The following is a 71,904-nucleotide window of genomic DNA, read 5'->3' as shown; positions in this document are numbered from 1 at the left end:
TCGTTCAACCCGATGTATTTTTTTGGGATACCCCTCCGAGTTTCGGGGATACCGATGCCTTGACATCTCCTCGGGTAAAGTATTGTTTTCTCGCCATGTCACTTTCGATGAATCAACATTTCCGTATGGTGATCAAAATTCCAAACAAACTCACAACTATACATTCCTTCAACCAGATCCATCTCCATTAATTTTCCAACCCAATCACATTAATATACAACCCACACCAAGCCTAAATATACCACCAGATCAACCATTCACCAGTTCACCTTCCAACATTCCACCAGCCCCCACCCACTCTTCAACCCATGACCAATCCACCAGACCTCCTAAGGTCCCACAACAAAATCATTCACAAACAATCCACCATCCCAACCAAACCCCAACCCACCAACTCAACTCATCACAAATTCAAACTGCACCTACCACTCAAACTTCTTCCGCTGCTACCCATTCCATATCTCAACCAAATACAACAAACACTGCACAACCTATCCATACTCACACCATGACCACTAGATCAAAATCTGGAATCACAAAACCACGCCTGCCACTAAACCTTAACATCCAAACTGAACCACCTCTCTCTCCTATACCCAAAACGCCAATCCAAGCCCTTAATGATCCAAACTTGCATGCAGCTATGAATGAGGAATATCGAGCTTTATTGGATAATGACACATGGGAATTAGTACCAAGACCCCCGGACACCAACTGAAGAGGTAGGTCCCAGCAGAGCCCAGTTGGACCCGCAAGACTCACCTTAAACAGGGACATCTGCGCAGAGACCAACTGGATCCGCAGGACCAACCATGCTCAGAGACGTGACGTCCTTACGCGCAGTACGCAAGCTGGTCCCGCAGGAAATGCCTCCCAATGGTGAAGGACTCCGCCTGTCCCCGCAGCCTCGGATACAAGCCATTAGGGAAGGCCACCCGCGCAGCATGGCTACACGCACAAGGCACTTAGCTCTCGATCACAGTGTCACCTGAAGGAATGAGCCAAGCCGGGAGCAATCCCGCACAGAGGCGGGAGGGGGAATACTCCCGCCCAAATAAGCCAGTCCGTATACTGAAGGATCTTTTACTGTACCTGACGAGGTATGGGCAAAAGATCTGATCAGAGATGCGACAGCTCACTGACAGCAGCATGGCAGACAGCACGCCACAGCACTGTGACCAACAGCCGCCGCCTACCCACCAACTCCTGCCATACCACGTGCCTAGCCTGTAGTTGGCAGAAGAGGAAGAGTGCACGACACGCCTGCTCTGTGTCAGCCGCTACCTATCCACCACTCACAGGCAGGGCACGTGCATAGGTTACAGTTGGTAGCGTGTTGGGCCGGCTAAACCCCTTGGAAACCTACCTTCGGCTATAAATACCACAAATGGTATGATCATCTCATCTTATCATATCTTATTACATTATCACCATATTATACCTGATATCTGCTCTAGCAATCTCTTAATATACTTTTATATTTAAAGAGCAATCTAGTCTGATTCTCACGCCGGAGGGTGGTCACAAGGAGGAACCCCCCCCTTCTCAGTGACGAGCTCACGGTGTCTGTTTTGCAGGTTATCAGAAGAACCATCTTCCAAGGGTCTAACCCCTCGTGGGAAACATCTCTCCAACCCCCAGGTTACCAGTAATCTGCCCGGGGTCCGGTTAGTGTTTCTTCATTGGCGCCATCCGTGCATAAAGCTAGAACTACAATTTTCTCCAGTTTTTTTCAAAACTTTATACAAAAGATGGTTAGAGAAATTCCGGTAACCACAACCCCAGCTATTGGGGGGAATACCGGCAACACAGTTTTTACAAACACTACTCCGGCTACCGAAGCCGGAGCAAGTGAAGTAAATTTTACGAACACTACCCCACTTACTAAAGCAGGGGCAAGTGCAGTAAATGACCGCCTACTGGGATCCACCGATACCCAGTTTGAAAAACGAAGACTCCCCCGCCAGACTCTCGACGAAGTCAAGGCATGGGCGGAGGCACGACAAAAGGAATTCCAGGCTGAGTTAAACGAACGCTTGCGTTCCGTGCAACAGGCCGACGAATTCGAATACTGGGAGGATGACTCGGAGGAATCCGACTCCGACGCGAACCCTCGTCACAAGGCAAAAGGGAAGCGTAAAGAAACGGAAACCCAACCGAAAAGGCATTTTGGACAAGCCTTCAAACCAAAAAGCATAGATGGAAGTCCACGAGACTTCTCTAAAACGTTCAGACCAAACGTTACAAATGCAGGAACGTCCAAATTTGCAAGGGACATTGCTGAAGCAATTGCCCCGAAGAGTGCTAAACAAATGCCTAACATAGGCACATATGACGGCCTATCTGATCCAGACGATCATTTGAACAGGTTCATAGCGGGGGCAACCGTTAGCAATTGGACGGAACCCACGTGGTGTTACATGTTCCAAATGACGCTGGTGGGGGCTGCTAGGGCTTGGTTTGATCGTTTACCGGTTAACCACATTTACGACTGGGCAGACTTCCAGCAGAAGTTTAGCCAACACTTCAGCCAGCAGCGAAAGTATACCGAGGAGCAATGGACAATCCTCAAATGCACACGGGAAGAAGATGAATCTCTGCCAAACTTCATCACTCGCTTCAACTCAAAGAAGTTAAGTTTGGGCAATATCAGCGAGGATCTTGTTCGCGCAGCCTTCATCCAGGGCGCGCAGGACCCAGAGCTTATCCGCACCCTAACGGGTAAAGATGGAATGCCATCCACATGGGATGGCATCATGACAGCAGCCAAACGCTATGCGGAAACGGAGAAGCAACTGGGTAGAGACCTTCCGCAGAGCACAAACCTTTACACCCAGAGGACGAGAGAGGACAACGTCCTCACCGCCCGATTGAACAAAAAACGGAAGCAAGGCATTTGGCAGTCAAGGGTAAACTTTGACACCTCATCCGGCTTACAGCACCGATTGGGTGAAAGGGATAATGTAAAGCCGCACCGGAACTCCAGATGGACGCCACTTACCAAAAGCGTCACTGACATATTTGCTACTGAAGAGCTCCCATGGCCAAAGCCTCCAGTAATCCGACATCGTCACGATGCTGATCGGAGCAAGTACTGTGACTATCACAGAACAAAAGGCCACAACACTGAAGAATGCATAGACGTAAAAGACATGGTCGAAACATTCGTCAGAGATGGGACGCTCGCGCACCTCGTGGCGAAATAAAAGCTAGGCAGGCGAGTGCGTATAGAACCCCAGCTGGGGAAAACACGAACCAATTCCAGCTTCAAAATCGAGACTACATGCTGCGTAAAGAACGAGATCCCGAACCAGGTGCGTATCGGCTCGATGGCACTCCCATCCCAACATGGAAGGGAGTTCAATTACACAGTTTGCATGTAATCAATTCCAATTTGTAAAGAGAAGGCCAAGAGCCACTTCTAATGGAAATGATTCTCTTTAAGAATATCGAAGCTGATGATTTTACATTTATACTTTTCTGGACACTAATATGCCGGTTTTCACCGCATAATTACGTGAAGTCATTGCATGGGAAGGCGGTCCTACCCGCACGAACCCAATAACGTGACAAACCTTCACGCAGGTCAGTTGAAGGGGAAAAAGTTCAGCACCCAAAAATGAAAGTGCCGGTCTATCCGCATGAATCATTAAGGAAACTGAATAATAACCTGTCAACAACCGCGCGTCGAACGGTTAAAACTATCCAACACTGGTGACGACACACATTACGTGAAGTCGTTGCGTGGGAAGGCGGTCTTACCCGCATGAACCCAATAACGTGGCAAACCTTCACGCAGGTCAGTTGAAGGAGTTCATCCCATTAAATGAAAGTGCCGGTCTATCCGCATGAATCATGAAAGGAAAATGAACACTAACCTATCGACAACCGCGAACGGTTCAAAACAAAATTCTTAAAAAGGTAAGAAAACCTACACGCAGGTCAGATAAGGGTAAAGTTTTGCCATCCTACTAAGTGCAAGTGACGGTTCTACCCGCACAATCACGAAAGAGGAAGCAAAACTTCACACCTATTATCAACCACGTTCAAAGGTTAACTTATCCTCATAAGAAAAACCTACACGCAGGTCAGGTATGGGTAAAGTTTTGCCATCCTACTAAGTGCAAGTGACGGGTATACCCGCACAATCACGAAAGAGGAAGCAAAACTTCACACCTATTATCAACCACGTTCAAAGGTTAACTTATCCTCAAAAGATGAGAAAAACCTACACGCAGGTCAGATAAGGGTAAAGTTTTGCCATCCTACTAAGTGCAAGTGACGGTTCTACCCGCACAATCACGAAAGAGGAAGCAAAACTTCACACCTATTATCAACCACGTTCAAAGGTTAACTTATCCTCATAAGAAAAACCTACACGCAGGTCAGGTATGGGTAAAGTTTTGCCATCCTACTAAGTGCAAGTGACGGGTCTACCCGCACAATCACGAAAGAGGAAGCAAAACTTTAACCCATCAACCACGTTCACAGGTTAACTTATTCTGAACACTTGGAAAATTGCTAATTTAAACTAAGTATGCAAGTCATAAGTTTATAAAGCAAGGAACCCAAAGAAGGAAATAACAATCTTATACGCAAAAAGATTAATATTTCAATGATATATTACAACAGTGGCCGGGTAACTACCCGCCTAAAAGAAATCTATACAAAGCTAAGTCTATCCTAGCGGTGGGAAGAGATCTTCAGGATCAGGCTTCAGGGCCACCTCCGCTTGGACCAGCACCGTCTGAGCGTGGCTGCCCAAGGAAAGCCTTAAGGATGTTTAGCCCATCATCAGCAGCAGCAGCTTCGTTCACCTTCTCCACCACTGGATGCGGGAAGGCAGCGTACTGGTTCACAGCTTGGTCATAAGCAGCTTCAGTATTAACATTGAATAAAGGGAAGTTGGAGGGCGGAAAGCCTCTCTCAGCAAACCCTAGACCAAGCAGGAAGCCAGTCTTCTCCCCATCCTCATGAGAAGCGTTGAGGGCTGCGCTCATCGCATCGTCATAAGAGGTCTCTGAAAGGACCCGACGCACAACCTACAAATGAATACAAGTTAGAACATTCTCTAATTACGAGCGGAAAGCGTAAAGAAAAAGATAAAGATACCTGAGGCAACGCTTCTCGAAGCAGCCATTGGAGGGTAGCTTGACTTTCTTTGTAAGCACGTTCGGCTCCGCTTTTATCAAGGTTGGCAAGTTGAACTTCCTTGGCGGCAGCCTCTTCGACGCTTTTGAGCTTCCTTTCAGTGCGGTCAAGCACCCCCCTCTGGTCAAGGATCTCCTGCAGCTTCTTGGCATCTTCCATTGCCAAGGCGTCATGAGCATGCTGAAGAGCCTTTAATTTGCATTTAAGCTGCTCATTCTCTTCGCGAAGCGGCTCAGCAACAGCTTCAGCCTTGGCAGCCCTCTCAGTTGAGTTTCGCGCAGTCTCCTTGGCCAGCCGAAGCTGTTCATTCACAGCTTGGGCAGCCTTGGAGCGGGCCTCGAGTCGCGCATGGACTTCAACCTCGAGGGCCTTGAACGCCTTCTCCTTCTCGGCTGCGGCAGCGGCCAACTGCCGGTTCTCCTCCCGAAGAGCCCGCGCTTCAGATACATCTTTGGCGCGAGCTGCTTTTAACTTGTCGTTTTCACGACAAAGCAGCTCGACGCGGGGCTGCGTCCGGGCCTGGAGAACCCGAAGCTCATTGGTTAGCCTACCCTCTTGGTAGCTAGCCATGGCTTCCCCCAACGCACCATGAGGAGCAGCGTGGCGAGCCCAGTCCACGCACTCCACAGGGGTACGAAGGGTTGTTCCTCGGCGTATGTTCCATCTTGGAACATACACTTCATTGGAATCCGACACTGCAAAAGAAACAAAGGCAGTTAGGAAAAGATGATAAAAATATATAAGGGAAAAAGAACCCTACGTACCTGTAGGGTCAATAACAGGCCGATAGCCGCCAAACCCATCACCTGAACCTAAAGGAAATCCATCCAACAGGTCAGGCAGACGGGAAGGTGGCATAGATCGGCGGGAAGCCTGGCGCGTACCTGATGGTCCGGCCGTCTTTGCCGGTGGCACAGGTATAGTGGCAGCCGCTGTGGTAGCCATTGTTGGCGCCACCTCCTCAGCAACAGTAACCGCCGGCTCCGTGAAAGATGCTGTAAAAATTGCACTCACGGCCGGCGGAGACAACTTCTCAGCTGGAACAGCCTCAGGAAGGCTGGAACCAGCGGAAGCAGGCGCAGACGCCTGGGTCGACGCCTCGGGAAGGCTGACCGAGCCTTCCCTCATTGGCGGGGGAATACTTGCTCCAACTCCACCCTGGAATGCGTCAACATCCACACCTGCACAAGCAAAAGTGTTAGAAAAATTTATTTGAAACAACAAATCTAGACAAGAATTATGGGGGTACTTACGGGGTTTCTTGAGCTTAAACGTACGGACGAGCGGGGGCGAACCCGATGGTGCCGGCCTCTTGACACCGGCAACCGTCGTCGTCGCTGCCTCCCCGGAGGTAACAGCTACAGCCTCCGGAACGGTGGTCTCCTCACCACCGGGCTTCCCCGCCACCTCTGCATTATCTGACTCCGAGTCAGATAGGACTACCGGGTCGGCCGTAGAGGCCACCTTCTCCTTGCCTTTCCCGACGGCAGCCTTTTTCTTCCGCACCAGTGGAGGACCTTCTGCGGATTCCTCAGAAGAAGAAATGTCAACTCCAGCAGCAGGCACAGCATTGAGAGGTTCAGGGTAGAAGATAGGCTTACCTGGCCGTCGGTGGCTCAGGATCTTTTGGCCTGGCGGGTAAACCTCCACGAACCGACCCGCGGTCTGCTCTAAGATGGGCAACTCGTTCTCGTCCAGAGCACGAGTACCCATCCGCGCGGGACCATCTTCCTCCCGCGGGTTCAGGAGCGACTGAAGATCGTTCCCCTCTGAAATCAACAAGAAAGTTAGTAAAAATCGAAGTCAGCAAAATGAAACAAGACGTACCATAAGGGACAGAGTTCGAACCATATTCAAGGACGATCGGAACCTTATCCGCATTCGCCGCCTTCCACACCCGGCTCATCCCCAACATCACCATCGCCGACTCCGGAAAACGGAAAACCGGGGACTGGACCCGGGAAATCTTCGAGAACCATTCCGCCTCCTCGTAGTTGAGGGCGGGAAGGTTCGGAAGCGCCTGACCATTCTTGAACTTCATGGCGATGGGGATGGCGCGAGCGGATATGAAGAAGAACTCTCTTCTCCATGAGCGAAGACTCCGCTCGGTGGTACAAATCTTTAAACCCTTGATACGGGTTGTAAGAGTGTACCACCCTTGGATGCACCTCCATGTATAGAAGGTCATCAGGCGGTCAACGAGGGGCTCAAGGCCCAGTATCCGGCACACCCACTCAAAGTGCCGGACCTTGGCAATGGCCATGGGGTGCACCTCTGTCAGGTGCACACCGTGCCTCTCTAGGACACGGTACACAAACTTTGTCAACGGAAACCTAAGGTTCCCGTAGACAAAGAATGCGGCATAAACCCCGATCTTGCCACTAGGGGCATCGTACACAGTATGGTGGGGTTCAGGAAACTCAGGCTCGAGAGACTCGAGCATGAACTTCCTGACGATATACTGGTACAGATCGACAGGAAGAGAGCACTGGCATTCGCCAGCAGTCTTCTGGTCATCAGCATCATGAGAAGACATGGTGGAAGAAAGACGAAAAGAGATTTCAGGGTGATGCTTTACTGAACAGAAAAATTCGCCGGAAATTACTTGAGAAGAAGAGATGAAAGTGGAAAGTGTGAATTGCAAATAACCCTCTCCCCCTTTATATAGTAATCGCAATTAATGCGGTGAATTTAATGCGGAGGAGAGAGAAATCAAATGTGCAATGAAACTATGACACGTGGCAAAAAGCAAGCTGGCAACAGCTGTTGAAAGGACGTGTGCCAGTAATTTCGCGGCCACGCGCCCGAAAAATCGCTCCCACGCGCCTGAAAAAGCGACTGGAATGACCATGTTCTGTCACGTCACCATAACTTCCTGCACGTCCTGACACAGTCAGAAGAAACCGTCGCACGACGTTTCAGAGGTTTATCTTTTCACCAACTCTTCGAATTTCAAAATTCAAAATTCTAAGTATTAAAAAGTAAGCGGGAAAATACCCCTTACCCCTTGGCAAGCAAGTAACCGTAAGACGGATGCGGGTACAGTGTAAAGGCAAAACCCTTCACATACCTAGCACCCGCAGGGAATTGAAGCCAAATAAACCTTGGCAAACAAGTAACCGTAAGCCGGCTGCGGGTACAGTGTTAAGGCAAAACCCTTCACATACCTAGCACCCGCAGGGAATTGAAGCCAAGAACCTTGGTGAACAAGTAACCGTAAGACGGATGCGGGTACAGTGTTAAGACAAAACCCTTCACATACCTAGCACCCGCAGGGAATTGAAGCCAACTACCTCGGCAACCAAGTAACTATAAGACGGGTGCGGGTACAGTGTAAAGGCAAAACCCTTCACATACCTAGCACCCGCAGGGAATTGACGCCAGGAATACCTTGAAAGTAAAGTAACCGTAAGACGAGCGCAGGTACAGTGTTAAGGCAAAACCCTTCACATACCTAGCGCTCCGCTGGGAATTGAAACCAAGAAGGATCTTCTGGGCAATGCTTGCGGAAACGGAAATAACATCCCCGCATAGCGGGAACATCGAGAACTACGTTGTTTGAAGCTCCAGGATGGAATTGGTGGTCTTAACATAATTGATCACTATGTTCAAAACTACCAAAACCTCATGGAAAATACATACAACTGGGACTCAATGCTCCTGACTTGCGAGGAGGTTACAGACCTACCCGCATCATACCCAAAGACCAAGCAGGAAACTCGGGCATTTCTGCAAGTGACAAGGACTTCCGCGGAAAGAATCCCCATGGAAAACCTTACAAAACCCTTTTCAAAACCCTCTGCTCAAGTCCAAAAGTTCACCTCACTTTATTAAACACTCATGAGAAGAACATTGGACTGGGGGGACTTGAAGAGGTAGGTCCCAGCAGAGCCCAGTTGGACCCGCAAGACTCACCTTAAACAGGGACGTCTGCGCAGAGACCAACTGGATCCGCAGGACCAACCATGCTCAGAGACGTGACGTCCTTACGCGCAGTACGCAAGCTGGTCCCGCAGGAAATGCCTCCCAATGGTGAAGGACTCCGCCTGTCCCCGCAGCCTCGGATACAAGCCATTAGGGAAGGCCACCCGCGCAGCATGGCTACACGCACAAGGCACTTAGCTCTCGATCACAGTGTCACCTGAAGGAATGAGCCAAGCCGGGAGCAATCCCGCACAGAGGCGGGAGGGGGAATACTCCCGCCCAAATAAGCCAGTCCGTATACTGAAGGATCTTTTACTGTACCTGACGAGGTATGGGCAAAAGATCTGATCAGAGATGCGACAGCTCACTGACAGCAGCATGGCAGACAGCACGCCACAGCACTGTGACCAACAGCCGCCGCCTACCCACCAACTCCTGCCATACCACGTGCCTAGCCTGTAGTTGGCAGAAGAGGAAGAGTGCACGACACGCCTGCTCTGTGTCAGCCGCTACCTATCCACCACTCACAGGCAGGGCACGTGCATAGGTTACAGTTGGTAGCGTGTTGGGCCGGCTAAACCCCTTGGAAACCTACCTTCGGCTATAAATACCACAAATGGTATGATCATCTCATCTTATCATATCTTATTACATTATCACCATATTATACCTGATATCTGCTCTAGCAATCTCTTAATATATTTTTATATTTAAAGAGCAATCTAGTCTGATTCTCACGCCGGAGGGTGGTCACAAGGAGGAACCCCCCCCTTCTCAGTGACGAGCTCACGGTGTCTGTTTTGCAGGTTATCAGAAGAACCATCTTCCAAGGGTCTAACCCCTCGTGGGAAACATCTCTCCAACCCCCAGGTTACCAGTAATCTGCCCGGGGTCCGGTTAGTGTTTCTTCACCAACATAATCAGGTGCATGTGGCTTTTTTGCCATAAATTTCATGCGGACGGTACCCTTCAACGTTATAAAGCACGTCTAGTCGTCAATGGTAAAAGTCAACAAGTCGGTATAGATTGTGACGAGACGTTCAGCTCTGTGGTCAAACCTACAATGATACGCACCGTCCTTAGCCTAGCTGTCTCACGTGGTTGGCCTATCCACCAGCTAGATGTTAAAAACGCCTTCCTTCACGGAAACCTTAACGAGACTGTATATATGTTTCAATCCCCGGGCTTCCGAGATCAAACACACCCGAACCATGTATGCCGACTAATCAAATCTCTTTACGGGTTGAAACAAGCACCACGGGCGTGGTACGATCGGTTTGCCACATATGTCACCAACTGCGGGTTCAAAAGCACCATTAGCGATACCTCACTATTTGTCTATAAAAAGGGAACTCAAACTGCCTATATGCTTCTCTATGTAGACGATATAATTTTGACCGCGTTAGACAACACTCTTCTTCGACATGTTATTAATCTTTTGTCAAGAGAATTTCGTATGTCCGATCTTGGCCAACTTCATCATTTTCTCGGGATAAATGTTACACGCCGTGACGGTGGTCTATTTCTCTCACAAAGCAAATACGCCTCCGAAATTCTTGACCGAGCAAACATGTCAGATTGTAAACCCGCACATACTCCCGTTGACACGTCCTCAAAATTAAGTGCAACAAGTGGAAACTTACTACCAGATGGAACACAATACAGACAACTAGCTGGGGCGTTACAATACCTAACATTTACCCGACCCGATTTAACATACGCAGTTCAACAAATTTGTTTTTTCATGCATGCGCCTCGTGATCCACACCTCCATTTTTTAAAACGTGTTCTTCGATACCTTAAAGGCACCCTCAATCACGGTTTATCCATTACCCCATCACGATCACAACAGCTTATCGCATACTCGGATGCGGATTGGGGGGGATGCCCGAACTCACGGCGTTCCACGTCCGGTTACTGTGTATTTTTGGGAGAGAACATTATTTCTTGGTCGTCAAAACGTCAACCGACCATATCTCGATCAAGTGTCGAGGCTGAATATAGAGGAGTTGCAAACGCCGTAGCCGAAACAAGTTGGATACGTAACTTATTACTAGAACTACACATTCCGACTCGTAAGGCAACTCTCATATATTGTGATAACGTATCAGCGGTCTACTTATCGGAAAACCCGGTGCAACATCAAAGGACAAAACACGTAGAACTCGATATCAATTGTGTAAGGGAAAAAGTTCGTATTGGAGCGATTCGTGTTCTTCACATTCCAGCTGATTTTCAATACGCCGGTATTTTTACAAAGGGTCTACCACGACAATTGTTTAATCGCTTCCGATCCAGCCTTTGCCTCCGACCATCTCCGGCTTCGACTGCGGTGGTGTATTAGACCAATATATTTAACCAAATATATTTGGTATTATTAATGTAATTATTTTGTATATTTGAATTGTAATTATCTTTCCTAACTTTGAGGATAGTTTGTTGTATCCTTGTGTATATATTACCTATTCATGGAATGAAAAGTTCACGGTTTGTTACCAACTAATATAAATGTTACGAGATGTTTTTATTACATTTATCCACTTTGTATGCCTATGTTTTTTTAAGTCTTACCATGTCACGGTCCATAGACTTTGACCTTGCAACAACTATTCAAGTGTTTTCAGTAGAAAGGATTGTTTCTTTTATGGTTTATTAAACCAATAACACTATACATGCCTTCTATGTATATACTTACTAGGGCTGTCCAAACTGCTCGCCGCTCGCCTCTCGTTCGTCGTTCGCTCGAATTTTGCTCGAAAAATGCCCGTTCGATTTCGGCTCAGTTTGGAAGTGAGCCGTTCGGCTCGGTTCGGTTTAAAAGCAATCCAAGCACGAGCAAAGCCTCGCTCGGTTTGGTTTGGTTCGGTTCGTTTTGCTCGAATTATTTTTTATTTATTAGTTTTATATATAATCTTTATGTATATATATAAAAGTATACTATTTTTTTAAAGTTTTTAAAATTTTCCTCTTTCGTGTTAAATTCAAAGTTCAAATTTAAACCATAGCCACTCGTTTTATATATGTTTTGTTGTTAACTATGAGTTTTATACATTTTAAAGGTGAAAGTTTAGACAATTTAGAGTTAAAAGTTTTGAATTAATGATATTTTGAAGCTTTAGAAATTTAAAATTGAAAACTTTGTACGAAATCAAGCAAAACCAAACAGAACCAAGCCGCTCGGTTTTAAAACCAAACCAAGTTCAAGCATAAAGATATCGCTCGTTTCTTTAAATTCAATCCCCTCGGTTCGGCTCGCTTTCAAACCAAACCAAGTATGAGCATGCCCGCATTCGGTTCGGTTCGGTTCGTGAACAGCCCTAATACTTACCACTGAGATCGGAAGACATTCCCAGAGTATTTTTTTTTCAAGAGTTAACTGAATTTCAAATTCTATTAAATTAAATCATTTCATTGAATAGTATATAAAAAAAGTTTCTGGTTTATAAATTTATTATTTTAGAAACCTTTGTTGTGTTTGTTAATTTAGGCTGTGTTTGGGATTCCTTATTTTGCCTCCTGATAACTTTTCATTAAGTTAATAAGTTACAAAATTGTAACTTATGGAACTTTTCCTCTCACAATATAAACAATACCAAACATCTTATTACTTTTCAAAAAGTTTATAAGTTATAAGTTAGTAAAAATAAGCAATCCCAAACACCCGCTTAATCTATCTAAATTGACAACATGTTGATGCTGTAGCTTCTTAATCCTTATCCATATTTTCTTCATTCTTTGATTTAAATCTTCAATAACACATTGATTTCTTAATTATACTTGATGGCATAAGACGATTAATCAATTTTTATGGACATATTTGTGACATATAGGTATTATTGATGAATTGATAATATTTTAAGTCACATTTGTTAATTAGTCACTATCAAAGATGTAGAAAACTAAAGGGGGTGAATAGTTTTTCTTATATTTTAATATAATTTTAGTGAGTTAATAACTTTGTTAAACTTTTTTTCATAACTTATAAATAACAAACATAAATCATTAAAGCGTTAGGGTTAGAGATGACACAACTGAATTTATAGAGGTTCAAGTGAATCTTAATTAATTCACTTTACGTCCTCCCCCGATCCTTGATCGAGAGTTTTCTTCACTAGTCGTCTCCATAAATGATAAGGATAACCAATAACATTTCACTCTTCAAATGAGTGATCACCTTATTCACAAAAGTACTTAGTTTTACAATTTCTTATAATCTTACTATACAAAGATAGTGAGTCTTCACCTAACAACTAAATTAACTCTATATCAAGATAGAGTTCACAATCCGATAAAAAACAAACACTATATGAAGATAGTGTGTTCCCCTCTCAAATCACCAACTACTGATGATTCCTCACTTGTCAAAACACTATAATAGCCTATAGTGTTGACTTTTCAAATTACAAGTAATATGATTGGATGATAGCTTAAAAACACTTTTTTTTTGCTCCACACTTTTGATCTCTTCTTTAGATAATTAGCCTTGAAGTGTGTATATACATGTTGTAGAGCAAATGGGTGAAGACTTAGTTTGAATAAGTCTTCTATTTATAGCTAATTATGTGAGAGACAAGGCTAAGGACTATAGCATGACAGTGGCTTCAATCGACTGTGGACGCCCAATCCACTTCACACTGGTTTTACCAGTATGAACGTTATGTGTGGTCATTGTCTTGGTATGTTGGTTTCTAATGTTGACCAACACATGTGAGAGCATATCCCAACATGTCTCCATACAACAAAGCCAAGTATTTCACTCATTTGGTTAAATATACTTTATAACCTTCAAACCAACGTTTCAACTCATTCCTCATTGAGTTTGGCGTGCCCCTTTAGTAGATTTGGTTGTCCAATGCATGAAGGAGATGAAAGACTTACCAAGAATGGAATAAGTCTTTTAAATATTTGAAATTTAATTATTTGACATATTTAAATAATTGTGTTTATATATATAATTTATAAACTTATCCTAAGTTTATAAAAATTAACAACCTATCTTGAACAAGCTGTTAATTAGTCTTCAATGAATTAGTCTAGTGATTTTTCATCTTCATGTTGGTGTGGAAATCTTGACTTAACCTTTATAGACATAAACTTGATAATCTTGATATTGGACGTGTGTAGTCATGATTAAGTTTTATGTAGCTTAATTGTGCATAATGATGATTAATCAAGTGTTAAGGGACATGCGTGTGACATATAGTTATTAGTGATGAACAAGAACTATTCTATGTCAAATTGTCTAAATTAGGTCATATAAAACATTAAGGTTGATTAAAACTTAAACCATTGTTTTCCCAAGAAAAACTAATATAGTCAATATGTATTGAGATTTGAGGATTTAGAAAGCACTAATTAAAACATGTTTTCACCAAACTTAGGGCAATAAGTTGACCCAGTAAAATCACATTAAAAACCCAACATTTCCCTGAAATCATCTTCACAATCGCAAACAAAACTAAAATTACAATCGGTGGGCCATTTTTTTAATAACAGAACACAATACGATTAAAAGCCGGTTACCCGACAAATGCATATGCAAACATGTTACGTTTCCATAAACCTTGTTTTGTTATCAAATTATCTAATTCTTTTTTTGAACAACGTTTATAAGTATCCATATCCCCGAGTGAGTCTTTCTGATACGAAATATCAACCGTCCATATTGTTTTTGTTGCTTTAGGCTAGACTCAACCAAAAACACCATCATAAAGAGAAAAAACCCTTCAAGTCGAGTTTTAAACGTAAGACCACAAAAATCCCATGCTATTTGACTAGGAGACCAACTGGTCAATTTATTTAACTTTAATAATTCATGTCCTAATAATCATTCAAAAACTCAACACCCCCCCCCCCCCCCAAAAAAAAAGACAAAATGGCAAAACTCGTCATTTATGTTTGCACGTTTTTTCAATAGTCGTCATTTAGCAAACTTAATGACAATGAACATCCTTTAAGTTCAAAAAAGCTTGCACGGTTCGTCCTTTTCTCTAACGAGGGTTAGCTTTTCTCGTTAAATCCAGTCATGTGCACCTCATGTGAGGGCAATTTAGTCTTTTTACCCCCAGGGGTTGTTTGTGTAATTAATTTAAAATTTTGGTCTTTATAGAAATAAAAAAATTTCTTTTTAGCCATCTTCTTCCCCAAATATTACCCACCGTCAACACTCAACACCACAACCAAACACTAATGCACCACCCACCACCCATCATCATCATCTCATAAACCATAGATCTACCACAACCATCGCCACCACCATAAAAAATTTCACCAATTTCTATATTATTTTAACTTTCCAAATCTTTGACCATCTTCACCCAACCCACCACCATGGCCGGAGACAATCTCAGCCCCACCCCCACAGCCGTCGCCGTCGGAGTTCAGATCAACCACCACCGCCGCCTGCCGGAGTTCAGATCAACCACCACCGCCGCCTGCCGGACTTCCTCCACTGGCCGGAACCAATCTCAACCCCACCCCACCGTCGTCACCGTCGGAGTTCAGATCAACCACCACCGCCGCTTGCCGTCACTTATGGTCCCACCTCCAATACAACCTCGTTAGCTTCATCATTTGCTCCGCCATCTTAGTATTCGGATCCACCGACTGACCCGACCCAAACCGGTGGAAATCTGCGTATTAAAGGTTCTGACCCGGGGTTAATGATTGATGATTGTTAAGCTATAAATAATACTATAGTTTGGTGGAAATTGATGATTATTAATGATTGGAAATTGGTGAGCAGAATGACTCAGTTAATGATTGATGATTGTTAGTGATCTAGATCATTCGGATCCATCGATTACGCCAGTGGAAATTGGTGGTCGCAACAGCAGGTGATGGGTGGTGATGGCGGCGAAAAATGATGGTGGTGGCGGTGGCTGGTTGTGGTGGTTGCTTGGTGATGGACTGATGGTGGTAGTTCTATGTTAGAGAGAGAGAGAGAGATGTGAAGATGATGAATGTTAAAGAGAGAGAATGAAATGGTGGGTGAAAAGATTAATTGATTTTTTAATAAATAGATAAAAAGACCAAATTACTTTCGTGTGCAAGGAACGTGACCAGATTTAACAAGAAAATTAACTCTGTTAGTGATAAAGGACGTAACGTGATAGAGATTTGAAACTTAAAGGATGTTCATTGTCATTAAGTTTGTTAAAGAACGACCATTGAAAAAACGTGCAAACAAAAAGGACGAGTTTTACCATTTTGTAAAAAAAAAAGAGTTAAAAAGTAAAGACGATTGACTAGACCAAGCAAGCCCAAGTTTAGTGAGTGGGTAGCCCAATTAGATACCCACCAGGACCAGATCAAATAGGTTTGCAAAGTATGTAGTATGTATATAAACACTTGACCTAGGGTTTATCATTCTGGTATCCATCTCATTTTGAGGCTGCGGCAGTCAGCAACAACAACAACAACTTCACCGGAGACTCAGATCTCCCGCCGGCCACCGAAAACATGGTACAATTCCGTCATTTTGCACTGTTCGATTCTGATTTGCTTCTAGGGTTTTGCCAGTAGATCATCTTTCCTGTGATTTAAATCTTATAACCATATTGTGACACTACTTAGGCTTTTAGTTGATTTTAATTTAACTGTAATGACAAAATGAAACAAGTCTAGTTTTTGCTGTTAATTAAGCCAATTTATGAATTGTTATTTGGTTTGTTTGTCACTTTATGTAGCAAACATGTTTATGTTAATATTATCTTTATATTATTTGTTAACGTGAAGTTGAACATTATTATAGGCTAGAGGTTTGAAGAAGCATTTGAAGAGGCTCAATGCCCCTAAACATTGGATGCTTGACAAACTTGGTGGTGCTTTTGTAAGTCCCATCTTTATTATTTCTATTTTTTTATGTGTTTTTTTCTTTTTAGTTTTAATTTCTTTAGATTATTATTTTAGGCTCCAAAACCATCATCTGGCCCACATAAATCAAGGGAATGTTTGCCATTGATTTTGATACTGAGGAACAGGTTAAAGTACGCTTTGACGTACCGTGAGGTTCAATCGATCTTGATGCAACGACATGTTCTCGTTGACAACAAAGTCAGGACTGACAAGACTTACCCTGCTGGTTTTATGGGTTAGTCTTCTTGATCATGTTACTTGCTTTTGTCTTTGTTTTTTTATATAAACAGATAACTTGTTTATATAATAAAAGTTGTTTTTGTACCTAAACTTGTTTGCTATGTTGTGTGTGTTTCTGTTATAACAGATGTTGTTTCTATTCCCAAAACCAATGAAAGCTTCCGTCTTCTTTATGACACAAAAGGTAGATTTAGACTGCACTCAATCAGAGACGAGGAGTCAAAGGTTCGATAACTGCTTTTTAAGTAATTTTCAATTGATTTAGAGGTTGAACTTAACGGACTAGGCTTGTAAATGAATCGGACAAACACCAACGGAGCAATTTTTTGATTACTTGGTTGTTTTTTTGAACATTAATTGAGCAAACGATCTAACACGAACATTTTTTTGTTTGGGTTCGTTTGTTAAGTTAAAGAACATGTTTGTGTTTGTTTATGTTCATTTGTTAAGAGTATAAATAAACGTTGCGTGAATGTAAGTGGACAGACATATACATGAACGGACATAAATGAACTAATTCCAGTTTTGTTTGTTTTGTTAGATGAGTTGGGCCTAAAAGGTTATTAAAACTACCATAAGTTGTAATGAACTAAAAAATTCAAATGAATTTGAAACAAATGTAAAAAGTCATTTGTAAACAAATGTATTGAAACTGTCACATTTACCTTTCAAGTTTTTTTGTGATGTCAAGTTGCTAACCTTATGAATTTTATTTTGTAGTTCAAGTTATGCAAGGTTCGATCTGTTCAATTTGGTTCAAAGGGTATTCCATATATCAACACATATGATGGCCGAACCATCCGTTACCCGGACCCACTTATCAAAGCTAACGACACCATCAAGCTTGACCTAGAATCTAACAAGATTGTTGATTTCATCAAATTTGACGTCGGTAATGTTGTCATGGTAACTGGTGGAAGAAACACTGGTCGGGTTGGTATCCTTAAGAACAGGGAAAAACATAAGGGTAGCTTTGAAACCGTTCACATTCAAGATTCTACTGGTCATGAGTTTGCCACTCGTTTGGGTAATGTGTTTACTCTTGGAAAGGGTTCAAAGCCGTGGGTTTCCTTACCGAAGGGCAAGGGTATTAAGTTGACTATTATTGAGGAGGCTAGAAAGAGGCAGGCTGCTAAAGAATCTTCCACCGCTTAGATTGTGTTTTGTGATGTTTTTAATTTAAACTTGCTGGGATGTTTTTGCCTAATGCTTCGATGTTTATCGGTTATGCTATACTATTGAATTTTGTTGGTTAAGTTTTGTTATAAAATGGTGAAACTTTTTCATCTTAGTTAATGGTCTTAGCTTTGAGTTTTTACAGGTTGATGTTTGATTTTCTGAAAGTTATATAATGACTTGTTATGAATATTTTATGGCTCAAATTAAAGTTATGTAACTATGTCAGGCTTGTGGCAGTAATAAAATGTTTAGTTACGTTAAACATTTTACAACAGTTAAAGTTTGCGCTATTTGTTTGGTTTCATGACCAATCCTTAGGATTGTGTCACCCAGAACTTTGGATTGTAACTTGTATGTATTGGGCTTTGGTTGTGTCTGTATATACTGTTGAACCTTTATTGGACCAATTGGTTATTTAGGTGTTAGGCCAGTTTAATTGGACCCGAATCCGTTGATCTAGTATGTTGTACATTAATTCTCAAATGCTGCCATGTGGTGTAGCTCAGTTGGTTAGTGTGGTGTAAGATTCGAACAATAACTTAGTGGTCGTGGATTCGAAACCGATGCTAAGCGCCAATTGCCTTGAACGGTCTGGCATGGGCCGGTTTGCGTGTCCGGAACAACACGTTTTGGAATAATAATTCTCAAATGTTGCATGTTGATTTATTTAAGGGTGTGTTTGGGATTCCTATTCAAGTCCAAAAGGACTCATTGTAAAAAAGACTTTTAACATATGACTTTTTAAAAAGAAGTTTTCAAAAAAAGTGTTTGGATTAACTTTTAAACAATAAGTCAATAAGTTGTTGTAGGTCCTGAAATCGGACAAACGAACGAATTTTGTTCTTGATAAATGATCGAGACGGGTGCGGTATAAACAAACGATCGAACAAAAGTATAAATATAATATAAAGGATAGTGAACGACTCAGTAATCGGTAATAAAAGATTGATAATATTAAACGAATTGATCCCACCCAATGTGAGCTCCCCTTGGGTGGTGGTTTACACACTATAAACACACACACAAACAAAGACAACATAGTCCCTATTTATAGCTAAACAATAAACATTTTAGATGTTTTCTCCCGTTGAAGTTAAATGTGTGCACCGAAATTCTCGTCTCGGATCCGGAATTCACGCCAACTTTTAGTAATCGCTTGACATAAATATATAATACGAGTTTCGCCATATTGTTTTAAAAAAAAATATGTTCAGGATTTTAGTTGAGAAGGGTGTAATGGTTAATACTCATCCTCACCAAACTCAAAAGTTCATAAAGTTGGAATTCTTTAACTTTTTAAAAACTTTATTTAGAGCATTCTCAACCTATTCCTTATATTTGTGTGAGAGGGCTTTGTAAATTATATGGTATGGTTATGAGTGGTTGTGAGTAGAGGAGAGAGAAAGTGTTATATGGAAAAGTTAAATTTGGGTTTCACTGTTCATACCGTATAATATTTTAATATTTTTTAAAAGTGGTTGTGAGTGAAAAAGAGAGAAAAGATAATGATAAATGTATAAAATATATTATTTAATTAAACATGAGAAAAAATACAGTGATTTTTAGTGTAATTATATGATATATATGAATATATGGTATGGAATGGGCTGTGAATGCTCTTAAGAAGTTAAAATCTAAAAAAACTTATGGATTATCAAACACATTTTAAACTATTTACTTCTACCAAAAGTTAAAATTGCCAAAATGAGGTTTCAATAAGGAATCCCAAACACCACCTACGCTGTTTGGAATTTGAAAAAAAGTTCAAATTAGATTCAACTTTTAAGGGGGTGTCTGGGATTGCTTCTTAAAAATGTTTTTTGCTTTTTGGAGAGACAAAATGTCTAAAATGCCCCTCCAAAAGCACCTAAAACTGAGTTTTATGTGCTTTTGGATGGGCATTTTAGACATTTTGTCTCTCCAAAAAACAAAAAACATTTTTAAGAAGCAATCCCAAAAATGCACTTAGGTTACAATAGCGCCCAAATATCAAAATGCCAATGCAATTGGCAAAACATACAAATCAGAAAGCCAAAATAGAAACTTTAAACCTTAAGGTAAACGCCCACAACGCCTAAGATATAAAAAGCTAAAACCCCCAAGCCCACAAAGCCTAAGGTACGAATCCCATAGCGTAAACAATTAACGCCTCAAGCTAATGGCCCACACCTTAAAAGTCCAAACATCGAAAGCTTAAACTTAACTCCTGAAAATAAACCTTGAACCCCAAACACTAAAAGGCCAATTTCAAAAAGCCAAGGGCCTTCTTACCCTAATGCACGACGATCAAAGCTTAAAGCCTAACACTTCCCTTTGCTCCAAACTCTCACCAAAACACTAGATTTGAGGATATTTAGCTTTCAACCCGAGGCAAAATAAAAACGATATAGGGTCATACCCACATTTTCAATGTTCCTCAAAGACCACTCTCCAAGGATAATGACATCATCATCATCATTAAAAAGGTGACAAATTGCGAGCTTACTTTCACCAACCTTGACACCTTTAAAAAACCTAGCAGATTCAATACCTTCAATCACGGCTTTTAATCCTTACATAACTAAAATAAACAAAATAGGAGAAAGAAGATGTTCATGGCGAAGACCTCTTTCAAGCTGAAACTCTTCATTAGGACGTACTACCATTAATCATAATTAAACCTCTTTCGAAAGCAAACAAGCCCAAACACATGTTAACCACTTGCTCCCAAGGCCAAGGAACAACATGAATAACAAATAATCCCAATTAATTGTATCGTAAGCCTTGACGAAGTCGATTTTCAATTAAAAAAAGGGTTCTGAATACTACATTTATACTCATCCACAATCTTGCCCATCAAGAGTATGCCTTCACTTGATAAAAGCAGACTGTTCTTCGCTCACTATTAAACTCACTACCTTATCCAACCTGTTAATAATTTAGAAATAATTTTACATTGTTAATTTATTCAACTAACATGTCTAAATTCCTTCACAATCTCCGGGCTAGCCATTTTCGGTATGAGCGTGACGAAAGACTAATTATATCCCATAGGCAAGAAGCCATAAGTGAAAAAGTCGAGTACAAACTTATAAATGTCGTCTTTTAAAAGATCCCAATATCTATTGACAAACCAGAACAAAAACCCATATGGGCTCGGTGATTGTCAATCCAACAACCGTTAGATTTAATCCCCCTAATCGAGAGATGTCTTCATTTTTTTTATTAATGATCAAGTGAAAAAACTTATAATTTTTGTTGGCTTCAAAGCACCACTTAATTTTAGCCTTTTGGGTATCATCTATCATCATTCGAAGATCAATTTTTTTAACTAGTTTCATTGCATCCCGTCTCTCAAATCGTAATTCCTCCTAACCTAGCCCTCGCATTGAAAAACTTATCAATTTCCTTAAGCCGCCCCGACAAATTCGTATACACCCCTTTGGCTTTCTTTAACCTTTCTAGCATTCATTTATCACTTTAACTTCTTAAGCTCTTATTTGAAAACAACACTTTTACTTTCGGTAATATTTTCCAATCTTCTTTCATCAAATTTTCAAACCCTTAAAACTTTAAGGAATTATTTAATAATATGAGGTTAAGACAAGCATTATTTTAAACTTTGTACATGAAAATGGAATACTTTTAAAGTAAGCATTACACAATTATTGGTTTCGATTTGCATTATATATTATATTAATCAGAATACATATAATAAAGAAATAGTTAAGGGGTGATTCGGGAACAAACACGACTCGTCTGGAAGTAGTCGTTTTGTGTGCCACGTGATTTTCTCATTGGTATTATAAAATGTCATGCAACTTGCTCAACTTGATCATATTTTTATTAATTTATATAAAGCTAAGTTGGTGAGCTTATGTATTTTCTTATATTTTAATATGACCCACTTGTTTCCAACATTTTCACTTTGACCCCTACACATACAAACACTTTACATTTCTGACATATCACCAACGGGATCGATTATTATTTATTAATGATCCGGTAAAACTTGAGACCTATTTATCTTTTATCTTTTTTATTTGGAGATTGAACACCAAATAAGCATAACGCATGTCATAAAACACATTTTTCTATATTTCTTTTAAATTATAAACTGGTTAATTTAATCATTCATGAACTTGCCAAATCAACTCAGACACGATGTAAATAAATATGTTTGTGAAGTTGACACAAGAAAACCAAATTCACGAATGTTGTGTTATATTATATCACATTTTTGTGTCAGGTAAGAAATTCATGCATATGGTATTAGACGACGATGCTTTAAAGTACATGAATATGTACACAATAATTATTCATTTTTGATTTACATTTTAGCAGTATAACTTGAATTACGCTAGCCGATTGCGTACATGTGAGTTTGGCAGCGATGTACCTACGCTAACCGCAACCCGATTCTAGTATTCGAGCAACGCTCTTGATACCCTAAGAATTAACCCCGGACCGAAAACAATTTGGGTCATATTTGAATGCCCTATTGAGTGTTTATATAAATATATTTGACTTGCTAAACACGTGATGACATGGTAACCACTCATTCCTAATTGAATATATGATAAAACCAACAATTTCAAAGCCTACATATAGCCCTTAATTAATTACGTACCTATATAGACCTAGAAGATAATTATAAGTTTAGAACTTTCTATAACATCATCAAATAGAATTCTAATAAGAGATATATATGGTCATGCTAGTATACACCAACGAAATCCGATCCTTGGTGAGAGCAAATGGATATTTTGAAGCCTGATACTTGTAAAAGAAAAAATGCTATGAAAACTTCACACATGCTACAAGTTTAGTATGTAAAGATAATTAGAATGTGTTTTGTTTACCTAAAAGACGCATCTTAATGGGTAAGTTTTAGAGTCATGCTGAACGATTCAGATGCTATCTCTTAATCGATTAGACCTCTCAATGATTCACCACAAGATTGCCAAATAGCCCTTAAGGTGAACCAAACATACTTACATACTGTACTTCTGAATGATTCTGATTTAGTCTTTTAATAGAATTATTAAGATGCTACCGAACTACTGTTTAGGAGACCAATTTATTCAAACACAACAATAAATATAGTCAATTAAATTAAATTTAAAACAATATATAAAAAGATATAAAGGTTACACTAAACGAATCCCCTTCTTACTTCTCGTAACCCTTTTAGGAAAACCACATATTGACGATATGTTTTAACCACCATCCTCCTTGATGTTTCAAATAGTAAATTTTTAAAGTGTAAGCTCATGATGACAACATATACAAACTTGAAGGGTCAAATGGAACCATCCAAGTTGTAGAAGAATATATGAACAAAACTAGGGCAAGTTGATGAATAGTTTAATGCAATTAGCCATTTAAGATAAGGCCAAACTTGTAATTGCACATGTAAAAGTAGCATTATTTTGTGGCTCTTAATCTTAGGGTTCAACCAACTAGTCAAGTAGCCATATTTTACTTCACACCCACCATTAATAAACAACACCCTCATGTTCCAACATTAACCAACAAGTTCAATATTTCATTTCATTTGATCTAAAATACAAAAAATGCTTTCCAACCCACAAAAGTCACCATCTTTCTTCTCCGGCAACTCCGGCGGATGCGGCGGTAACATGCTCCGACCAACCACCACCACTCCGGAACCTGACACCGTCTCCAGGTACCACATCCACCCGGTGGGCCCAGACCAGTGCTGCTCCGCCGTCATCCAACACATCACCGCCCCAATCTCCACCGTCTGGTCCGTCGTCCGCCGCTTCGACAACCCACAAGCATACAAACATTTCGTCAAAAGCTGCCACGTCATCGTCGGCGACGGTGACGTCGGAACCTTAAGGGAAGTCCACGTCATCTCCGGCCTACCCGCCGCACGATCCACCGAACGGCTTGAGATATTAGACGATGAACAACACGTCATGAGTTTCAGTGTGGTTGACGGTGATCACCGGCTGGCTAACTACCGGTCTGTCACCACTCTACAACCTACACCGGACGGCAACGGCACGGTGGTTGTCGAGTCATACGTTGTTGATGTTCCACCTGGGAATACAAAGGAAGAAACGTGTGTATTTGTGGACACAATTGTTAAATGCAACCTTCTGTCGTTAGCTCAGATCGCCGGAAAATCAAGATTATTATTATAAATATGAAACCGGAGCAAGTACATATATAAATCCATTTTCGAATCGAAGAAGACGATTAATTATCACATGATATGATCAGTCAAAGTTAAAACCTTCTTTATATTATTTTGGTGGTGTGAAATAATTAAGTTTCATCATCAAAGTTTTTGTGAACCCATATATGTCACTTTTTTGAGGGTTTTATTATTTGACAGATTTGGTCGTGTAGAAGAACATGATATGTTTGATCGGTTTAGATATGTTATGTGAAAGTGTGTGTACTATAGTTGTTCTTGTTAATTGCAATGTTTTATTATTATGAGTTTATGAAATTGATTTATGTTTTTTTAATGCAAATTTAATGCGTATTAGTTAGTGGATGAACTTTATGGTTATTTTAGAAGCAATGTTGGGATTTTAAATAATCCAATCCAATCACATTGTGCGATTATCGTCATACAATTTAACAAAGATACGGGCAAAGAGAACAAGCTCTTTGAAATGACGTAAAAAAGTAGTTGATAATAGTTTAAATAAATAATCATCAAATTAATCAATATAATTAACCAAATAACCTATTTTGAACTTACGAAAAGAACTTTTTTTTAAGGGAAAACACTATAAAATAGTAACAAAGTTTCAGGTTTGTTTTAATTAACATACTCATATTTTATTTTGTTTTAATTAGATAACTTAGATTTTAGTTTGTCTCAATTAAGTCACATAATTTCCAATTTGTGTTTAAATCGAGACGGACAACTATTATGTTATTATAAGTGATATATTTATTATTGAAAATAAATGTTGGTTTTAATAACGTTTTTGTAATTTTGAACATAGAATATGAATGTAAAAATTATAGTATTAGAACATTAACTGAAAATTGAATGATCTAATTGAGCTAAAAATGAAAGTAGAGTTACCTAATTGAGACACGTTGAAAGATGAGTAATCTAATCGAGACAAAATTGAAAGTTAACTAACCTAACTGAAACAAAATAAAATATAAGTGACTTAATTGAAACAACCTTGAAATTTGGTTACTATTTTACAAAGTCATCCCTTTTTTTAATCACCAATTAGCATGTCTATTTACAACAAGACATGTGTCCATCTCAATGCGTGATGACAGCCTGCCGCACCAATGGTTATCTTAAGGGAATTTTATTGCGTCAAAGCTAGTTTTTTTTATCAACATACTATAAACTTTCAAGGCATGTGAAAGTTCTCTGCACAGGTAAATGAATTAGTTAGAAAGATTAACCCAAGCTCTATTTGGTATTTTGAAAACTAAAAATCTTAACCACTAAATCTTAGAGCAGAGGGTCTAGGTCTATTCTTACTATTCTAACTTGCATGTTAGGAGATGAAATATTTACAAAAAACGTGTTGATTATAAACTAAAGCCAATCTAATGCAAGTTATCGTATTAACATTTGCAAGAACGAATGGTTTATTGAAAACCACTTCAAATTTAAAATGTACGATCTTCCCATGAACCATTTCTATTTGATTTTAGCCATAAACGATCACCAATTTGGTTTAACTATTAAACCCCACGGCCAAAACGTTTATGATGATATAGTTAGAGCACATGCGGTGATAGAGTGGATAGACCGGGGACAGAGAATATGTGGAGGAGATAAATTAAATTATGGTTTGATAATAAAAGTATTTTACAAATAAATGAGATTTTATAACTTGTTTAAGGGGTATCCTGGTTTGATGAGATTCATAACCCGCGAAAATTATTGTTTGACTATGAAAGAGTTATAAGTAAATGAGATGTTATAACTCATATAATGACTATCCAGATTTGGTAATATCCATGCCCGTGAATTCGGGCCAAATCATAAATCAAATAATCCGGTGGTTTGAGAGAGGATGAGAAGCAACCAATCAACCATAGAATGACACGTAATTTTTTTTGGTAGACAATCATATAGATATAGATAAACATATTATTCTTATACTTTACACATTATTATTATTTATTTATTATTATTATTATTAATTAATTATTAATTTTTATTATAGTTTTTTTTTTATTTTGCGATAAATATCAAGTATAGATGCCCTTCCAAGTTCCAATATTGCAAGTTGGGTTTTGTGATAACGTACTACACAAATCTCCCTTCAAAGTAAAAAAAAAAGAAAAAAAGAGAGTGTTATTTAAAGAAATATCAAGTTGCAAATATCTACTTTGTACTTTTTTATTTTGGATCCTTTGCTTTAGCTCTCAACCTGTGTTCATCACATGGTATATATAATAAAATAATCTTGCAGCTAGCCAACTTGCATCGAAAAGACAATATATATGTTAGGTATATCTTGATCAATTGGTGAATATTTACAAACTACAAACTGGGTAATCTTTACATCTATCCAAAACCGAAGACGACACGTTCAAATCGTGGAAATCGAACCAGTGTCACGGACCTGTGCTTGTATATCATCGTGTTATAACTAATCGTTGAAACTCCCTAAAGATATTTAAAAGTGACAAGAATCACAAACTTTAATTAAGCTTGTTTTCAAATAGATATAATCTTCATTTGACCCGTCTATTATAGTTTACATTTTATTTTGAGGTTCTTAAGATCGAATTTTATGTTAAGAAACCCAAATTGCGGCTTTTATGTCGTCATAGTGATCATATGGCAATTGCGTCGCGATTATATAGCAAGTATTCTAATTGATCTTATTCTTTGTTTGACATCCATTTTCTTCCTGTGAAGACAAACATGCTGGCCAACCGATCATTTTATTTGCACACATACAGCTAATTAATACTAAGATAATTCCAATGTATCTACGTATAGTAGGTAATGACATACGTATTTGCTGGAAATGCACAAACTAAAGCATGCAAGAATACAGGGTCGGCTCAACGAACGTGGAGACTTAAATCAAAACAAGATTTTGTGGCATTTTCATGACAATTATTAAGAAGTTCTTTTTTGCTTATTACAAGTTTTGAACTCATAACACAGGGGTGTACAAGAAACCAAAAAAACCGACCTGGAACCGAAAAAACCAAAGAATTCAAACCGAATAAACCGAACCGAAACAAAATCCGATTGTTCGGTTTTATGTTTTTGTAAAAACCGCACTAATTGTTCGGTTTTGGTTTTGCATGTAAACAAACTGAAAAAACCGAACCAAACCGAATTCCTAAATTTTTGTTTTTTATATTTTATATTAAGTAATTTATAAGAATTTAATAAATATGTAACTCCAATATTTTTTTTATCAAATGTATAATAATCTATTATTTTACAATTAACATATTTATTTATTAAGTTCATTATTTTTTGTCAACTTTTATTTCGGACTAAAATTTTCAAGCTCAAATGGCAAAAACCGAAACCGAACCGAAACCAAAATGAAAACCGAAAAACCGAACCCGGAAAAACCGAAACCGAATGGTTTCAAAAACTCCAAAAACCGAAGTTTTGATTTTCGGTTTGGTTTTAGCCAAAAACCGCACCGAACCGCACCACGCACACCCTATCATAACATATAATACAGTAACAACCAAGTCTAACACCACACCAATACATTACTTTGAGTTACCCATTATAATATATCTATACATAATGTTTTTATTAGATTTGGAGACATTAATTAAGTGTGGACCTAAAGTTCTAACTTATTTTCGTTGTCCCACGAGCCACCCATACAATCATTGGTGGATCCAAATATTCTTGTTTCGCGGGGCAAAATATGGATTAGACCAATTTGGGTCTATTGAATATAGGTGGGGTGAAAAAGTAGTAAATTATGATAACTTAACATAAAAAATTAAGAAAACTAAATATAAATTGGCATAAACGAACAAAAACTTAATAAACTTAAAATAATCATAATCGAGAAAATAATAATGGACAATAACAATTATATTGAGTATTGACCCTTATCAAGGGAACGAAAAAGGCCGGGCTACAAAATGGGTCAAATAAATTTACTTTAGTTTCTAGTTGGACTACCACATATCAAGAGGTGCCCCAAGCCCCCAATGGGCCAATTGGGTCGAATACATATAAATTGGTGATCTGAATTAGGCTAATACTTATTAGTTCTAGTTCTATTTAACAAAATTTAGTGTTTTGAGTTACGTTCTATGGGCCTTTGCCTCCCTAGTAAAGAGTAGAGGTATAAAAAAAACGGTCTGGGACCGGTTTTAGGCAAACCGAACCGAACCGGTATGGGTATAAAAGCGGCTTCACCCAAACCGATTCTCAAACCAACCCAAACCGCCAATTTCAGGTTCGGCTCCCCTTAAGATATACCAAAGCGGTTTTAAAACTGAACCGGTTTGAGGAAAACCGGTTAAACCGGTTTATAAACCAAATCAAATTGTACCAGGACGACCTATCTTGCTTCTAAACAGGTTTATAAACCGAACCGATTTGAGTCAAACTGGTTTTGACCAGCCATTGACCAAACCGGTTCGGTTTGGGTTTTAAAACCGGTTTGTACACCTCCAGCAAAGAGGTGCATCTCCCCTGCATACAAATATATTTTTCTCTCTTTATATTCTTATAGGAATAGAAATTCATTACAAAATAATAACAATATCATGCATGCATAGACCGATTCAAACCATTAAGATCATCACCAATTTCACTTTAGATGAGAGAGATATTTATTTACGGACGAATACATATAGTTATGAACACTAGTTGAATAGTAAAAATAATAATGACAAGTCATTAGAGCTAATTAAAGATTGACTCCCATTAGAAAAAATATAAATAAATGACAACGTGATCATCTCGGTGTAAATTCCTTTCTTTGAAGCAACAAAGAGAAAATTATTGTCATAAGGATAAAATGCATGGACCTTTTTTTCTATGATTTTATCTACAAGATATTGATCATGTGCCCATGACATTTTGATGTGATGACAAATGACATCGGCATTGTCGTGTTATAGCTTTTCACAAATTTTTGACTAGTTTATATAGCTACGATGTGTTGTTTTTTTCTCTGCCCTTTTTATATCTTGTAAAATTAAAAGCCTTGATATTCTTTTATTTTTTTAATCTATACCGATAACATATCATTGCAAAAATACTTTTGCGATGATATGTTATCGGTAGTATTTTTGCCCATGACAAATAAAAGTAGTTATATTTTAAAAAAAATAATTGGAACACTCATGCATATTTTTCTCAAATCGGGTCATTAAATCTTCAAATCGAGTCTCACCGATTTTTTTGTTTGTCAAGAAAGAAATGGAGGATAAGATGTGGGGGTCGGAATTTGCAATATATGTAGTTATATTTTAAAAAAAATTAAAAAACGTTAATTATATTAAAATTCAAAAATAAAAAATAAAATTCACGTCGCCACTCAACGTTAACATCAACAAAAAGATAAAAAGATTTCTTATGTGAAACAAAAAATAAAAACGTTAAAAAACATGTTAAAACCTTTAATTTAATAAAATATGAAAGTTGTGTGACCTAATTGGAACACTTTTTAAAGTTGAGTGACCTAATTGGAATACCTTTAAAACTTGGTTACTATTCTATGAAATTGCCAACAAGGATAATATAATTTGGAGATGAAAAGTGGACGTGTTATTTTTCTTTGCAAGGATATAGATTAGAGATGAAACATACTTGAAGCTAATGAATATTATTTAGACATGTCACCAACTCCCAACGGCACCAACCATCTTCTCTTGCCACCCCACGACACCAATAAACTAAAAAGCCCCAAAGAACCAACTATCTCTTAATTTAGTTTTTCATCAATTTACTTAAATAATCTGTCGATCAACAGATTCATTTATTAATGTTTTGTCATTGCAAGCCAATTGTCATACATAATAATACGGGCAGTTAGAATATTTTGGTATCTATTAATTTAATGCTTTACATACGTACATTAAAAAAAATATTAGAAAAGCATTAGAGGATGCGTCACTTATCGGTAGGGGTGTTTACAGATCAATTAATTTAAAAATGTAAAACCGTCTAAACCGGTTACCGGTTTGGTTTCATGAGAGATCTTTACTTAAATTTTTGGTCGGTCGGTTTGAAAATTTTCAAACAAAGCGAATTGTTTGGTTTTCAGTTTTTACCAAAAACCGGTCGTTTATAACCGGGCTAAACTGTAAAAATTGAGAATGTTTCAGTTTTTAAATTTTAAATTTTTTTTTATCAGCTTATAGTAGTTAATTTTTGAAATAATCATAGGCCAAACACCCTTTTTTTATTTAGCTTTCTGCACTCCTATTGAACGAGCCTCGATCTACAATTATCTTTTTGTGATAAGTGTGGGTGAACCAATTAAGGGTCCTTGTTTGTTGTATGAGTGTTTATATACATACCAATTCACCATTGAATTCAATTGTGCTTGTTTGAACCATAATGAGGTCTGTTATTTTTCTTTTCTGTGTACCATTAATATATTACTACCCAGGAGAAGAATCGGTCTAGGATTCCATTCTTTATGAAATAAATCTTCTTAGTCTAAATTATGAAACTAACTATTAGTAATAGTTCGGTTTAAAGTTTCAACGTTTCTCTTTCGCTTTTCGATACTTCAAAATGTTACTAATGGTCTGGTTTACTGTTTGATGTAAAAATTTCAAAACCGAACCTTGAACATCCCTACTTGTCCGTAATCCATCCTTAAGGATTTTAAAAAGTATAATTCAGATAAGATTTGGTTTCAAACCTTTCAAACGTTGTTGCGGAGTTTGTATTTAACTATTTATATATGGTTGTTTGATGATAGGCAGTGTTTCTCTCATATAACTTTTTTGGCAGATTTTATTTTTGTTTTGTATCGGCAAAGGTTTTGGAGGTCTATTTATCTCTAGATCAAATGCAAGATTGATACTAAACACATTCAGATATGTGAAATATCAATTGTCATGATATTCAAGATCCGAAATAGGGACATAAGATGAAAAAGAGTTTAACCAAACAACTCAACTAACATAACTCAATAAAAGCCAAAGATGATTACATTAACAACCCCGCTCTAATGATTCTTTTACAATAAGTCACCGAATTTAACACCGTGCCCTATAACAATAGCTTGAACGACTAGCTTAAAACAAACAAACGAAGGAACTACATACAGAAAATAGAACCATACGTCGCTGTTAAGCTAGTAGCGACACTAGGTTATGTCGCAAAGTCTAGGCGACAATTTTGGTGTCGCATATTAGATAATAAACAAACGTGAGCTTGATCGACCCTCGGAAGTGTTACAATTGTTTTGGGAGACACTCCAAGTGTTGCTATTAATGTCCCTATCGACAACAAACATTCAAAACATGTTTTCTTCTTCTCGATATTGATCTGACCTTTATGTTAACCGATATTAGCACCCTATATGATCCTAAATATTTCCAGATGAATTTGCCATCTACCATGCGCAGGCAATGTTGATGTGTTTGTTTTACAACATTATAGAGTCCCTATATTTTTTTATAATATTTCTTGGTTCATCATTTTATTTCTTATATTTATCATCTCAGTATTTTTCCTATGTCTTAAATGTTTTTAGCTTAGTAGTTTAAGAGTAACGAAACTCAATGGAACAAAATATAAACTTCCAAACTTTCCAACAAAAAAGTTATTATTATAATCCTTTTGACCAGGAGTACTTAATTCAAAACCAATCCATTTCCAACTTGGCCACAACACGTCAATCAAATCCTCATAAATATATTTTCTTATAAAACAATACACCAATCCTCACCAACTATTAGAAACTTAAAATGGGGATAAAACCCAACTTGGAAGCCAGAAATTGCATAAAAAGGATTAATATTTTCTAAAGAGAATCAATTAATATTATATTTTTAATGGTGGCAAGAAACCAAAATTTGGTGGCCATAACATGGGGAGCATCAGTAAAATTTAGTATCATTCAGTTTTTTGTTTCACTTATTTTGGCAGTGTTTTTCGTCGCAGCGGTTTACATGGCCCGTGAATATGTCACGTTTAGCATGATTCCGGTCATGGTGGATGTTACATTTTCGGGCTCTTCGCATTCGGAGTGCAATTTGTTTTCTGGGAAATGGGTGTTTGATAACAAGTCATACCCTCTTTACAAAGAGAAAGAATGCAAATTTATGTCGGATCAATTGGCATGCAACAAGTTTGGAAGAGAGGATCTGAGTTATCAATATTGGAGGTGGCAACCTAATCAATGTGACCTTCCAAGGTCTCTTTCTCCACCTCTCTCACTCTCTGTCACACACATAAAAACTACTAGAAAACTGGACACACGATTTTGCGACAAAAAGCCGGTCGCAAAAGTTTCTGTGTAATCCTGTTTTTTGACCGAAATTATGATTGGTTTACCCTAGTTAAATTTTTGATTCACTGTTTTGTGCCAGAATTACGATGAACTAGGTGATCGTAAAACTTGCAACTGTTTTGCGACAGGATATTGGTCGGTCTCGACTTTGCGACTGTTATGATTACAGTCGCAACACGGTTGCTAATTTTGCAAATTTTTTTGGTTGTTAAATTTCGGTCTTAATTGTCAAGTTTGCAAGTAGTGACAAAAACACTCACGTGCACTCTCAAATATGGCATATACCTTATAATAACTAGTTTAGAAAAAGTAGAAAAAAGAAGGTAAAAGACTAAAAGGCAAAATCCACAATTATTCTTGTATATCACATAATTATTTGTTAGGCTAGCCAATGTTGAATTTAGTTAATTTCTTGGTTCTTGATCTTGATTTAAGTGACTTGAAATGAATTTGATTTCTTGTGCTCAATTATGCTAAAATATTTTAATTTATTATTATTATTATTATTATTATTATTATTATTATTATTATTATTATTATTATTTGTGTTTCATATTAGATTCAATGCAACAAGATTGCTGGAGGAGCTAAGGAACAAGAGGATGGTGTTTGTCGGTGACTCATTAAATAGAGGACAATGGGTTTCAATGGTTTGTCTTTTAGATTCATCAATTCTTGATCCAAAGATGAAACTCCTTAACAACACTGGTTCCAACTTAATCATCTATAAAGCTCTTGTAAGTAACCAATAAGCCTACCTCTATATATATTTAAACTAACCAAATTTAACATGTATTTTGGAGATATTTAATCTTTTTGTGTGAATATTCGACTAAATGTAGGGTTACAACGCGTCAATCGAGTTCTATTGGGACCCATTGTTAGTTGAGTCTAACTCAGACGACCCGGTGAACCATAAATTACCCGAAAGGATCGTCCGGACACAGTCCATTGAAAAGCATGCTAGGGTTTGGACTGATGCAGATATACTAGTCTTTAATTCCTATCTTTGGTGGAAACAACCCCATATCAAAGTCTTGTAAGTTCATACTGATCAATCAAATAACTGTACACAAAAGTCTTCATGGTTGGAGAAACATCAAGAATATTATTGTTTATTAATTACAATTATATTATATGTTGCTTAAAGAAAGTAAATAATAATTAATTAACAAGCTAGATGTTGAATTTAATGACTATTAGGTGGGGTTCGTTTAAAGATGAAAATGGAATATATAAAGAAGTGGAGAATGTACGTAGCTATGAAATGGCCTTTAAAACATGGTCAGATTGGTTAGAGATACATGTTGATCGAGCCAAGACGCGATTGTTTTTCATCAGCATGTCACCTGTTCATGAAAAGTAAGAACTTCATTCAGTTTTGTCCAAGTTTTAGCATCAAGTTTGTTATATATAGTTATACCTTAACTATATATTATTATACGTGCGAATTAAATTTTAAATAATTCAAACTATTACTGGCTGAAGCATGATAATCTATGTTGACACTTGCTAAGGTAATTCCCAATATAAGTGTTTTTTTATCTCAGTTAGAATATGGTAAGTTGATATGGAACAATATTAACGAAAATTAGCCGAAAATGTTTCTTTTATAGCAGAGTGAGACTGTTCTTTACAATGTTTTATATATAGTCTAACATATTACTGAACTTTTAAGATTGAATGGTGATAAAATGTTACTCTAAGGAAGAAAACATATGTGTTATCGATTGTAGCGCAGAAGAATGGGGCGGATCTAATGGCCAAAATTGTTATGGTGAGACTGAATTGATTAAGAAGGAGGGGTATACCGGAAACAAAACAGATCCAAACATGATGAGAATAGTAGAAAATACCATTGATGAACTAAAAACAAGAGGTTTGAAAGTTGAATTCATCAACATAACGCAGCTTTCAGAATACAGAAAGGAAGGTCATCCTTCAATTTATAGGAAGCAATGGGGTGCATTGAGTGAAGAACAATTGTCCAATCCAAGTAGTTATTCAGATTGTATACATTGGTGTCTTCCTGGTGTGCCTGATGTATGGAATGAGATTATGTATGCTTATATTTTTCAAATGTGAAAATCACATGTATGTTTGGCTCAATTAGATGTTGAATCCATACACTAGTATTAACACAATATTTAACAATTAAATGGTTTAGGCAGCAAAAGTAAATAATGAACCGATCCAAACTAAACTTTAAAGTTTAAACTTTGGTTCGTCCACCATGTGTCCATATGCAAAACTAAATAGAAACAATACAACGATAGGATGTTCATAATTGTGTAATACAATACATCAATCGACTGGTTGATGTAGACTTGTATAGTTCGAACACCGAGAATCAACAACTCCGGGAGCTAGATCCGGAACATGAAACTTGTCTCCAAACGAATTCCCAAATCTAAACTCCTCAGATTCTACTCGTCTAACACTAAGAAAAACCTGATTTGATCAAATCAAATATGAACACCGGACGTGACGAACCAAAACAGGAAACTGGTCTAAGCGGTTCAATCAGTCCAAAACCGGGCTGGTTTCTGTGGTGGTTCAGAGCGGAAACGGTGGTGAGCAGGTGGCCAACGGGGTCGGAGGCGGCGATGTGGCAACGACAGTAGGAGGCGACGGGTGTACGGTGGTGTCGCGGCGACAGTATGAGAGGAAACCGGGTTTAGGTTTCTTTGTCTGGTCTCTACAACTTTTGCAACTTGTATTTTCAGCCATTATAACCACTTGTATAATGATGTCATATATATATATGCCTGTTGGTTATATATACGCACAATATCACCCTTGTATAATTACAAAAGTCAACTTAATGATTTGAGTTTGACAATCACATGTGGCAATCACAAGTCCCTCAGTACTTATCAAACAAATGAAGTTCAAGCATGTGGTTAAATCAAATTGATCCTTCTAATTCCTCATGCATAAGTACAATGAATGATACTCTCCTTTGGATGGTACAAAGTCCTCCAGCTTTTCATACTTTTGGAGAACTTCCAGCTATCAAGGAGACGAAAAGCTCTGTGAAGTACAAGATTCTAATCTCTCTGCCTATACGACTCCTTCAAGTGTGTGTGTGCGCGCACGCCCGTGTGAGAGAGATGGGTAAGAAGCATTCTTCAATGGTATGGGACATGAAGACCATGTTCTATTGTAGCATAATCATGTTCTTCCTTGGAGGAATAGCAACTATAAGCTTTTATAGAAACAATAGCAAAGAAGCTGTGAGTAGCAACATTAAAGTTACTCATACTACTGCAAATGGAAATGCAGATATAGATACCAATAAAAAGAACAACACACAAGGTTTTGATCATCAAAGAATGAGAGAAATCACACCGTCTTCCTTAACGGAAACATGCGATTTGTTCTCAGGCAGATGGGTCCATGATAATAAGAGTCATTACCCTTTATATAAAGAAGATGAATGCCCTTTAATGTATGGTGATTTGGCTTGCCAAACTTATGGCAGAAAGGATTCCAAGTATCAACAATGGAGATGGCAACCCCATGGCTGTGACTTCCCTAGGTTTCTCTTTCTCACTCTCACACTCTCTAGCTTCTACATGAAACAATAATCAAGTGACCGATATTACTAATAATTATCCTACATTGTTTGTAGTTTGATAATTTCTAATGTTTTATCGTTCGGCAAATGAACAGATTTGATGGAAATGATGTAGTAGAAAGACCAAAGGGTAAATGGCTATTGTTTGTGGGAGATTCGGTAAACAGGAACCAATGGGATTCGATGATGTGCATGCTCTATAAATCAATCCCAGGGAAAAAGAAGCTTAAGCTTGGTCTCAATCGTACCTTGTACAGCTTTAGGGCCAGGGTAAGTATATATGTCCTACCTTTTATCTACAGAAATAACATTCAAAGACCAAACTGAACGATAGATCCATCCGTGAATACATACTGATTCACGGACGGTAAAATAAAACTCTCAAAAAGTACATATTTTTGTACGTTGGTGATCCCTCTGTGATCATCAGATCGAGACGAATATGTAGTCACTCAAAGTTGTTTTGTTTTGTAGTGAAATTATTTAAGACTACTCATTTTCTTCTTATTAATAAACATAAAGATACATAGTTTGAATATTGTAACGTGAATAATCTGAGAACAACACAAGTGATTACACATTTTATAGAATTGTATATATTTGGTTATCTCAAAGGGTATTCTTTAAATGATGATAGTAACAAGTTGTTAAACAAAACAGGACTACAATATGTCGGTTGATTACTACTGGGCTCCGATGCTGGTCGAATTCAATGGTGATGATCCATCAAACCATAGCCTTGACCATCGAACTGTTCGAATTGAATCCATCAAGAAACATGGCAGGCATTGGGTTGATGCAGATATACTCGTCTTTAATACATATCTGTGGTGGAGATTACCAATAATAAGGCTCTTGTAAGTTCTTAACAAAAGAAAATAAAACCTTAAAAAAAAAATTGGTGTTACCTTCTGAGTTATTTTTGGAACTTATTATGCTTTTAGAAAGTTTGCTTCGCCTATAGGCTAAAGGGTAGCAAAATGCCTAGTGCCTAGTCGCCTAGAAGTATAAGAAGTTCTAAAAATCAACTAGAAATACCAATCTCGTTCCTAAAACATCTACTAAAAAATTTCGTCTCTTGGTTTCCAAATCAGGAAGGGTCCGGGATCATTGTTGGGCGGTCCTAATCAAGTGTACGATGAAGTTGATAATATTCGAGCATACAAGATGGTTCTCCAAACATGGTCTAAATGGGTGCAGACACATATTGACCCTGCAAAAACCAAGATGTTTTTCATGAGCCTTACAGCAACTCATTCAAAGTACCAACAAAAATATACCTTAATTCTTTATTCTCTTTTGGTTTTTTCACTACTAGAAAACTCAGTCGACAAATTTACTACCTTAAGAACTCGTTCGCAAAATGCTACTGATTTTGCGAATGCTTTTTCCGGTTGCAAATGCCTAGTTTTCTAGTGGTATTTCTTCGGTTGTTAACTTACTCTTTTCTTTCATAATTTGTAGAGCTAAAGATTGGGGAGGAGAGAATCAAGCAACATGTTACAAAGAGACCGAGCCAGTGACGGTTGATGGATTCTGGGAAAGTGGAACCACTCGGCAGATGCTAAGAATATTAGAGTCATCATTGAGCAAATTGAAAGCTAAAGGGGTGAATGTGCAATTGATAAACATAACGCAACTAACACAATATCGAAAAGATGCACACCCTACGGTCTACCGGAGACTATGGCATCCCTTAACCGAAGAGCAAAAAAAGAACCCACAACGTGCTTCTGATTGTACACGTTGGTGTCTTCCTGGAGTTCCCGACATTTGGAATGAGCTTCTGTTGGCTTACATTTTTCCAACAACAAAACCACCAACCTTAAACTATTCATGATAACCAACTAAATGATAACACATAGTTTTGTTTTCATGCGATACAAATTAAATGAAACTATTCATGTTTCATGATCCAACCTTTTAAGCTATTGATTTTTAGGTTAGTAGAATTGAAGGACACCTAAAAATGTATTGTTATTATTGATCATTTATGTTTCAAGGCATCAACTCTAACAATGTTACAATTTCATTGCTTTTCACTTGGGTTTGTACTTCTTGTTACCGTTAAATTACCATATATGAAAATCACTCTTAATTATAGTGAATCCATAGGAAAAAAAATATTGGCTCGGCCACTCATCATAGTCGTGCTATGATTCTTGATTGTTTCTTCATTGTTAACTAAGGCTTTATGTAGTGGGCGAATAAATGAGGCGATAATGGAGGTTTTGGGGCGAGAACACCGCCCCCTGGGCTACAAAGGGGCGAAATTATGTGGGCGAAAAGGGGAGGGGCGATATTCTGTTGTATCTTTGCTTTCTTGTTTCATTTATTATTATTATATTTTGTATGTGTGAGAGATATATGTATATATATGTATACATTATTATTATATTACTATTGTAGCCCCTACACCATTACACCCCAAAAACAAATTCTCACCCCTTGCTGACTGGACGTCACACGGCACAAAACGCCCCAATTTGTAGCCCCTCTACTACACATAGCCTAATATACATGTATATGTATATATATATATATATATATATATATATATATAATTGTGTAGAAAGCTAAAATAGTGTAGAAAACTAAAAGAAGATTGTACTATATAGTATCGACTATTGCACAACGTAAAAAGAAGTGACGCCACTTTAATATTAACATCGTATTCTCGGGTTTATAATACAAGGAAAAGAAATGGTGAGATTGGATAGAGAAAGAAAGAAAAAGAAATTATATACTTAAAAGCATTCTCGAGTTAAAATAAAATAAAAGAAAAGAAAGTGTTTATTACATTCTTGAGTTAGATTGGAAGGAAAAGATATGAAAAAAAATTGTAACTTTACAATTATATCCTCATAACATGGAAAAAAAATTAAGATAGGATAAATTGGTAATATGGTAATGAGATATAAAATTTCTTTTACAATCCGGCCATATTTGGCAGGAAAGTTTTGAAGAAAAAAAGGTTAACTTTTCCTTTCATTCTCTTTGTTTTCATTTAATGAAAAAACTCAAGAATGAAGAAAGAAAAATTTTGTTATCTTTTCTTTCCAATCCCTTAAATAAAAAACTAAAGAATATAGTGTAAGGCTTTCATTGCACCAAAACGTGCTCCTTTAGCTCCTGCTCCTGCTTTATTTAAATATTTTTAATCCCAATTAACAAATCTTAATAATTGGTACATCATAATATTATAAATCAAATATATGGGCTTGGATCTTGTGAAGTACAAATCACGAAACAGTTGAGTGTTGTCGTTCAATTTTTTTCTTTAAATCTACAGCAAATAAACTACTAAATTTAAAAAAAAAATTGTTACACCTCACCATTTTATTGTAGTGTTTGTGGACATTGAACACGTAGTTTCAAGTAAGATTCTTTGTCTGTTATAAAAATTGATCATACCTCAAAAAAAACTCACCACCGTTGTCACAATAGAATCGTTTAATAGTTTTGCCAATTGGGACTTTACCATTTTACAAAAGTGGTCACTCGCTTCATATTTGTGTCTTAAAAGGAAAACCAAAACTGGGCGACTTTAATCATCAACAATGGCTAAAAAAAATTTTCTCGTATGAGGGACAAGGTTATGTATTTCCCCCGTATATCACAATGTAAAAGTTTATTCAATCTTTAGTTTTAATAACATTAACAGTGAAGGATAATCTAGTATGTTTAGCTTTAGCACACAAATCACAAATGACATGTCTGTGAACTTGAATGACCAATATTGATAAAACGGTCATAGCTGGTTCTGTTTTCTAATTAATATATGTTTCCTAATTTCATTGTAATTAAAATAGGTAATGTCTTGGCTAGCAAGTTATGTTAGTCTATATAAGCCGATGATGGTTAAATATTATAGAACACACAAGAATGCAATATGGAACCGAGTTAGGGCTCATCAAGAACACATGAGATGCAATCGAATTAGGGTTCATCAAGAGTTAAGCCGAGTTAGGGTTTGACAAATTGTAATCGGTTTTTTGAGTTAGATTTTTTTATTACTATAAAATATAGTTATTCGTTTAGTTCATGATTTATATCGGTCGGGACTTGAATTCGTATCAGAGCTGTTACGCTCTTGGTGTCATCCATCAAAGTCGTGATTGATAAGGAGAGTTCGGTCAAGTCGTGATCGAATTGCAAGTGTTTGCTAGCGGCAGGAAGCTAGTAGGTTGTTCGTGCAACGACAACTCAAAAACAAGTTGGTTTCCGATCAGTACTATTCCAAAAGGTACCGACCAACGAACAATTCAAGTGTGGTTATGTTCAAGAAGTTTACCAACGTTTATACTGAATTGTTATCGAATTTAAGAGAAAACGAGGCGTGGAATTGCTAACAACAATTTATTTGTATGCTCTTTTCTTTCAAAGGCAATTTGGTTAATTCTAGAAAAAAAAAGTCAACGGTGAAGTCGCGTGGCGGGTTTTTTTAGGAGTTAATAAGTAACACTATTGCAAACATAATAATTAAATTAGCAGGAAAGGCCCCTGAAGTTTTCTTTTTATTGTTAACGATCAAGGGGTGATCGAAATAAAGAATCGAAGACCGGTCAAGAAGGAATCAGAAGTTTGGTGATTGAGACAATCGGGTTGCGATCTGGTGATTTTCGCGACTAGTTTTTAACAAGTCTTTCGTTCAAAGACTCATTTTCGTGCACAATATAAGTCGTGATTGTTACTCATAATCTGCCCGGGGTCACTTAGTGTTTCTTCATTTTGAAATTTGAAGAGTTGGTGGATGGATAACAACCCAATACCTCAAACGTCGTGCGACGGTTTCTTCTGACTGTGTCAGGACGTGCCAGAAGTTATGGCGACATGACATTATGTGGTCATTCCAGTTGCTTTTTCAGGCGCGTGGGCACGGGATTTCGGGCGCGTGGCCGCGAAATCTCTGGCACACGTCCTTTTGACAGCTGTTGCCAGCTTGCCTTTGCCACGCGTCATAGTTTCATTGCACCTTTGATTTCTCTCTCTTCCGTATTAAATTCATCGCATTAATTGCGATTACTATATAAAGGGGGAGAGGGTTATTTGCAATTCACACTTTCCACTTTCATCTCTTCTTCTCCAGTAATTTCTGGCGAATTTCTCTTTTTCGGTAAAGCATTACTCTGAAATTTCTTCTTTCTTCCACCATGTCTTCTCACGATGCTGATGATCAGAAGACTGCTGGCGAATGCCAGTGTTCTCTTCCTGTCGAGCTGTACCAGTATATCGTCAGGAAGTTCATGCTCGAGTCTCTCGAGCCTGAGTTTCCTGAGCCCCACCATACTGTGTACGATGCCCCTAGTGGCAAGATCGGGGTTTATGCTGCATTCTTTGTCTACGGAAACCTTAGGTTTCCGTTGACAAAGTTTGTGTACCGTGTCCTGGAGAGGCACGGTGTGCACCTGACAGAGGTGCACCCCATGGCCATTGCCAAGGTCCGGCACTTTGAGTGGGTGTGCCGGATACTGGGCCTTGAGCCCCTCGTTGACCGTCTGATGACCTTCTACACTTGGAGGTGCATCCAGGGGTGGTACACTCTTACAACCCGTATCAAGGGTTTAAAGATTTGTACCACCGAGCGGAGTCTTCGCTCATGGAGAAGAGAGTTCTTCTTCATATCCGCTCGCGCCATCCCCATCGCCATGAAGTTCAAGAATGGCCAGGCGCTTCCGAACCTTCCCGCCCTCAACTACGAGGAGGCGGAATGGTTCTCGAAGATATCCCGGGTCCAGTCCCCGGTTTTCCGTTTTCCGGAGTCGGCGATGGTGATGCTGGGGATGAGCCGGGTGTGGAAGGCGGCGAATGCGGATAAGGTTCCGATCGTCCTTGAATATGGTTCGAACTCTGTCCCTTATGGTACGTCTTGTTTCATTTTGCTGACTTCGATTTTTTCTAACTTTCTTGTTGATTTCAGAGGGGAACGATCTTCAGTCGCTCCTGAACCCGCGGGAGGAAGATGGTCCCGCGCGGATGGGTACTCGTGCTCTGGACGAGAACGAGTTGCCCATCTTAGAGCAGACCGCGGGTCGGTTCGTGGAGGTTTACCCGCCAGGCCAAGAGATCCTGAGCCACCGACGGCCAGGTAAGCCTATCTTCTACCCTGAACCTCTCAATGCTGTGCCTGCTGCTGGAGTTGACATTTCTTCTTCTGAGGAATCCGCAGAAGGTCCTCCACTGGTGCGGAAGAAAAAGGCTGCCGTCGGGAAAGGCAAGGAGAAGGTGGCCTCTACGGCCGACCCGGTAGTCCTATCTGACTCGGAGTCAGATAGTGCAGAGGTGGCGGGGAAGCCCGGTGGTGAGGAGACCACCGCTCCGGAGGCTGTAGCTGTTACCTCCGGGGAGGCAGCGACGACGACGGTTACCGGTGTCAAGAGGCCGGCTCCATCGGGTTCGCCCCCGCTCGTCCGTACGTTCAAGCTCAAGAAACCCCGTAAGTACCCCCATAATTCTTGTCTAGATTTGTTGTTTCAAATAAATTTTTCTAACACTTTTGCTTGTGCAGGTGTGGATGTTGACGCATTCCAGGGTGGAGTTGGAGCAAGTATTCCCCCGCCAATGAGGGAAGGCTCGGTCAGCCTTCCCGAGGCGTCGACCCAGGCGTCTGCGCCTGCTTCCGTTGGTTCCAGCCTCCCTGAGGCTGTTCCAGCTGAGAAGGTGTCTCCGCCGGCCGTGAGTGCAATTTTTACAGCATCTTTCACGGAGCCGGCGGTTACTGTTGCTGAGGAGGCGACGCCAACAATGGCTACCACAGCGGCTGCCACTATACCTGCGCCACCGGCACCGACGGCCGGACCATCAGGTACGCGCCGGGCTTCCCGCCGATCTATGCCACCTTCCCGTCTGCCTGACCTGTTGGATGGATTTCCTTTAGGTTCAGGTGATGGGTTTGGCGGCTATCGGCCTGTTATTGACCCTACAGGTACGTAGGGTTCTTTTTCCTTTGTATATTTTTGTCATCTTTTCCTAACTGCCTTTGTTTCTTTTGCAGTGTCGGATTCCAATGAAGTGTATGTTCCAAGATGGAACATACGCCGAGGAACAACCCTTCGCACCCCTTGTTCCAAGATGGAACAACGCTCCTCATGGTGCGTTGGGGGAAGCCATGGCTAGCTACCAGGAGGGTAGGCTAACCAATGAGCTTCGGGTTCTCCAAGCCCGGATGCAGCCCCGCGTCGAGCTGCTTTGTCGTGAAAACGACAAGTTAAAAGCAGCTCGCGCCAAAGAAATATCTGAGACGCGGGCTCTGCGGGAGGAGAACCGGCAGTTGGCCACTGCCGCCGCCGAGAAGGAGAGAGCATTCAAGGCCCTCGAGGTTGAAGTCCAGGCGCGACTCGAGGCCCGCTCCAAGGCTGCCCAAGCTGTGAATGAACAGCTTCGGCTGGCTAAGGAGACTGCGCGAAACTCAACTGAGAGGGCTGCCAAGGCTGAAGCTGTTGCTGAGCCGCTTCGCGAAGAGAATGAGCAGCTTAAATGCAAATTAAAGGCTCTTCAGCATGCTCATGACGCCTTGGCAATGGAAGATGCCAAGAAGCTGCAGGAGATCCTTGACCAGAGGGGGGTGCTTGACCGCACTGAAAGGAAACTCAAAAGCGTCGAAGAGGCTGCCGCCAAGGAAGTTCAACTTGCCAACCTTGATAAAAGCGGAGCCGAACGTGATTACAAAGAAAGTCAAGCTACCCTCCAATGGCTGCTTCGAGAAGCGTTGCCTCAGGTATCTTTATCTTTTTCTTTACGCTTTCCGCTCGTAATTAGAAAATGTTCTAACTTGTATTCTTTTGTAGGTTGTGCGTCGGGTCCTTTCAGAGACCTCTTACGACGATGCAATGAGCGCAGCCCTCAACGCTTCTCATGAGGATGGGGAGAAGACTGGCTTCCTGCTTGGTCTAGGGTTTGCTGAGAGAGGCTTTCCGCCCTCCAACTTCCCTTTATTCAATGTTAACACTGCAGCTGCTTATGACCAAGCAGTGAACCAGTACGCTGCCTTCCCGCATCCGGTGGTGGAGAAGGTGAATGAAGCTGCTGATGCTGATGATGGGCTAAACATCCTTAAGACTTTCCTTGGACAGCCGCGCTCTGACGGTGCTGGTCCAAGCGGAGGTGGCCCTGAAGCCTGATCCTGAAGATCCCTTCCCACTGCTAGGATAGACTTAGCTTTGTATAGATTTCTTTTAGGCGGGTAGTTACCCGGCCACTGTTGTAATATATCATTGAAATATACGATTGTTATTCCTTTCATTGGATTCTTTGCTTTATAAACTTATGACTTGCATACTTAGTTTAAATTAGCAATTTTCCAAGTGTTTAGAATAAGTTAACCTGTGAACGTGGTTGATGATGGGTTAGAGTTTTGCTTCCTCCTTCGTGATTGTGCGGGTATAACCGTCACTTGCACTTGGTAGGATGGCTGAACTTTTGCCTTCATCTGACCGCGTGTAGGTTTTTCTTATCCTTTTTTAAGTGTTCATAAGTTAACCTTTTAACGTGGTAGATGGTAAGTTAAGTTTGGCTTCCTTGTTTGTGATTGTGCGGGTAAGACCGTCACTTGCACTTACACGGATGGCTAAACTTTACCTACATCTGACCTGCGTGTAGGTTTTCCTTAGAACTTTTTAACATTTTGGCGTTGTGTTTATGCGGGTATTGCCGCCTTCCACACGCAACTACTTCTTCCCGTAAGGGAAGTTCATAGGTTACAAGCTATCAATACATTATGAAAGGAGAATCATTTCCATTAGAAGTGGCTCTAGGCCTTTTCTTTACAAGTTGGAATTGATCTACATATAACATTTGCGTAATTGAGCTCCATTCCATGTTCTAGGGATGGGAGTGCCATCGAGCCTTTCGAGCCGGTATGCGCCCTTTCCCAGAACTTCTTTGATAACGTATGGCCCTTCCCAAATCGGGGCCAACTTTCCTGGGCGTTGTTGGTTCGAAGCCTCGTTGTTACGCAGTATGTAGTCTCCTTCATTGAAATTGCAGAGTTTTACCCGCGTGTTGTAGTATTTTTGCATTTGTCGTTTGTAGTTTTCTTCACGCACGGCGGCTAAGTCTCTGCGCTCTTCGGTTAGCATAAGGTCTAACCGTCTTTCCGCATCATTGTCTTCTGGTTGGATTAAGACCCTTGGTGAGGGTAAACCGATTTCGACTGGGATCATGGCTTCAGTGCCATAAGTGAGACTGAACGGGGTTTCTCCCGTACTGGTCTTCTTCAGCGTTCTGTTTGCCCAAAGGACGTGTGGAAGCTCGTCCACCCAACCGGATCTATGTTCCAAGAGTCTTCTCTTTATGCCTTCGACGATGCTCTTATTTGCTCTTTCCACCTCACCGTTACCTTGCGGGTGTGCCACTGAGGTAAAGGTGTGGGTGATTTGAAGTTCTTTCAGCCACTGCTGTAGCTTCTTGTCAGCAAAGTTGGTGCCATTATCGCTTACCAAATTCTGTGGAAGTCCAAAACGACAAATAATAAATTCCCAAATGAATTTTTTGATATGCTTTGCGGTTGTTTGGGCTAAAGGTTTCGCTTCTATCCATTTGGTGAAGTAGTCAATGGCTACCACTAGGAACTGAACATTCCCAGCTGCTGTAGGAAATGGGCCTGTCACGTCAATGGCCCACTTCTGAAATGGCCACGAGGAAGTGACAGGAACAAGTTCATTTTTCGGGCGATGCGTGTTGGGTGCGTAAAGCTGGCAAGATCTGCATTTTCTGATGTATGCCAACGCGTCCATATGCATCCCCGGCCAGAAGTATCCCGCGTTGTTTAGCTTGGCTACCACAGCGCGGGGGCCTGCGTGTACTCCACAGATGCCTTCGTGAACCTCCCTTAGGAGGTAGTCAGCATCTTGGTTGTCCACGCATCTTAACAATGGGCCAAGAAAGTTACGTCTGTAAAGGGTGTCATTGACCAGCTGATAATTCAGTGCTTTACAGCGTAGTTTTCTTGCCTGTGACTTTGACTCTGGTAACGTTCCTGCTTCAAGGTATTTTATTATTGGGGTCATCCATGTTTCTGTACCGGTTTGGATGACACAAATTTCCTTGTGCGGGACTGATGGTGTTTCGAGGAGTTCAACGCGGATGTCCTTTCCCAAGTGGGTGAAGGCCAGTGATGCAAGCTTGCTTAACGCATCCGCAGATTTGTTTTCGCTGCGCTTGACGTGTATCACTTTACAATCATTAAAATCGCGCATGATGGCTTTGGCCTGGGCAAGGTACAGGGCCATTGTGTCGTTCACAGTCGTGTACGTCCCGTTTATTTGGTTTGCCACTAGCATGGAATCTACATGGGCTTCCAAATTTTTTACACCCATTTTACGCGCAATCCTCAATCCGGCCAGGAATGCTTCATATTCAGCTTCGTTATTCGTACTTGGAAAATCCAGCCGAATAGCGTAAGTATATTCCTGGCCTGCTGGATTTGTTAATTTTAACCCTGCGCCTGAACCCTCGTTACTAGCTGCTCCATCAGTGTAGAGTCGCCAGACCTCATTGATTTCGTGTGCTGGGGAGGGTTGAACCTCCTCCTGACACTCTTTCTCCCGTGAAGCGGGGACTTCTGCAATAAAATCAGCCATGTGGATCCGTTTTTGGCTGGGGATCCGTTTCCTTACGCTTCCCTTTCGCCCTATGGCGAGGGTTCGCGTCGGTGTCGGAGTCTTCCCTCTCGTCGTCTGAGTACTCGTACTCACTACTCATGTTGAGGTGCTGGCGATTTTATTGCAGAAGTCCCCGCTTCACGGGAGAAAGAGTGTCAGGAGGAGGTTCAACCCTCCCCAGCACACGAAATCAATGAGGTCTGGCGACTCTACACTGATGGAGCAGCTAGTAACGAGGGTTCAGGCGCAGGGTTAAAATTAACAAATCCAGCAGGCCAGGAATATACTTACGCTATTCGGCTGGATTTTCCAAGTACGAATAACGAAGCTGAATATGAAGCATTCCTGGCCGGATTGAGGATTGCGCGTAAAATGGGTGTAAAAAATTTGGAAGCCCATGTAGATTCCATGCTAGTGGCAAACCAAATAAACGGGACGTACACGGCTGTGAACGACACAATGGCCCTGTACCTTGCCCAGGCCAAAGCCATCATGCGCGATTTTAATGATTGTAAAGTGATACACGTCAAGCGCAGCGAAAACAAATCTGCGGATGCGTTAAGCAAGCTTGCATCACTGGCCTTCACCCACTTGGGAAAGGACATCCGCGTTGAACTCCTCGAAACACCATCAGTCCCGCACAAGGAAATTTGTGTCATCCAAACCGGTACAGAAACATGGATGACCCCAATAATAAAATACCTTGAAGCAGGAACGTTACCAGAGTCAAAGTCACAGGCAAGAAAACTACGCTGTAAAGCACTGAATTATCAGCTGGTCAATGACACCCTTTACAGACGTAACTTTCTTGGCCCATTGTTAAGATGCGTGGACAACCAAGATGCTGACTACCTCCTAAGGGAGGTTCACGAAGGCATCTGTGGAGTACACGCAGGCCCCCGCGCTGTGGTAGCCAAGCTAAACAACGCGGGATACTTCTGGCCGGGGATGCATATGGACGCGTTGGCATACATCAGAAAATGCAGATCTTGCCAGCTTTACGCACCCAACACGCATCGCCCGAAAAATGAACTTGTTCCTGTCACTTCCTCGTGGCCATTTCAGAAGTGGGCCATTGACGTGACAGGCCCATTTCCTACAGCAGCTGGGAATGTTCAGTTCCTAGTGGTAGCCATTGACTACTTCACCAAATGGATAGAAGCGAAACCTTTAGCCCAAACAACCGCAAAGCATATCAAAAAATTCATTTGGGAATTTATTATTTGTCGTTTTGGACTTCCACAGAATTTGGTAAGCGATAATGGCACCAACTTTGCTGACAAGAAGCTACAGCAGTGGCTGAAAGAACTTCAAATCACCCACACCTTTACCTCAGTGGCACACCCGCAAGGTAACGGTGAGGTGGAAAGAGCAAATAAGAGCATCGTCGAAGGCATAAAGAGAAGACTCTTGGAACATAGATCCGGTTGGGTGGACGAGCTTCCACACGTCCTTTGGGCAAACAGAACGCTGAAGAAGACCAGTACGGGAGAAACCCCGTTCAGTCTCACTTATGGCACTGAAGCCATGATCCCAGTCGAAATCGGTTTACCCTCACCAAGGGTCTTAATCCAACCAGAAGACAATGATGCGGAAAGACGGTTAGACCTTATGCTAACCGAAGAGCGCAGAGACTTAGCCGCCGTGCGTGAAGAAAACTACAAACGACAAATGCAAAAATACTACAACACGCGGGTAAAACTCTGCAATTTCAATGAAGGAGACTACATACTGCGTAACAACGAGGCTTCGAACCAACAACGCCCAGGAAAGTTGGCCCCGATTTGGGAAGGGCCATACGTTATCAAAGAAGTTATGGGAAAGGGCGCATACCGGCTCGAAAGGCTCGATGGCACTCCCATCCCTAGAACATGGAATGGAGCTCAATTACGCAAATGTTATATGTAGATCAATTCCAACTTGTAAAGAAAAGGCCTAGAGCCACTTCTAATGGAAATGATTCTCCTTTCATGATGTATTGATAGCTTGTAACCTATGAACTTCCCTTACGGGAAGAAGTAGTTGCGTGTGGAAGGCGGCAATACCCGCATAAACACAACGCCAAAATGTTAAAAAGTTCTAAGGAAAACCTACACGCAGGTCAGATGTAGGTAAAGTTTAGCCATCCGTGTAAGTGCAAGTGACGGTCTTACCCGCACAAGCACAAACAAGGAAGCCAAACTTAACTTACCATCTACCACGTTAAAAGGTTAACTTATGAACACTTAAAAAAGGATAAGAAAAACCTACACGCGGTCAGATGAAGGCAAAAGTTCAGCCATCCTACCAAGTGCAAGTGACGGTTATACCCGCACAATCACGAAGGAGGAAGCAAAACTCTAACCCATCATCAACCACGTTCACAGGTTAACTTATTCTAAACACTTGGAAAATTGCTAATTTAAACTAAGTATGCAAGTCATAAGTTTATAAAGCAAAGAATCCAATGAAAGGAATAACAATCGTATATTTCAATGATATATTACAACAGTGGCCGGGTAACTACCCGCCTAAAAGAAATCTATACAAAGCTAAGTCTATCCTAGCAGTGGGAAGGGATCTTCAGGATCAGGCTTCAGGGCCACCTCCGCTTGGACCAGCACCGTCAGAGCGCGGCTGTCCAAGGAAAGTCTTAAGGATGTTTAGCCCATCATCAGCATCAGCAGCTTCATTCACCTTCTCCACCACCGGATGCGGGAAGGCAGCGTACTGGTTCACTGCTTGGTCATAAGCAGCTGCAGTGTTAACATTGAATAAAGGGAAGTTGGAGGGCGGAAAGCCTCTCTCAGCAAACCCTAGACCAAGCAGGAAGCCAGTCTTCTCCCCATCCTCATGAGAAGCGTTGAGGGCTGCGCTCATTGCATCGTCGTAAGAGGTCTCTGAAAGGACCCGACGCACAACCTACAAAAGAATACAAGTTAGAACATTTTCTAATTACGAGCGGAAAGCGTAAAGAAAAAGATAAAGATACCTGAGGCAACGCTTCTCGAAGCAGCCATTGGAGGGTAGCTTGACTTTCTTTGTAATCACGTTCGGCTCCGCTTTTATCAAGGTTGGCAAGTTGAACTTCCTTGGCGGCAGCCTCTTCGACGCTTTTGAGTTTCCTTTCAGTGCGGTCAAGCACCCCCCTCTGGTCAAGGATCTCCTGCAGCTTCTTGGCATCTTCCATTGCCAAGGCGTCATGAGCATGCTGAAGAGCCTTTAATTTGCATTTAAGCTGCTCATTCTCTTCGCGAAGCGGCTCAGCAACAGCTTCAGCCTTGGCAGCCCTCTCAGTTGAGTTTCGCGCAGTCTCCTTAGCCAGCCGAAGCTGTTCATTCACAGCTTGGGCAGCCTTGGAGCGGGCCTCGAGTCGCGCCTGGACTTCAACCTCGAGGGCCTTGAATGCTCTCTCCTTCTCGGCGGCGGCAGTGGCCAACTGCCGGTTCTCCTCCCGCAGAGCCCGCGTCTCAGATATTTCTTTGGCGCGAGCTGCTTTTAACTTGTCGTTTTCACGACAAAGCAGCTCGACGCGGGGCTGCATCCGGGCTTGGAGAACCCGAAGCTCATTGGTTAGCCTACCCTCCTGGTAGCTAGCCATGGCTTCCCCCAACGCACCATGAGGAGCAGCGTGGCGAGCCCAATCCACGCACTCCACAGGGGTGCGAAGGGTTGTTCCTCGGCGTATGTTCCATCTTGGAGCATACACTTCATTGGAATCCGACACTGCAAAAGAAACAAAGGCAGTTAGGAAAAGATGACAAAAATATACAAAGGAAAAAGAACCCTACGTACCTGTAGGGTCAATAACAGGCCGATAGCCGCCAAACCCATCACCTGAACCTAAAGGAAATCCATCCAACAGGTCAGGCAGACGGGAAGGTGGCATAGATCGGCGGGAAGCCCGGCGCGTACCTGATGGTCCGGCCGTCGGTGCCGGTGGCGCAGGTATAGTGGCAGCCGCTGTGGTAGCCATTGTTGGCGTCGCCTCCTCAGCAACAGTAACCGCCGGCTCCGTGAAAGATGCTGTAAAAATTGCACTCACGGCCGGCGGAGACACCTTCTCAGCTGGAACAGCCTCAGGAAGGCTGGAACCAACGGAAGCAGGCGCAGACGCCTGGGTCGACGCCTCGGGAAGGCTGACCGAGCCTTCCCTCATTGGCGGGGGAATACTTGCTCCAACTCCACCCTGGAATGCGTCAACATCCACACCTGCACAAGCAAAAGTGTTAGAAAAATTTATTTGAAACAACAAATCTAGACAAGAATTATGGGGGTACTTACGGGGTTTCTTGAGCTTGAACGTACGGACGAGCGGGGGCGAACCCGATGGAGCCGGCCTCTTGACACCGGTAACCGTCGTCGTCGCTGCCTCCCCGGAGGTAACAGCTACAGCCTCCGGAGCGGTGGTCTCCTCACCACCGGGCTTCCCCGCCACCTCTGCACTATCTGACTCCGAGTCAGATAGGACTACCGGGTCGGCCGTAGAGGCCACCTTCTCCTTGCCTTTCCCGACGGCAGCCTTTTTCTTCCGCACCAGTGGAGGACCTTCTGCGGATTCCTCAGAAGAAGAAATGTCAACTCCAGCAGCAGGCACAGCATTGAGAGGTTCAGGGTAGAAGATAGGCTTACCTGGCCGTCGGTGGCTCAGGATCTCTTGGCCTGGCGGGTAAACCTCCACGAATCGACCCGCGGTCTGCTCTAAGATGGGCAACTCGTTCTCGTCCAGAGCACGAGTACCCATCCGCGCGGGACCATCTTCCTCCCGCGGGTTCAGGAGCGACTGAAGATCGTTCCCCTCTGAAATCAACAAGAAAGTTAGAAAAAATCGAAGTCAGCAAAATGAAACAAGACGTACCATAAGGGACAGAGTTCGAACCATATTCAAGGACGATCGGAACCTTATCCGCATTCGCCGCCTTCCACACCCGGCTCATCCCCAGCATCACCATCGCCGACTCCGGAAAACGGAAAACCGGGGACTGGACCCGGGATATCTTCGAGAACCATTCCGCCTCCTCGTAGTTGAGGGCGGGAAGGTTCGGAAGCGCCTGGCCATTCTTGAACTTCATGGCGATGGGGATGGCGCGAGCGGATATGAAGAAGAACTCTCTTCTCCATGAGCGAAGACTCCGCTCGGTGGTACAAATCTTTAAACCCTTGATACGGGTTGTAAGAGTGTACCACCCCTGGATGCACCTCCAAGTGTAGAAGGTCATCAGACGGTCAACGAGGGGCTCAAGGCCCAGTATCCGGCACACCCACTCAAAGTGCCGGACCTTGGCAATGGCCATGGGGTGCACCTCTGTCAGGTGCACACCGTGCCTCTCCAGGACACGGTACACAAACTTTGTCAACGGAAACCTAAGGTTTCCGTAGACAAAGAATGCAGCATAAACCCCGATCTTGCCACTAGGGGCATCGTACACAGTATGGTGGGGCTCAGGAAACTCAGGCTCGAGAGACTCGAGCATGAACTTCCTGACGATATACTGGTACAGCTCGACAGGAAGAGAACACTGGCATTCGCCAGCAGTCTTCTGATCATCAGCATCGTGAGAAGACATGGTGGAAGAAAGAAGAAATTTCAGAGTAATGCTTTACCGAAAAAGAGAAATTCGCCGGAAATTACTGGAGAAGAAGAGATGAAAGTGGAAAGTGTGAATTGCAAATAACCCTCTCCCCCTTTATATAGTAATCGCAATTAATGCGATGAATTTAATACGGAAGAGAGAGAAATCAAAGGTGCAATGAAACTATGACGCGTGGCAAAGGCAAGCTGGCAACAGCTGTCAAAAGGACGTGTGCCAGAGATTTCGCGGCCACGCGCCCGAAATCCCGTGCCCACGCGCCTGAAAAAGCAACTGGAATGACCACATAATGTCATGTCGCCATAACTTCTGGCACGTCCTGACACAGTCAGAAGAAACCGTCGCACGACGTTTGAGGTATTGGGTTGTTATCCATCCACCAACTCTTCAAATTTCAAAATTTAAAAATTTGAAGACTAAGGTTCAAAAAAGTAAGCGGGAAAATACCCCTTACCTTGGCAAACAAGTAACCATAAGCCGGGTGTGGGTACAGTGTAAAGGCAAAACCCTTCACATACCTAACACCCGCAGGGAATTGAAGCCAAAATATTTGGCAACCAAGTAACCATAAGACGGGTGCGGGTACAGTGTAAAGGCAAAACCCTTCACATACCTAGCACCCGCAGGGAATGGACGCCAGGAATACCTTGGAAGTAAAGTAACCGTAAGACGGATGCAGGTACAGTGTAAAGGCAAAACCCTTCACATACCTAGCACCCGCTGAGAATTGAAACCAGGAAGGATCTTCTGGGCAATGCTTGCGAAAACGGAAATAATATCCCCGCATAGCGGGAACATCGAGTACTACGTTGTTTGAGGCTCCAAGATGGAATTGGTGGTTTAAACATAATTGATCACTATGTTCAAAAACTACCAGAACCACAGGGAGAATCCGCACAACTAAGACCCAATGCTCCTGACTTGCGAGGAGGTTACAGACCTACCCGCATCATACCCAAAGACCAAGCAGGAAACTCGGGAATTTCTGCAAGTGACAAGGACTTCCGCGGGAAGAACCCCCATGGAAAACCTTACAAAAACCCCTTTTCAAAACCCTTTGCTTAAGTCCAAAAGTTCACCTCACTTTATTAGACATTCGTGAGAAGAACATTGGACTGGGGGGACTTGAAGAGGTAGGTCCCAGCAGGGCTCAGTTGGTCCCGCATGACTCACCTTGAACAGGGATGTCTGCGCAAAGACCATCTACTCCCGCAGGACCCACCATGCTCAGAGAAGCCTACGCGCAGTATGCAAGCTGCATACGCAGGGAAAAGCCTCCCAATGGTAAAGTAACCCGCCTGTTCCCGCAGTTGCGGATACAAGCCATCAGGGAAGGCTACCCGCACAGCATAGCTACACGCATAAGGCTTAACACTTACAAATATTCAGTGTCACCTGAAAGAATGAGCAAAGGCGGGAGGGGGAAAACTCCCGCCAAAATGGGCCAGTCCGTATGATGGAGGATCTTTTGCGTGATACCTGACGAGGTAAAGACAAAAGATCTGACCAAGAATGCGACAGCTCACTGACAGCAGCGTGGCAAACAGCACGCCACAGCACTGTGACCAATAGCCGCCGCCTGCCCACCAACTCCTGCCAGACCACGTGCCTAGCCTGCAGTTGGTAGAAGACGAAGAGTGCACGGCACGCCTGCTCTGTGTCAGCCGCTACCTATCCACCACTCACAGGTAGGGCACGTGCATAGGTTACAGTTGGTAGCGTGTTGGGCCGGCTAAACCCCTAGGAAACCCACCTTCGGCTATAAAAGACAGCAAATGGTATTATCATTTCATCATCTACTATCTCGTATAACTTACTTGATAATTGCTCTAATAGTATTCATATACTTTTATATTTAAAGAGCAATATAGACTGATTCTCACGCCGGAGGGTGGTCACAAGGAGGAACCCCCCCCCTTCTCAGTGACGAGCTCACGGTGTCTGTTTTGCAGGTTCCCTGAAGTACAACTTACTCTGCTGGACCTAACCTTCGAGGGAAACATTACTTAGCCCCCAGATTACTCATAATCTGCCCGGGGTCACTTAGTGTTTCTTCAGTTCTAAAAAGTGGTTTGGAACTTATTGATTTGCTCGTACTTTTCCAATGAACTGGAGCAGGGGTTTGGGACAAGTGAAATCCATAGTTCGTTTTTTTTTTGGATGAACGAGTTATGTTTTGACTAAGATTTTGGCTTGAATGATGTGCTCGTGTTTTGATTCGGGCACAAAAGAATATCAAAGAAGACTGATATTCGCTTGATTAGATGGCAATAATCACAACCAAAGGAGTGGATATCGAGTTCATACGACTGAGGGAACGGTTGGGGACAAAGTCACAGAGGTAGTCGAGTTTGGGAGAGTCAAAAGTACACAATCATTGAACAAAAGGAGCTCTAGGAGATCAAGACCAAGAAGGTTGTGAAATCTGAGAAAGTCAATATCGTAGGTCAAATCAAACAAATCAAAGGAAACGAGTTTGAAGACAAAGATCCACCTATTTCTGTTTTGTAGTAAGAAATTAGGGGGTGCTTGTTGGTAGAAATCGTTAATTTTATTAAAAAATTTTAACAACAAATTTTTCCACATAAAGTCCCATTAACCTTGTATTTGCAATTATTTGATGCCACCACCTCACTTTTGATGTGACAAACACCATACCAATAGACTATTATTAGATCATAAATCGCCAAGTCCATCACTATATTTGAATGGTAGGATCCTGATACAATTATCATCATAATAAGATCATATCAGAATTTAAAGACATGGAGCTTATATATAGAGGTGCACAAAAAACCTGAATCGGGCCCGAAAAAAAATCCAGAACTAGTCTTTTTTGTACCTGGGTTTTTAATACACGAATTTGTACCTGACTCCACCCGTAGGGTACGGATAGTGTATGCATTTCGGTACCAAAACTCGTACTTGATTTGTACCTAGTAATACCGGAAACCGGAACTGGTTTTTCCAATATCTAAATTATTTAGTTATATTTATGTATAATAATTATTATATACATATATCTAGTAATTTAACCACTCGTTGCGGCGCGTCAAGCCGTGAAAACATAAACGTTAAATTGACCCGTAACGACATTATTCGGAACTTTATTGAATCTATGTATATTTCTTCAAAAGTTGTTGTAGACTTATGTTAGCTGCTAAACTAACAATACTCTTTGACATGTAGAAATTAAATTCAAATTTTAGTTATGCCAAAAACTGCCCTTTATGATACACACCAGATGGAAATTTAATTGGATTATCAAATAGTCAAACTTTTAACATAATTAAGTATGAGATTTCAATTTGTAATTGAACTTGAACTACCAATTTTCCCCTGACAACTGCAATTTGAACTGATCTTTATAAAATTCCCATGTTGACTTTAACATAACCTTTATAAAGTGATAAATAAGTTATCTTAGCTGCACGGCCATAACCACTTGTGCTAGCTCAAGTGGCTAGCTAAATGATGGGTAAGAGCTTGATGCCGGTTGGCCTCTCAAGTTCGAATCTCGATGGCGACATGAGTTTTCTGTTAGAGTGTCCCTTCCCAGAGAGCTTGCTCTTGTGGGCGGACAACTCCTGTCAAGTGGCAGGGGGCTCGAAATTTTCTCGTGGAACGCCTAGCCAAACTCGGATGCCAAGCGTGGGCCCGGTTAAGGCAACATAGTCTTGGCCCGAGTGGGGCGGTTGGGGCTCTCTCCGAGAGCCGTGGCTAATTATTCAACTACTATGAAAGTCATCGTTCAAAAAAAAAGCTGCACAGCCATACCCAAACCCACCTAACCGCCAAGTCATGATGCGTAGCTTGACACATAACTCATATACTGTTCAACTGAACCAGTTTTCACCTGTAGACTGACTCACATAGATCTAACTGATATTAAAGGGGAACAAAAATCGTTTACACAACTCGTTTCAACATGTGTAAAAGATGCTCTTTTGATCGTAATATGTTTGACCCTTACCCAACCCACATACTTGAGACTAAACGGTTGATGGCATTGTAGTTGATCTACCATTAGGAAATAAAAAAAAAATATAAAAGTTCAATTATTTATCATAACTTGAAATTTTGTACCTAATACATTATTGTATAGCGAGTCAAGAGTCACTTCAGCACCAAATGCAAAACTACTGTTAATGGCTCAGTCATTTGTAAAATAATAAGGTTTTCGCAAGGCCAAACGTGATCGATTAATAACTACAAAATAGGACTTAGGGTATGTTTGGCAAAACTAGCTGGTAGCTGTAGTTGGAAGCTGCTAGCTGATGGCTGGAAGCTGTAGCTTTTTAGAAATATTCAAGTGTTTGGTAGAGTAGCTGGAACTTTTAATAAAAATAGCTGTGTGCTCGCGCGGTGCATCATTCTAATCTGAAACCTATTCTGACTTGACCCCTTTCGACTCAAAACTGTACCAACGTGAACTGAACTAAATTAACCCTTTTTTGCATTGACTCGTTTTGACCCTAATTTGGTCTTACACATGACCCGGGATTTCCTGACTCGACTTGCTGCCGATCCTGACCAATAATCACATAATATGCTAATTTTTTAGACTTATAGAAGTATAACAATATGAAACTCAAATTAAAGAGAATAAAATGCTCGTTTTTACGATGTAATCTTTTTAAAAAAATATTAACGTGTGAAAAAATTATGGCATTTTAAAAGTCATGGGGGGTAGTTGGTTTTTAATAAGGGTTAAAAATGTAATTATTATATGAATTAACAAAAGGTGTTGGAAGTTCAAGTACCAAAATTGTAAAATATGAAGTACCAAAAGCTTGTAGCTTTTCTTAAACGCTAGTGGAGCTTTTAGTTTGAAGCTTTTTCTCCTATTCTAGAAGCTTAAAGCAACTCCAACCAAACAAGACTTTTCAATAAATATGAGTTTTTTCTTAAAAACTTGTAGTTTAAAGCTCATAAAAGCTCATTGCCAAACATACCCTTAAAGTAAACACACATTTTAGGATTTATGGTGACGAATCAAAGTAACACGAATGTTAATGGCATTTAGTCATTCGTGAAACATGACGCTACTGCGATTTACACTCACTGTATAATTTCTTCACGAAATTGAAAGAGCAAACCCTAAAATTCAAAGAAAAACAAAATTTGTTCCACCACCGCCATCTCCCCCATATGCATGAATGAGAGGCGTTATGGAATGAACAATTATGATAGAATGAAAAAAAAATGTGTTTGGTTGGTCAATGGAATGAAATCACCCATTATTATGTCCATTTCATTCCCTTTAAAACACCCAAAATTCATTACATCCACCCCATTGTTTTTTTTCCATTCCATCCATCTCACACTATATCACCTTCACCACTACTACCCACTGCCCTCTCACCACCACCACTACTACCCATTGCCCTCTGCCGCCCACCGCCCCCAACACCCGCCTCCGCCGTCACCACCACCCAACTCCATCGCCCGCTACCACCAACCACCCACCCAACCTACCATCGCCGCCCACCACCGCCACCACCAACCATCGCTCCCAGCCAGCACTACCATCACCCCCGCTTACCACTGCCAACAATCGCTCCTGCCGCCCACCACCCACCACCACCGATACTGCTCGTCGCCCACCACCACCATCCCACCATCACAGACTACCGTTAATATTTTATTCTGAATTTTTCTAGCTTACCAAAACTGAAAAACTAATAATTCATATCATTTTCACATAGTAACTAAACATGTCAGTGGAATTGTAATGATCAATTCCATTACCTCGTCCATTCCATTCTCTCGCTCATTCTATTTCATCGCTCAATCCATTACCTAATACCAAACAGACCCCTAATTCTTATTATCTATGACATAAATGCTAGTTATCGAGTTACATAAAATTCAAAATTGTTCATAGATTTAGAAATTTGCTTGCCGAATCCATTAATTTTATGATAACAAAGAAAATGCCCGTAATAAAAAATTTGATTAAACTCGGACCGAAATAACATATTATTTTACCAAATGGAAAATTTGTTTTTTTTTAATTAATAAAAGTTTTATTTATTAAATAAAGAAAAGGACACCTAAACAAAAATAAATTCAAAAAAAACAACTCATTAGTATAGTTGTTGGACAGATTGACTTACTCCAAAATTAAAATAAAACAGCTAATTTAAAACCTTTTGTATTGGTTATCAACTTCTCCTTTATTTTATTATTAAGTTCTTAAATTAAATAAATGAATACTTAAATGCACATTATTTTATTATTTTTTATTACGAATAATGGTGTTAGTGATCTATTAACAAAGACAAAACATTTAAACAATTGAATTTGGAAGCTAGAGAAAATCTTTAGTTCATCAAGTTTCACTGATGACAACGTATAAATGAAATTCGTCGTTAAAAAAAGAGGATCTTAGTTTGATGATCAAATAATTATTTTCCTAACCATATTGCATTGATTTATTTATTTTTTTTGAATTTTGATATTGAAGACTAGATCCTTGACATAAATTGGATTTGACTCATTAAATTTATTAAAATACTTATTTTAAAGTATCTTAGAGCATTCTTATCCCACCCTCTATCCCTAAACCAAAAATTACACTAAAACTAACTACATTTTTCTTTCTATTTCAATTAAATAATACTTTTTATACATTTTATCATTACCTTTTCTCTTTCCTTCACTCACAACCACTTTCAAAATATATTAAAAAATTATAGGGGGTGAACAGTAGTTTTTCAAATATACAGAAAAATCACTACTTTTTCTAAAATATAAAAACTCTTCACTCACAACACCCTGAATCACTCTCTAAATTATAAAAACACCCATTCATTTAAATGAGGGGTTGGATGAGAATGCTCTTATATATTACATCAACTAATTTTGGCATCGTAATACATTACTTCAAAGAATAAGTCCTGGTGTATCAATTTTTAATTAATAACATGTTTTATATATTCGATTACTTGCTACACAAAATCAAATTTTCTAATTTGATTCGTTTTTTAATAATTTGAATCAACATGATTTGTTTGATCTCGACACATGCATACTGTAATAATATAGTAAAAAAACTTTAAATATTTGCAATAATTACAAATAATAAAAAGCTGTATCAATTTAATAATTTCTTGAAAAACGTTGCATTATTTTTAAAAGATTTTTTATTTATTTATTTTGCATTAATTAATTTGACGGATGTCAGTATTAAAATAAAATAAAATATTTTATCAATTTAAATAACCAATATTAGGAATATCGGATCAACTGCCAAAGTGCAATAAATACCAAAAACATAAACAATAATATTCATGATCACTACTTCTTCTTGTACTTTCCATCACCATTCTTGAAAACTCACTAATTATAAACCCTTGAAAAATATAAAAAATGAAGGGAATGATTGAAGGGTTGCAGAAAGTGAATATTCATGCGTATCATTCTGCAGGATTGATGCTTGTAATGGGAGTGATAATGGTGGTTGTTTACTTTAGTGGAGATGCTGGAGGAATATTCATAAGATTGAATAATATGAATGGTGATGGAGAAGCAGAAATGGCGGAGGAGGATTATTCGTTTGAAGGTTGTGACTTTTTCAATGGGAGTTGGGTTTATGATAACAGGTCAAGACCTTTGTATAAAGAGAGAGAGTGTCCTTTCATGACGGATGATTATTCTTGTCAAAAGTATGGAAGGAAAGATTTCAACTATCAGTTTTGGAGATGGCAGCCTCATGCTTGTGATCTTCCCAGGTATCCTCTCTCTCTCTCTCTCTCTCTCTCTATGTATGTATGCATGTATGTATGTATGTATGTATGTATGTATGTATGTATGTACGTATGTACGTACGTACGTAGGTGAGTATGTGTCTATGTATGTATGCATGAATGTGTGACATTAGACATATGTATGCATTGATGTATACATAAAGTATGTATGGGATGTTTGAGATTGTTTATTAAATTTGATTATTTGCATTAATTGTTGGTGTAAAACCATATATTTTTCTCACGCCTATTTTTATGAACAATTTGAATACGCAAGGGTCAAAAAGATCATCCTAATAAGGTACATGCCATGTTATATGAATTGTATGATAAGGCGGTATGATTTTGTTGATGATCACATGAATTATTTCTTTATATTAGTCATAGGAATTAACTTCCATACGACTCATATGGTCATTTTGTCCCTTGTTATCATGGCTGCCCCATGGGAAGGGTGGCGCGAGCAACCACCCAGGGGCTACTGGGCTAGACTCCGGAGGTGCCAAAATTTTTAAATATATATAATTATTTTAGATAAAAGAGTATAATTAAGTTAGGAAATCAAATTTGTTTTTTTAACCCAATGGCCAATAACATTTAATTTAGTTTAGACCCATTTGAAGTCATAATTTAATCATTACCATTACTCATTTAAATCATTATTGTTATTGATATCGGTATATTAAAGAGTATGGATTATAACGAGTTCATTGAGAGTTCAAAAATTGCTAGCTAGGAGACTCTTATGATTCGTTTAAGTATTTAAATTAGATCATTTTGGTACAATACTTTTGTTTTGTTTATTGTTATCACAATTACTTAAATTGTATATGAGTTATTGAGTTTATATTTCAAGAACCATTTTTCTTGTCCCGAAATTTTTTGGGATTCTCGGGGACGGTCTTGCCAGTCATACAACCCGTATGGACTATACAGCCCATATGACACGTATGTAGTGTTTAGATAATATGTCAATGGTGTTTGTTTAGCTCTGCCCATAAGCAATCCCAAATGGTTGTAACTTGTAATTAGATAAAGCAGTTTTAAGAGAATCCAAACACCCCCTAATCCAGTGATTCTACATGTGTCTTGAGCTCAACAAAGTTGATATACACATGCATTAGGACTTCTGGACTTGTACTTTAACATATGATTAATGACTGAATACACAAAAATAATGCTGCAATGGGTGCATTAATATAAGTTGTTCAATTGATCAATTTTGAAGGTCACACTTGTAGGTTTAATGGAACAGCACTGTTGGAGAAGCTAAGGAACAAAAGGGTTGTTTTTGTTGGGGACTCATTAGGCAAGAACCATTGGGTTTCACTCCTTTGTCTTATTGACTCATGGATTCTTGAACCATCACATAAAGTTGCAGAATGGCATGGCTCACTTATCACATTTAGGGCCTCTGTAAGCAACTTCTGTGACTTTTGTCATGTTCATAGCTTTAGATACACATGTGACATTTATTTAACTTTTATTATATATAACATCTAATAGAAATACAATGTTTCCATAGATATAGATGCACATGTGACATTTGTTTAACTTTTATTTAAATGTGACATCTTATAGGAATACAATGTTTCCATTGATTTTTATTGGGAACCATTGTTGGTGGAATCGAATTGTGATGATCCGGTCAACCACCGAGTACGAGATCGGATCATGAAAATTGAGAGCATCGAACGGCATGCTAAAGAGTGGATTAATGCTGACATGTTAATTTTTGACTCGTATACGTGGTGGCTAGAGCCTAATATGACACTTTTGTAAGTATTTGTAATGTGTATAGATCGAGTTTTATAACGATTAATATATATATGAATCGTGACACTAAAAGTTTGTATTTAGGTGGGGATCGTTTGAAAACCCTAACAAGACTACCGTTGAATCTAGAAGGGTGACCCGTTATGAAATGGCATTAAAAACATGGGCGGATTGGTTGGACACCTATCTTAATCGCAACAAAACTATAATATTTTTCATAAGTCTCTCTCCGGACCACAAAGAGTATGTACAACTATTAGTTACCTTTTTATGTCATTTACCTATTACAACACGAATTTAACATGAATTAGTAATTTTGGTTCAAACCCACGGACGCGTTAACTAAACAAATCTTTTCAGGTGATGCTCACTTGTTGATCATTTCTACCCATTTAAATCTATAATCTAGAAAGTGTTTTGTGGTAACATAAACTTATTGGGATATACAAGTCATGAAATGAATATACAGTAAAGTTAGATAAAATGACACTGGTGTGTCGTGTTAATGTCAACCTAAATATACGTGTATCATGTTAGGTTCGTGTATTTGACACAATATTGTAGTTTGTGTTCGCGTTGGGTTTGAACCCTCAATCCGTGAACACAATCCACTAAGTCCCCTTATAAATTTCACATGCTAATCATTTTTGTTTCTACTTTATAGGGGTGGAGATTGGGGGAAGACAATGGGAGAAAACTGTTACAATGAAACAGAGCCAATAATGAAAGAAGGATATTGGGGAAAAGGATCGGATACTGATCTAATGAGAACAGCACAATCCGTGGTACAAGGTCTTGAAACGAAAGGCCTTAATATTAAACTTTTAAATATAACACAACTCTCACAGTATAGAAAAGATGCCCACCCTTCTATATACAAAAGACATTGGGTTCCTCCAACAAAGCTAGAATTAGCTAACCCCGTTTTGTATGCGGATTGTGTACATTGGTGTCTTCCGGGAGTTCCTGATGTTTGGAACGAGATCCTATATGCTTACATACGTTATAAAGTATAAATAACTTCATTTATTTTGGGTGACTTTAGAAATATTTAAATTTAGGTAGGTGGTTGATGAGAATGACATGAAAAAAGTATTCAAAGGAATAGGTTTAAATCTCTCTAAAGTCTATTTTGGTGGTTTTGCTACACCAAACCTTTTGTTTACTTCATTTTTTATATTGCAAAGTCAAAAGCTTGTATTGTTTACTTTTGCTTTTAATGTTTCAAACACAACATCCTTTAAACCAAGCCAAATTAGCACAGTTCTATAGTTCTTTATAATAAATTTAACTAATCAATTGAATTAAATATTTATGTAGTTACAATTAAAATAAAATAATAAAACACCTAAGCCTTATTTACTAATTGTTAAATTATCATTTATTTTACTAGGTATTCTAATCCTCGTTGTATTTCCTTGATCTCATTACAAATATACAATAATTTTATAATTCTTTGTAGATTTTATGTTATTTCATTCATAACACATAATATATATTTTATTTGGAACCTTATTTTTTTGAATAAAAGTTCGGAATTCTCACAAAAACATTAAAATGTACTCGATTTTCTACTTATGGATTGAGAAAAGAATTGTGCAGGGTCAAGATCCACACAGTTCAAGGTGTATTCTTTTTATGGAAACCATGTGCCCTCCTTACTTTTTTTCTGAGGACTTTGTATATAATTGATAATTCCGTAAATCAAATTCTTTGTGAAAATTAATTCTTGGAATTTATTTTTTTTTAATTTAATCGTATCTAGTCTTTTTTTTTTCTAGAACGACGACTCCTTTGTGTTTATGATTTAAGTCATCATACTCTTCAAGCGTTTCTAGTCCTTTACTATAAATTGTAATTATAATTGTAACTATAATCATAATCATTTCTTTCGATACCGACAGAAATCACGTCAGTTCACCTCATTCATACTTTTTCCTATGTTAATTTGTTGTAAATAGGCGTTGACTAATTAATTTTTTTGGTTTAGTTTTTGTTCTAACGTATTTCTATGTTACTTTTTTTGGGTTATTCATTTATGTTTACGTTTTAAAGCCGATACCGATTGAATTGGCGTCGATTACCGTCGCAACGCTCGGGGTTTGTTTTTGTTGTTGGTTCACCATGAGTTTTTGTTTTTTTTTCTTTTAACTATCTTAATTTTTTGATTTTGAATATGTTAGTTTGTTGTATTTGGGCGTTGACGAATTTATTTTTTAATTTTGTTAGTGCAGTAACCCGTGCATGATGAATTCACGTTGGTTCCCTGCCACAATGTAGGTTTTTTTATTCAAATATGATAAGTTGTTGGTTGGTAGAACCTAACTAATGCCAACTAAATTCGCGTCATTTTATTTAAATTTATGGGTTTGACAAAATTATTTTTTGGTTAGTTTCAATGCCGACATAATTGGTTGGTAGAACCCAAGTGGTACGGTTGTACATCTACTTATTTTGGGTTTATTGTCGTTACTGTTACGAACCTAACCGATACCAACAGAATCTGCATCGCTGCACCGCTACAACGCCGATATGTTTTGATACCTTATTCATATTAACTAACTTACATTTCCTAGAACGTCGAATTCACAAACCCACTAATCATACATCTAAATTAGGGGTGACAATCTTGACCCAAACTCTTTCAAATGAGTCAATTTAAGTTGTTTTAAAAGTTAAATGAGTTGATTTGGGTAAAATGTTTTAAATAAATGGGTCAAAATGAGTCATTTGAAATTCCATCCTTTTATTTTCTGGTCAAAATGGGTCGACAAGTTCAAAGAAATGGGTCGATGTGAGTTAGTGTCATAAGGAAATGTGACAGTTTTCGGATCGGAACGGGTTTTCGTACAAGACAGGTTTCGGCACGAAACGGATTTCAGATCGGAACGGGTTCGGTTCAGGTTTCAAGTCAACACGAGTTTTCACCCGTGACGTGTTGGGTTTTGGTTTCTTTTGTTTCTTTCTGGTCGATTCCGGACTCGTTTTTGTTCGTTTTTTCAGTTTTGTTTTTGTTCGGTTTGAATTCTTTTAATTTCGTTTTGATTTATTTTTTCGATTTCGATTGATGTGGTCCAGTTTTGGCTTTTTGTTTCTTTGTTTCATTTTCGTCGATTCTTTCGGTTTCGGTTCGATTCTAGATGGTTTTTTTATGGAACGAGGACAACGTATGAAACATTTAGTGTTTTTAGTTTTTTTGTTTATGATTTATATTTTGAGTTATAAATTTTTTATTATTATTTTTGAATATTTTTTTGAGGGTTTTTGATCTTAATAGAAAACCTCTCAAAAAAAATTCAAAAAAAATAATTAAAAAAATCATAACCTAAAATATAAGTAAAAAACGAAAAATCTAAAAAACTAAAATGTTTCCGCCGTTATTCTCGTTCACACAAAAAAAAAAAAACACTCAAAACCCGGTTTGACCCTAACCTATTTTGACCCAAACCAAAACAACCCTTTTTTAAATTGACTCGTTTTGACCCAAACTCATTTTGACTCATACTCGTTTTGACCCATGACTCATTTCAACCCATGACTCGTTCGACCCAACCCAACCCAACCCATTTGACACCTATAATCTAAATAATATAAGACTTGAATCCTTAATCTCATGAGAGAGATACCACTATGTAGAGATTTTTGATACTACACTACTAAGCTAAAAGCCTCTTATAGAGAATAAAGACTTCTAATGGTCAGATTTTCTAAACGACTATATCGTTGTATTCACGATGAAAATTTTCAAACGGTTATAAACTGGTTTAAAACCAGTCATTGGGTGAAATGTTCAAACCGATCCTAAACCGACGGGTAGGTTCCTGACTAAACCATTTTCAATTAAACTTGTTATGATTTTGGTTTCAGTTTGGAACCAGTTTCAAATCACAAACCGATTACGATGTACTACTCTACTTGAAAGGATTAAAGCTCGGTGCGGATTGCAGCCCATGCTTCTAGGCTTATTCAAAGCTCCGATCTGAAGTAGGAAGCTACCAAAGGTGATAGCCTAAATAAAACACTGCCAGGCCCAATAAGCTCAACCCATTACCCATCAACTGAAATCAGGTAGGAACCGGATATGGCCTAGTGGGGTACAACTGGAACCGGGAAAATATATATCATATTAGGCTCAGCCTACGGGGCCGTACCCCGACCCAGTTTAGCCTATATATCACCTCTGTTTAACCTGTAACCCGTTCACATAACGTGGTTGGATCGGATTTCAAAATCTTGGTTGAACTAGTAATTAACTTAGTATTTCAGTTTCATTAACTTCTTTGGTTTGTAAAACCGACCCAAAACGACTGACCAGTGAACTTTTTTCTCTAAATAAAACCAAAATATCAACACCCTTTCCTCATTATACACAGGGTGAAGAAAACTCGTTATAATAACTTGTTACCCGTGCAATAAAAGTTGACATTTCTCTGCACCTAGAATATAAATAAGCTAACCTCTGAATTGGTCATTTATTTCATTATTACATAAACCTTCAGCCACTGTTCAACATCGAATAATACACATGGGTTTTACACCAAATTCATCCCAAGAACAAACCTAGGTTTTACAAATCATTGCTGTTTCTTTCAGCCTTTAATTCACAAATGCAAGAAAACAAACAAATTTAATATATTATTCTTTTTTTTAAAGAAAATACCTCATTCGCCTTCGCTCAATATTGGGACAATGAGAGGATTCATCTGTGCCAAATATACAATTGCCCACCTGCACAAAACAAAACATACATCAATGAACTTCAACCTGACGGGCCTATGTTGATCATTTGGGTTATGTTTTATTGTTATCGGGCGCTTGAGCTCCACTCAGAAAAAGCTCAAGCCAGCTCATTTCTTCTCAAAGTTAAATAAAATATATATATATATATATATCATTAAAGTGGAAAATTTATAAACATATTCAATATGAGCGGGCCAGTTAATGATGTAAAACTTGGGACTGGAAAGATTAAGATTGAATGGATTGCTATTTGGGCTATCATTTATAAACAATAACAGTTGGGCTTGATTTAAACGAGCGAGCTTAATCGCTCGTTTACAAAGTCGGGAAGCTCGGCTCAACTCGTTTACAAACAAGCGGTTTTTGAATAACTACCCTGGAGTTGTGGATGGGTATTTGATTAGATTTCAGAATACACTACAAATGCTTCTTAATCAACATAAAGAAGCTTTAACTAGAAATTAAGGTGTGAAACTTACATCAGCCAACAGCATACGGTTGCAGTGATCACCAAAGTGAGGTGGAACCTGCACCGTAAAAAATAAGAACTAAAATACCTCACGATAGTCAATAACATTTCAAGATGGTGATAATGTTTGGATATGCTTCTCATCCTACTTGTGTATTTAAACTAGTTATCAGTGATCTGCTTATTTAACAAGGGAATGAAGTCACTGAAATGATGCACCAATTACTTACTGCTAAGAAATTTTCTATAATCAGTATGAATCTCAACAAGTAAAACTGATAATTAGTGAAAACCCTAATTTACAATTGCAGATAATCAAGCATAATAAAGAGAAATTGGATAGGTACAGATTAGCAGAAGGTCCTTTGTTGCAGCAGATCCGAGCGCAAAGAGACGCCAAGATTCCAATAGCGGCGAAAACCAAGGTTGTAACTACAAAACCCATCCTTTCAGATCGCTGGTGGTTGGCACCAGTCACGACGGCCGGTAGGTGGTGGTGGTGGTGATGATGGTTTTGTTTTGTGGGTATAATCAATCAATTATCAGAAAGATCTTGGATGGATAATAAACAACATATCACGGTTCAAGACTTATAGGGGTGAAAATGTGAAATCATAATAATAAAAGGTTTATCTTTGTACTTCCAAATCATAACTTCTTCTTAATTAGTTAAAAACAAATATTCATTTCGATGGAAAATGTTACCTAACTCAATAACTCATTACAAACTACGGATGAAATAGGTGACCCCAAAAATACCCGGTGTCATTTGCTCATCTATATTACAAACCTCGATTAGTATAAGACATCGGTAATTGTATTTGTTAACCTACGGAAGACAATACGAAGGCGGGAGGTGGCCTACGTGACACAGGGAGAGAAGATAGAATAGTTCGTGGAGTATGGATGAAGGTTTATTTTGATAAGTTATCTAAATTATGTCCTCAGGTAGGTAGTCGAAGAGACAAACTCATCCATCGGTTTTAGCTAGTCGGTTTTGTATGTTAGGCTCATTTATGAGATTGTGTTACCTTGACCTAGAATTGATCTTGATTAGAATTTAGGCTTGAATAAAATACCCAAAAGACAATACGTTTGGGCCTAAAATGTTTGACCCAAAAATAATGCAATCCAATTATAAAATTTCAATTCTAAAAACTAATTGGTTTTGATTAATTTGATTTAGAAAAATAACCCAAAATTTTCAACTACAGAGTATGTCTTGGGCAGGTTCAGAGTTTTCAATCAATGGGTTAAAAATTAAAGTTGGACTTATTATGTGGGGCATATACAAGACTTGCAGAAGCATCAATAGTTGAATGCAAACACAAGAGTTGTAGAAGCATTCATATGTAAATACAAGTTTAATTCCTGTAATTATTCAAAAAACAAAAAAGTAGTTCTAACCGAAGGAATCATCAAGATCCAAGAACGTCAAAAAGCCAAGCCAAATTCTTAATGCCGACAAGTTAGGAACACACAAATTGTGAAAACCAAACAAGATTATTAGGGGATAATCTACATGTTTGGTTTGGTTTGGTTGATTTGGTTATGACTACCACCATAACCAAAAACCAACCCATCATTTTTTATGAATCATGTACGATTTAACCGAACCATCACGGTTAAGTTGGTTTGGTTCAAAGATAAGTATTTCCGTAGTAGAGCATTATGTGATCACTATTTAGATAAGATCAACTCTAATAGCTAAATATAATACAAATAAATAGATGTAGTAAGGGCATGTTTTTCAGTTTTTGTAGATGGTCGGTTGGTCCAATATATGCTTAATGATATCATCATATACTATTTTTATCATTTGACTTCATGGCTCAAGTGACTGGTGACTCTTTTCGTTCCATTTTATATATATGTTTTTAACGTTGGTGGAATATCTTTCATTTTCCATCCAATCACTATACGCAAAGAAGCTTGATGATTCATATTTGAAGTGGGATTTAGATTTCTGTATTCCAACCAATGGTTTATTGGTAGGTATGTTATAAAAAAACTTATTGTATTTTATTGTAATAATGTTTTTTATCTATATAATATAATCTTCTTTTTTAAAATAAACTATTGAATGTTCGATCTCTCTAACCAGGGAAGTTATTAACATAGATATATACATTTTATCCTGTTAAAATATAATGTGACAAGTAAACTTTTTCTACAAAAGATGAATATTGTTTTATAAATGTTTAATGGTCTATTATAAACAACGGTGTTTAAAAATATGATTTCTATAACTTATATTTATTTAGTATTAAAGAGTTGTAAACATGTTGGAGATAAGGTGGACAAACATGCAAGCAAATTTGTCCTACTAGGAGGCAAGTTGTAAAAAGTTACAGAAACTTGTGAAAATTTTGTTGGGTGTATTTATTTTTTTATCACATAAATGTATATAGATTTCTTTATGCATAAAAGGTAACCTTTGTGAGAAGTTCATCATCATCAATTCTTTTTCTTATAACGATGCATCTTTCAAAGGGTCATAACAATTATTAATCCCTTTTTACCTAAGTTTGATTAAACGATGATGTTCTTCTTTTAATGACTTACACTTTTTGGATTCAAACCTAAAACCTCTCAAGAAAAAAAGTATTATGACAAAACATCCTAAATACCTGGATGAATCTGCGATGGCATGAAAGTTTCTTTCTAAAAGAAAGGCAACATGTTTAGGGAGAGATGGGTTTGGTGGACATTTGTTTACAAAGATGTCCCGTAATGGGTTTTGTAATGGGTTTTATGAGTGAAAGGAGGATATAGATAGTGTGTTTTGAGAGTGAGAGAGAGAGAGAGAGAGAGGAAGGAAGATGTGACTTAAAATGTCGACATAGTTGTAACCCTTAAAATGAAAACCCTCTGCTGACGTGTCGAAAATCCTTTCATTTTGTAACCCTCCACTACTCATAGCCTTAGGAGTGCTCTTCTGGTTTGTCATAGTAATGGGTTGGGCCAAAAAATTAATTCAACCTTTACTAAATATACACATTAATTTTACTTCACTATATTGGCATGAAGTTTACTTCAAACTTTTGTATGCTCTCTATTTTTGTCATTTACACGGCCTTCCAAATCTTGGATTGCTGCAAGCCTGCAACACGCCAATTGTCAGCACTCTATTAAATGTCGTGATTTTCAAAACAACTCATTCTCAAGTTATTCAGGTTAACCTAATCTGAAGTAGTCAACCCAGTAACCGACCCACCTTTCTAATCTCGGGTTCGGGTAACATGCTTATAAGGATTGGGTCTTTTGAATTTAGTTTAATCTGGTCTTGGGTCACATCTGATTGGGTTCGGTATTCATGTACAGTTAAACAACACACTCCTAGTGTATGTGTCATATGACACAAGCGAGTTTTTATTCAAGCATTAAATCTATATGTAACATCTCGCCTCTCTTATCACCAATATTGTCTGTTTTGCCCCTGATGGATGGCCTATCTAGGAACTCAGGGATTTGTTCTGGTTGCCCCGGTAGAGTCTTCCCAGGTGGTCATTAATGCTAGTACTATTTTCACCTGAGCACGCGAGTTTTCATGTGTTTCAGAGCCAACTAAGCCCAAAACGCGTTGATGATTCAATAAAAGGGGTCATTACTTATGAAGTAAGGATCTCTCATGTCCACAGCCAATATGGGATTTGCCTAAGATGTACAATTGGTCCATGTTAATCTTCTCTGAAATTTGTGTATTGTTACAATCACCCATCTTAGGGACTCATCGTCCTCTATGAGGTTTGTCTCACCATCCCGAACGGATCAGGACTAGCCCTGATACCTTTGTAACATCCCGTTTCTCTTATCACCAATATTGTTCGTTTTTCCCCCAATGGATGGCCTATCCAGGAACCAACGGATTTTTTTTGGTTGCCCTGGTAGAGACTTCTCAGGTGGTCACCCATGCTAGTACTATTTCCACCTGAGCGTGCTTAACTGTGGGGTTTGCATGTGCTCAACAGCCAACTAAGCCCAAAATGCGTTGATGATTCAAGTGGATGGGTCTTTACTTACGAATTGAGGATCTCTCATGTCCACGGCCGATGTGGACTTGCCTATGGTGTACAATTGGTCCATGTTAATCTTCTCTGAAATTTTTGTATCGTTACACTATAACATCTTTTGTTGATCGGAAAACAATTAATGTCAAGTCCCCCAATATTTATTTTCTTGGTGCTCTTCTTATGGTGCGCGAATCTAGGAACCTTGGACAGCGGGAGAAAAAGGTGTTTCACGAGATATCCTCACGGCTTGTTGGTGTATTTGGAAATAAAGAATGAATTTATCTTTGAAAGCAAATCAACGAACTTTAGTAAAACTTTGAACGACATTAAGTCTTTGGGTTACCCTCGGATCAAGAACCACTCTCCTTTCATTAATATTTCATGGCATGATCGGATCAAGAACCACTCTTCTTTGTTGTTTGTTTATGTTCCTAGCGTCTTGCTAGTAGTTTAATGAAAGTTGGTGTTAAAAAACAATTTTCAAAGCTTTTCCATACGATCCTTTTTTTAGTAACAAATTATTGCATTTTCTAATTTCTATTTTTATTTTTAGTTTACCAAACAATCCATTAGTGTTTGGTCGGACATTTTGAATTACCGACAAATAAATTCAAGGGAATTGTATATCAT

General features: G+C 39.4%; 5 protein-coding genes and 1 pseudogene across 5 annotated transcripts; 5 read left to right on the top strand and 1 right to left on the bottom strand.

Annotated features, from left to right (window-relative positions):
- The first annotated feature begins 16,440 nt into the window (after positions 1–16,440).
- LOC143572873 (small ribosomal subunit protein eS4-like) lies at positions 16,441–18,393 on the top strand. The gene is made up of 5 exons (XM_077057914.1): positions 16,441–16,539; positions 16,829–16,906; positions 16,987–17,167; positions 17,300–17,397; positions 17,893–18,393. Exons 1-5 carry the CDS (start codon positions 16,537–16,539, stop codon positions 18,325–18,327), a joined length of 795 nt encoding a protein of 264 aa, XP_076914029.1. The 5' UTR covers positions 16,441–16,536; the 3' UTR covers positions 18,328–18,393.
- A 5,444-nt stretch (positions 18,394–23,837) lies between these two features.
- On the top strand, positions 23,838–24,503 carry LOC143572872 (abscisic acid receptor PYL4 pseudogene; annotated as a pseudogene).
- Positions 24,504–32,164: 7,661 nt separating this feature from the next.
- Positions 32,165–34,883, top strand: LOC143572871 (protein trichome birefringence-like 34). Its single transcript, XM_077057913.1, has 5 exons — positions 32,165–32,678; positions 33,334–33,511; positions 33,617–33,813; positions 33,978–34,136; positions 34,511–34,883. The coding sequence occupies exons 1-5, from the start codon at positions 32,317–32,319 to the stop codon at positions 34,857–34,859; spliced, it is 1,245 nt and encodes a 414-aa protein (XP_076914028.1). The 5' UTR covers positions 32,165–32,316; the 3' UTR covers positions 34,860–34,883.
- A 1,004-nt stretch (positions 34,884–35,887) lies between these two features.
- Positions 35,888–38,194, top strand: LOC143572894 (protein trichome birefringence-like 34). The gene is made up of 5 exons (XM_077057928.1): positions 35,888–36,315; positions 36,450–36,624; positions 37,015–37,211; positions 37,449–37,616; positions 37,819–38,194. The coding sequence occupies exons 1-5, from the start codon at positions 35,888–35,890 to the stop codon at positions 38,192–38,194; spliced, it is 1,344 nt and encodes a 447-aa protein (XP_076914043.1).
- Positions 38,195–59,899: 21,705 nt separating this feature from the next.
- Positions 59,900–63,138, top strand: LOC143572870 (protein trichome birefringence-like 34). Its single transcript, XM_077057911.1, has 5 exons — positions 59,900–60,261; positions 61,518–61,692; positions 61,858–62,054; positions 62,137–62,295; positions 62,717–63,138. The coding sequence occupies exons 1-5, from the start codon at positions 59,900–59,902 to the stop codon at positions 63,066–63,068; spliced, it is 1,245 nt and encodes a 414-aa protein (XP_076914026.1). The 3' UTR covers positions 63,069–63,138.
- Positions 63,139–66,503: 3,365 nt separating this feature from the next.
- LOC143572869 (V-type proton ATPase subunit e1-like) lies at positions 66,504–67,795 on the bottom strand. Its single transcript, XM_077057910.1, has 3 exons — positions 67,609–67,795; positions 67,272–67,319; positions 66,504–66,780 (listed from the first exon to the last, which is right to left on the bottom strand). The coding sequence occupies exons 1-3, from the start codon at positions 67,704–67,706 to the stop codon at positions 66,714–66,716; spliced, it is 213 nt and encodes a 70-aa protein (XP_076914025.1). The 5' UTR covers positions 67,707–67,795; the 3' UTR covers positions 66,504–66,713.
- Positions 67,796–71,904: the final 4,109 nt, after the last annotated feature.

This window comes from Bidens hawaiensis, unplaced genomic scaffold (assembly GCF_021521415.1).
Source record: "Bidens hawaiensis isolate Kalapana, Puna unplaced genomic scaffold, B.hawaiensis_p1.1 tig00026143_1, whole genome shotgun sequence".
Classification (NCBI taxonomy): Eukaryota; Viridiplantae; Streptophyta; class Magnoliopsida; order Asterales; family Asteraceae; genus Bidens; species Bidens hawaiensis.
Note: the sequence above shows the minus strand (reverse complement) of the source record. Positions and strands in the feature narration are given on the sequence as shown.

What these genes read in the sequence shown, in the direction of transcription:
- LOC143572869 (XM_077057910.1), bottom strand. Translation starts at nt 67,706, where the DNA reads ATGGGTTTTGTAGTTACAACCTTGGTTTTCGCCGCTATTGGAATCTTG. An exon ending in AAAGGACCTTCTGCTAATCT is followed by an intron (nt 67,320 to 67,608) that starts GTACCTATCCAA and finishes TTTACGGTGCAG; the next exon opens with GTTCCACCTCACTTTGGTGA. An exon ending in ACCGTATGCTGTTGGCTGAT is followed by an intron (nt 66,781 to 67,271) that starts GTAAGTTTCACA and finishes TGTTTTGTGCAG; the next exon opens with GTGGGCAATTGTATATTTGG.
- LOC143572871 (XM_077057913.1), top strand. Translation starts at nt 32,317, where the DNA reads ATGGTGGCAAGAAACCAAAATTTGGTGGCCATAACATGGGGAGCATCA. An exon ending in AATCAATGTGACCTTCCAAG is followed by an intron (nt 32,679 to 33,333) that starts GTCTCTTTCTCC and finishes GTTTCATATTAG; the next exon opens with ATTCAATGCAACAAGATTGC. An exon ending in ATGTCACCTGTTCATGAAAA is followed by an intron (nt 34,137 to 34,510) that starts GTAAGAACTTCA and finishes TATCGATTGTAG; the next exon opens with CGCAGAAGAATGGGGCGGAT.
- LOC143572873 (XM_077057914.1), top strand. An exon ending in ACAAACTTGGTGGTGCTTTT is followed by an intron (nt 16,907 to 16,986) that starts GTAAGTCCCATC and finishes TTATTATTTTAG; the next exon opens with GCTCCAAAACCATCATCTGG. An exon ending in TCAGAGACGAGGAGTCAAAG is followed by an intron (nt 17,398 to 17,892) that starts GTTCGATAACTG and finishes TTTATTTTGTAG; the next exon opens with TTCAAGTTATGCAAGGTTCG.
- LOC143572870 (XM_077057911.1), top strand. Translation starts at nt 59,900, where the DNA reads ATGAAGGGAATGATTGAAGGGTTGCAGAAAGTGAATATTCATGCGTAT. An exon ending in CATGCTTGTGATCTTCCCAG is followed by an intron (nt 60,262 to 61,517) that starts GTATCCTCTCTC and finishes TCACACTTGTAG; the next exon opens with GTTTAATGGAACAGCACTGT. An exon ending in TTATCACATTTAGGGCCTCT is followed by an intron (nt 61,693 to 61,857) that starts GTAAGCAACTTC and finishes GACATCTTATAG; the next exon opens with GAATACAATGTTTCCATTGA.
- LOC143572894 (XM_077057928.1), top strand. Translation starts at nt 35,888, where the DNA reads ATGGGTAAGAAGCATTCTTCAATGGTATGGGACATGAAGACCATGTTC. An exon ending in TGTACAGCTTTAGGGCCAGG is followed by an intron (nt 36,625 to 37,014) that starts GTAAGTATATAT and finishes TAAACAAAACAG; the next exon opens with GACTACAATATGTCGGTTGA. An exon ending in TTACCAATAATAAGGCTCTT is followed by an intron (nt 37,212 to 37,448) that starts GTAAGTTCTTAA and finishes TTTCCAAATCAG; the next exon opens with GAAGGGTCCGGGATCATTGT.